The sequence below is a fragment of the Manihot esculenta genome, chromosome 16, assembly GCF_001659605.2.
Source record: "Manihot esculenta cultivar AM560-2 chromosome 16, M.esculenta_v8, whole genome shotgun sequence".
In the NCBI taxonomy this organism is placed as follows: domain Eukaryota; kingdom Viridiplantae; phylum Streptophyta; class Magnoliopsida; order Malpighiales; family Euphorbiaceae; genus Manihot; species Manihot esculenta.
The window spans coordinates 21,682,982-21,755,070 of record NC_035176.2 but is presented as its reverse complement, the minus strand read 5'-3'; the positions used below and the strand labels follow the sequence as shown (position 1 = coordinate 21,755,070).

Here is a 72,089-nt window from a genome sequence, read left to right as displayed (position 1 = left end):
ACGAGAGCAGAAGAGGAACAGGTAGTGGAGGGAGATCAGAGGAAGTGAGGGAGGCTATGGAGGTTGATCAGTCAGTAGATGAAAGCATGGGTGTAGGCAGATCTAACGAAGGTATGGAAGAGTCTCAGGGAGGCGCTCAAGCCTCGGGGTTTGGTTATCCAGCCTTTCCTCAGGACCCAGGGTATCCGATGGGAGGTATGTCGGAGTACTCTAGTTTTGTCCCATATCCTACTTACATGCCATATATGCCTTATCCTCAGTTTTACCCACCATATCCTATGTATCCACCATCACCTATCCATCCAAGTGTAGCATACCCAGAGCCAAATGAATTAGTGCCTCCACCACCACCACCTGAACCAGTAGCCCCTGTTATTGAAGCGCAACAACCTAGCTCATCTAGGGGAAGTAAGGTGAAAATGATAGAGTACCTGAAATTGGATGCTCCCAAATACAACACGGGAGATGATACTCACTGGGCTATAGAGCTCATCCCACTCCCTTAACGCCAGTTTTGCAGGATCAGTGTATAGGGGAAGTCCAGCAGGGTATAGGAAGAAAACAGAGTTGTGGAATAAGAGAGTGTGGACATGTAATATTAACGAGATGTACTAGTTGTTGTGCTTGACTTAGTTATTTTGTATTCTAAATCCTTTTGTAAACGTGGTCTGTTTTTATGTATATGTCCAGTTGATGAGTATGGATAATCAGGTTTAACATATACTGTGTGGACTCAGCTAGAGCTTTGATGAGTGCTCTGGCCAGGAGGTCTGTGTACATAGATAGTGCATGCACAGGTTGAGCCTTGGTTCAGAGGAAAGTTTTTATTTTCACAGAAAATGTATGGTCATGTATGGGATTTACAGGTACACAAAGAGTATAGCAGGCTTGCTACGGGTTTCGGCGACCTTAAGTCGACCTGAATCCTAGCGCCGGTGGCGGTCCGATTTTCGGGTCGTTACAGTATGCCCATATTTCTTGTGAAATCCCTAAAAGAGTTGCAGTCAGACTACTTCCCATTGTCTGATATGAGCATCCTGGGTATCCCGAATTGGCATATAATGTTTCCCTAGATGAAGTCTATCACTTTCCAGACTGTGATAGTGGGTACAACTTCTGCCTCAGGTCATTTGGAAAAGTACTCTACGGCTACTATTATGAATATCTTTTGCCCTACAGTCTTAGGGAATGGGTGCAGGATGTCTATTCCACATTGTGATAATGGCCAGAGGCTAGATATGCTCGATTGCGATGTGGTCGGGCTATTGATAGAATTGGTGAACCTTTAACAGATATTGCATCTCCTGACGAATTCCCCAGCTTCTTTCTTGACTGTAGGCCAATAATATCCCTGCCAGAAGATCTTATTCGCCAACATGGTGGCCCCTTCATGAATTTCATAGACCCTTTGATATATCTCCTGGATCACCTTGGTTGCTTCTTCTGGGCCTACACATCTCTGCCACGGGCTGGATTTCCCCCTTCGGTATAAGGTTCCCATTACTGCCTGATAATTGGCAGTTTTAGCTGCAATTTTTTGAACTTCTACTTTATCTTTGGACAATTTCCCTGTTTTGAGGTATTCCAGGTAAGGGGTCATCCAGCTTTGCTCCTCACCGATATGCATAATGGGGGTTGGCCTTTTGAAGGTGGGGTGTCAATCAGCTATAAGTATACTTCGTTTGGGAGTTGTTCCAATTCCTCCACAGACAACTTGATGAGCAGGTCTACTTCTTCATTCTCTTCTCTAGGTATTCTCTGATATTGGACGAGGATATCCTACTCACTGAGCTCGGCTTCTAGAGTTCATACTTTAGCTGGTATTTCTGCATGACGGGATCCTTTGCTTGGTACACTCCTGTTATTTGATTTACAATGAGCTGAGAGTCACTGTTTATCCTGAGGTCTGTTGCCCCCACTCCCAAGGCTATTTGCATCCCATTTATGAGAGCTTCGTATTCTACCATGTTATTAGATGCTAAAAACCCAAAATGTAGAGCGTAGCACACTCTGAACTCATCTAGCCCCTTCAATAGAATTCTCACTCCACTTCCTACGGAACTTGACACCCCATCTATAAATAGATGAATGATATGTATGTGATGTATGTGATGTGGGTTCATGTGTTTGCACATGAACCATTTGATGCTTATGTTTATGTTATGTATAGTGCATGCACGGGTTGAGTTTGAAGAATGAATGAAAGAAAAGTTTTAATTTTTATGTATGTTGTTGATCATGTATGGGATTAAACAGGTTTACAGGTTGTATGTCAGGCTTGCTACAGGTCCCGGCGGCCTTAAGTCGATTTGGATCCTAGCGCCGGTAGCGGTCTGATTTTCGGGTCGTTACAGGTTCCATCTGAATTCGTGCAGCTATTGATCTCCCTTCTCTTCCTCTACTGAGCTCGATGATGTTTCATTATGTTCTTCTCTATCCGAGTTGAAAGAGCATTAGGCTATAAAATTAGCTAAGACTTGGGCTTTGATGGCTATCCGGGGTCTGCATATAAGGCAGTATGGGCTAATTTCAACAAACCAGGCAAGCATTCATTCTGAAGTCTTTGTCCTGTGCAAGATTTTCTTTAGAGGTTGGTCAGTCATTACTACTTCTTGGTGGCTTTTCAGATACATTTTGAACTTTTTTACTGCTAGCAATAAAGTGAATGCCAGTTTCTTGATATTCATGTACCTAACCTCAGTGTCTCTAAGCACCTTGCTAACATAGAAGATAGGCTTCTGGTTCCCTACTTCTTCTCTCACCAACACGACACTCACTACTTGCTTAGATGCTGCCAAATAGATCAACAGTTCCTCTTCTACCAATGGGCTACTAAGCACATGTAGGCAACTAAGGTACTCGTTGAGATTTTTGAAGGCCTCTTGACAATCCTCTGTCCATTCAAAGTTTGGGACCTTCCTCAGCTTGTTGAAGAAAGGTAGGCATCTTTCTGCTGATTTGGATATGAATCTTTTGAGAGCTACCACCCTTCCTATGAGTCTCTGCATATCCCTAATACAAGTTGGCTGAGGCATCGCTAGTATAGCTTCCACTTTTTCCCAATTTGGCTCTATGCCCCTCCCACTGACCATATAGCCCATAAATTTTTCCCCTCTGATGAAGAAAGTGCACTTTTCGGGTTTAACTTCATTTTGTATCATTGCAATACCTCAAAAACTTATTCTAAGTTGACTAGATGCTACTGGAAAGTCTGGCTCTTGACTATCATATCATTGACATAAACTTCCACGTTTCTTCCTATTTGATCCTTAAAGATTTTATTCATTAACCTCTGATACGTTGCCCTGGCATTTTTCAACCCAAAAGGCATAGCCTTGTAGCAGTATGTTCCATCTTCAGTTATGAAGGAGGTCTTCTCTTCGTCCGACCTGTCCATAGAGATCTGGTGATACCCTGACAAAACATCTAGAGACGACAAGTCATCAAAATCGGCTGTAGAGTCGACCATTTTATTAATATCTGGGAGGGGATAAAAATATTTTAGGCAGGCTTGATTTAAATCAGTAAAGTCTATACACATTCTATATTTCCCATTAGCTTTTTTTACTGGTACTGAATTGGCTAACCACTTTAGGTACATGACTTCTCTAATAAACCCGGTCTCCTCTAGTTTATGCACCTCTTCCCTCGTGGCGTGTTGCTTCTCCTTTTCAAATACTCTCTTCTTCTACTTTACTGGCTTGGCTCCATAGAAAATGTTCAATTTATGGGTCATCATCTTAAGACTAATCCCCAGCGTGTCTGAAGGCTTCTAGGCGAAGCTTGAGTCTGATTAGGGCCATTGCAGCTTCTTTCTGGTCTTTTTCAAGGTTTGGATTGATGCTGAAGACCTTGTCGCTTTCTTCTTCGGACAAAGGAAAGGTCTCCATCTTATCTACAAGTTCAGTCTGGGCTTCTTTCTTTTCATCTCGGACCCCTATCACTTAAGGGTTTACCTCTTCTATCTGGGCACTTAGCTCCGCCACTGTAGCAAGGTGCACAGCTCTAGCCTCCTCTTGCCTCCCCTGGACTACCCCTACCCCTACTTTCATCGGGAACTTCATGGTCAAATACCGAATGCTGGTCACTGCTTCAAAGTTATACAGCATCGGCCTTCCTAAGATGGCATTATAATTTGAAGGTAGCTTCACCACGAGGAATGCTGCATAATGAGTTCAGGATAGAGGTGGTTCTCCCAAGGTAAGGTCCATTTTTACTTTTCCCTCCACTGCTACCGGAGTCCCTCCTATCCTTTTCACTAGAGCTTGATCTCTGACTAGCTATTCTTTAAGTATGTTCATCTGCTGGAAGACCCGGTAGGGTAGTAGGTTCACCTTGCTGCCATCGTCTATTAGGACCTTTCGGACCCTAAAGTTGTGGATGGTGACTTCTATGACTAGAGCATCATCATGAGGCATCTGTATTCTCTGGGCATCTTTCAGAGAAAAAGAAATGGTCACTGGAGAATGCTCCACAATTTGCATTATTTTGATGCTGCTTCCTTCTCCGTTTCTACTCCTCTTCTTTCCCCTCCTGCTCATTCGGCCTCTAGTCCCTCCTACAATCATGTTGATTGTCCCACTGGAGCCATCATTTGCTGGTCCCCCAATCTGTCTTCGGGGCGTCTCCCCTTCTATGTTCTACTATGGTCTCTAGGCTTCCAATTTTTTTACAAAGTTCCTGAGGTTTTCTCTCTTAATGAGCCTCTCTATCTCATTTATTAATTGATAATAGTCATTTGTATCATGGCCATGAGTCCGGTGGTACTGATAGTACTTATCTTGGTCCCTCCTGCTTGCTTCTGCCTTCATCGGCTTGGGCCACTGTATGAAGTCCTTATCTTGGACTGCCACGAGCACTTTGGCTCTGGATGCATTCAGGGGAGTGATTACTTCAGGAAGTCGGGGTTGATAGAGTCTCTACTCTTTTCTCTCCCACCAGTGTTGGTTCAGCGCTTCGAGTCCTCAGTCCTACCTCCTTTCCTGCCTCTCCGGCCGCTTATCTTCCCTAGTTTTTCCTCTATCTCCATCTTTCTTAGCAAACCTGCTAGTGGTTAAGGCATTGTCTTTCCTTATATATTTTTCTGCTCTCTTCATCAGCTCCGCTAAGGTGATGGGCTTCTTTCTGCACAATGATCCAAAAAAGTCTAGGGATGTGGTACCCTTCTGCATGGCTTCCACCACTCTGGCTTCATCAAGCTCGGGAATTTGTAGAGCCTCTGAGTTAAACCTGGCCATGTACTCCCTCAGCGACTCGTTCCTTCTTTGCTAAACGGTTTCTAGGTAACTTGTTTTTCTCTCGGTTGGGACCCCAGCTATGAACCTACTGATAAACACGCTGGCCAGGTCTAGAAAAATTTTAATGCTCCCTGCTTCTAGTCTATTAAACCATGTTCGGGCTAGCACGGTAAGAGTGGTGGAAAAAACTTTGCATATCAAAGCATCTGAGTGGGTCTGCAACTCCCTAGGGTTCCCCGTGCCGTCATATGCAGCCATTGTTGGCATCATGAATTTTTTTGGAATAGTTTCCTGCTATACCCTTCTCACGAACAGGGATAAGGTTGGCAGCGGGGGGCTATTGTTGTCTCATGCCCCCAGTTTTGTCAACATTTGCTCCTTCAGCCTCTCCAACTTTTAATCTAAGTCTTCTTCTTCTCTCCTTGCTCTTTTCTCTATATGGTAGTTTCTCTCCAACTCTTCACTTTTCGATCTTTCCACCGGCTCGGAAGAGTAGTTTTTAGCTCCGTCATTCTCGATGAGCTCTCTTACTATCTGGCCTCGTGTTCTGGCCATGGGCTCATTTCTCTTACTGGCCTCTCCGTCTCTATCACCTATCCTCCTACTGCCTTGTTGATGGGTTTGGTGGTTTAGCGTGGGTTGAGACTCATTGGCAGTGAATCCTTCAGCTACCAAGGGTGCGCTCAATGGAATATTGAGTCCCCTTTGCTGCAGTATTTGCCCTAATCAATGAGTAGTATTTTGGAGTTGAAGAGCCATGTTTTGTAGTTCCTGGTCAGATATAGTGGTTCGGGGCATGGTTCCCACCAAGCTCGGCTAGGGTTAAACACCACTGGAGTTGGTTTAGTGGGGTGGTAGGGTTAAAAAATGAAAACTGATGTCCTTCCTGAGCAGAGCTCAGATCATTTGAAGTATTTCCGATATGATTTTCATCATAATTGGTCATGTGGATCTCAGTGGGTATGATGAGGGTGAGAATTCCAATGACGAAAAGATCTTCCTTCGTTTTCTCAGAGACGGTGCCAATTGATTATCTGAGATCCTGAAAAAGATAGGATTAGGGTATATGTGTGTGAATCTAGTTTCATTGGCTTCCTCTCCCTCTATTGATTCGTTTCCTTTTTTTATATTCTTGCGGTGTATAACTGTCATCCTATACCCCTACACTCTGTCATTTCTGCACAGAGCCGTACGTACAGACATACTGCCTCCTTTCCCATCGTTAGACGACCATTTAATACCCTTCACATAGTTATGAGCTCGGATGTTCAGGTCCATTGCTCCGCATATCCCTCACCTCTAATGAGAAGGGCCTCCTTCATATGGACTTATTCCTCGTGTGGTCTAGTCTGTCCAAATGAAATTTGGCTGCGTGCTAATGGTCCGGCCTATACATTCAACTTGGATGGGTTATGATTTGACCTTTTAATATGTACGCGGTCCAAATATAAGAGTCCAGCGTTTATCAGAGCTTGTTAGTTATTCTTAACTCATTAAGAATTTAATTTAATTAATTTTTTAATAATTTTTTATTTAAAATGAAAATTTTTAATTTTTTTAACTTAAAATAATTTTATAAATTAAATTTTTATATAATTTTATAAGAATTTATTTAAATTTTTTTATTAAAAATAAATTATAAAAGAAGTCAAAGAATTAGATTTTTAAATTTATATTTTTATTTATTTATTTACTAAAAATAATTTATATTTAAAAAATATTTTATTATTTTGCCACGAAAGATCGTATTTTTTATTAATTAATTTTAATTTAAAAATAAATAATCATACGAATAATAATAATAACAATAATAATAAATTGATACAATGGTATTAATGAAAACTTTAAGATGTATGAAATGATTTTTTTTTTAAAAAATAAGAAGTTATTTAAAAAACACTTAATTATTTAATATTAAAAATATTTTACTTTAATCAATTTTTTAATGTTAAAAATACAAAAATATTTTTTTTATAATCTTTTTTAAACAAACGGTTAAATAACTTATTTAAGTTATCTTACGACGCCCATTGCACATGGGAGTGGGGTCTTTTTGTAAATTATCTTTATTTTTTTATTTATTATGTGACACTGTTGTTGTGATAAATAATTTTATGCAATCAGGTGTTTCATACTTGAATTTTAAAACGGGACATGTTTTTCTAAAAAAAAATAAAGAAAAAAAACTGTGCGAAACAGACAAAACATAACAGTGCGTTCGCAATCATGTAAAATGTGGATGAATTATAAAATAAATAAATAAATAAATAAATAAAAACATCAGAGAAGAGATTATATATATGAGTTTGATATTAAAAATTAATCCATAAGTTGTTAAATAGCACATAACATTCTTCCCTTCTAAGCCAAATACTTCATCCCCTTAAAAGTGATCACCAAAATAAGAAGAATGACATAGTTTGGTGATACAACTATATATCCATATTGTCTTCAACCTCTTGAAATCTATCTTGAGCAATGTACCATTTTGTGTTGGAGCCCATGGCTACCTGGTTCTACCTTGGCTAAAACCTAAAGATTCAGAAGCATCTCTCTGGTTTAGAACTCGCTAAGGATGAATTTCGAGATAAGAAAGACCAATCCTAACAACACCAAGTGAGTGGCTTCCATTTGATCTCAACACTTGAGACCTTTCATTTTCTTCCCACTCTGTGGCTCCTTGGAAAAGTCGAAATTCACCCATTTCATTCACAGCTCTTGAATACACCTCGTCAAAGCTCTATTATTTTTCCTCTTCCTTTGCAATTGCCTCCACACCTTCCAATGCTGAAAACTTTAACTTGAACCAGAAACACAAACATAAGTGAAGTGGACACCGACCTAAGAGAGAGTATCCACCATTTTATACAAGAATGCTCTTTACAATTAACAGAAGAGCTAAACCTGTAACAGCCCGGAAACCGAACTGCTACCGGCGCTAGGATCCAGATCGGCTTAAGGCCGCCGGGACTCGTAGCAAGCCTGCTGTGAACTCTGTGTACCTGTGAAATCCCTTACATGATCATACATTTTCTATAAAAATTAAAACTTTTCTCTGTTCCAAGGCTTAACCTGTACATACACTATCTTTACACTGTAAACCCCTGCTAGAGCTCTCGTCTTTGTTCTAGGTGGGCTAACTCATATCCTGTTAAGCCTGAGTTTTCATACATATAACATAAAACATTTACATAAAAGATCATGTATACAAAAGGATTACAACTCTGCTAAAACAATACTCGTACATACACGTGTCCATACTAACTATTACATAATCCTTCTCTTCATTTGTACCCTGCTGACACCTCTGGACTCTGAACCTGCAAGACTGGGGTTAAGGGAGAGGGTGAGCTATACTAGCCTAGTGAGTAGTACATATAAAACATGGTTGAAAACATGATCTCATGGAGTGCATCACAACACAAGTAAATCACATAATCTCAGACGGACTAATTCAAAATTCCCCCACACTGCCCGGCCCGCGAAGGAGCTCCTCAGGTCTTCATTCAGCACCCTATGGTACCGTGTGCCCGGCCCTTTCAGGGCTCCTCAAGTCTTCATTTAGGGGGCTAATGAATCCAAGCTACGCCCGATCTGTACATGCACTGATTAATGCAACATCTTCGTGCTCACTAATGCAATACTATAACATGGTATAAATGATGCATGAAACATGCTAAAAATGTTTGAGTTCTCATATTAAAAGATTTAGTTCCGTTCCACTCACCTCTGGCTGACTTTGTACTGACTCTGCAGGTTCTGAAGCAGTGGTCACCGCTGAACTCCTTGGTTCCTCTGGTCCGTTCCTACACAGGTGGACTGAAATGAGGGACCAAACTAACTCAAGCACATCTCTAAGAAACTCCCCAAAAACCCTCTAAAGCATCCTAGAACAATCACATAAAACATGCAAAAGAAAGCTGGACAGGGCACTTTCGGTGGTAGGTTCGACGGCCGAAACTCCCCTCTAGAGACAAAACTCATGCATGTTCGGCGGCACTTTCGGCAGCCGAAAGTCTCGTCCAAAGACGAAACTCAACCTTCGGCGGCACTTTCGGCGGCCGAACCTTGCCTCCAGAGATGAAAGTCCACATGTTCGGGGGCAAGCTTTGGCAGCCGAAACTGCCTCCACAAGGGGTTCGGCGGCCGAACCTGGTTTTGCCCGTTGGGCAGAAACCTGCTCTGTTTCATGCAAACTTCACCCAAAACCTATCCAACATGCATAGCAACTACTCCCAACTAGCATATACCATATAACATGCATAAAGAGGTCTAAACCTATCCTAACACCTCCAACAAACATATCAAACAACACTTAACCATGCTGATACACCAAAATCCACAAAAACCTCCCTTAACCTAAACATGCATAACTACCCATACAACTCCCATAAAACCTTCAAAATCAAGAAAGGAAGTTCAGGATCTTCACTTACCTCTTCCAAACAAGAGATTGAACGATCCCTACGTGGAGATATGGAGAAATCCTCTCTCAAACTCTCCAAGCTTCCAACCTTACTCTATGTCTCAAAAACTTCAAAACCACATGAAAATCCATCAAAACCAGAAAAGATTTGAGAAAACACATAAATCACTCAAGGAAGATCAAGTCTCACCTCAGCTCGTGCAAATGGAAAGAAAATCTTATCCATTTGACCGACCTAGGGCCTTTTATAGTTGGCTGGCCAGACCAACTACGACGGCCGAATGAGAACCCGAATGCCATGCACGTTCGGCGGCCGAAAGTCACCTTCGGCGGCCGAACCTTGGCTTTTCTGCCTTGGTGCTTTTCTTGCAAAACCTTACTTCTTTAACCATTTTAAAACATGAAAACGCTTTCAAAACATAGGAAAACCTAATCCGTATTCTTCCAGGGGATTCCAACATCAGAAATTCCACCGGACTACAGGACTTCCGACGCCGGACTCTAGCCGGGTATTACATTCTCCCCCCCTTAAGAACATTCGTCCCCGAATGTTCCTCAAACACGAAGCACACAAACACATAGAAAAGGGGAAAATTAACCTTAAAACAGATATGGGTATTGCTGGAGCATAGATTCTCGTGTCTCCCAGGTGCACTCTTCTAGGTTATGGTGGTTCCACAGGACTTTTACCATCGGAATTTCCTTGTTTCTCAACTTTCTGATCTGGGTGTCAATGATCCTCACTGGCTGTTCTACATATGTGAGATCTCCTAGGATCTCCACATCAGGCTCACTGAGAACCTGGTCTGGATCTGACACAAATTTTCGTAGCATAGAAACATGAAAAACTGGATGGCTTCTTTCCATAGATGCAGGTAAATCCAGCTTGTACGACACATTCCCTATCCTCTGCAGAATTTCAAATGGACCAATGTATCGTGGAGCTAGCTTACCCTTTCTCCCAAAGCGAACCACGCCCTTCATTGGAGACACCTTCAGCAAAACCATATCCCCCTCCTAGAACTCTATCTGCTTCCTACGTACATCTGCATAGCTTTTCTGTCTGCTGACAGCTGTTCTGATCCTCTCTCTGATGATAGGCACTAATCTGCTGGTAAACTCGACTAACTCTGGCCCTGCAAGAGCCTTCTCTCCGACCTCTTCCCAGCAAACAGGTGTTCTGCACTTCCTCCCATACAGAGCTTCATAAGGAGCCATCCCTATGCTAGCATGATGGCTGTTATTGTAGGCAAACTCCACCAGAGGGAGATGCTGCCGCCAAGAACCGCCAAAGTCTAACACACACATTCGGAGCATATCCTCTATTGTCTGGATGGTCCTCTCTGATTGACCGTCTGTCTGTGGATGGAAAGCAGTGCTAAAATCCAACCTCGTGCCCATAGCAGCTTGCAGACTCCGCCAAAACCTGGAGGTGAACTGAGGTCCTCTATCTGATACGATTGACACAGGAACTCCATGCAGCCTTACTATCTCTTCTACATACACCTGCGCTAGCTTGTCCACAGAATAGTTACTCCTGACTGGAATGAAGTGAGCAGATTTAGTCAGTCTATCCACAATCACCCATATGGAGTCTAGCCTGTTGGACGTCGCCGGTAACCCCACTACAAAATCCATCGCTATATTCTCCCACTTCCACTCTGGAATCGGCAGTGGGTTAAGCATTCCAGCCGGCTTCTGGTGCTCTAACTTCACCCTTTGACATATTTCGCAGGCTGACATATACTGTGCCACTTCTCTCTTCATCGCTGGCCACCAATACACCTTTCTCAAGTCTTGATACATTTTGGTGGCTCCAGGGTGAACGCTATATCGAGCATGATGAGCTTCCCTCATAATGTCTTCCTTTAAACTGCTGTCATCTGGCACGCATAACCTCTTCCCGTGACGAAGAATCCCCTCACTGTCAAATCTGAACTCCGCACTGTTGCCTGACTGAACAGTCCTGGCAATTTTCACTAACTCAGGGTCCTCGTGTTGTTTCAGAGCCACTTGCTCTAGAAACACGGGAGTAACTCTCATCTATGCAATCAAAGCACCGGTACTAGATAACTCTAACTATAGCCCTTCTTCCATGAGCTTGTAGAAATCCTTCACCACCGGCCTCCTCTCTGCTGTAATGTGGGATAAATTGCCGAGTGACTTTTGGCTTAAGGCATCAGCTACAACATTAGCCTTACCCGGGTGATACTGGATCTTACAATCATAATCACTGAGCAATTCTACCCACCGTCTCTGCCTCAAGTTTAGCTCTCTCTGGCTCAAGATGTGCTGCAGGCTCTTATGATCCGTGAAGATCTCACACTTTACCCCATAGAGGTAATGTCTCCACATCTTGAGTGCAAAGATAACTGCTGCCATCTCCAGATCGTGTGTAGGATAGTTCAGCTCGTGCTTCTTCAGCTGTCTAGAAGCATAAGCTATCACTCTGTCATTCTGCATCAATACACAACCCAAGCCCACTCGGGATGCATCACAGAACACTGTGAAGTCTTCATCACTGATCGGTAGAGCTAACACCGGTGCTGAAGTCAACCGTCTCTTCAGCTCTTCAAAACTCTCTTCACACTCTTCTGACCATACGAACTTCTGGTTCTTTCTGGTCAATCTGGTCATCAGAGCAGCAATCTTCGAGAAGTCCTGAACGAACCTTCGATAGTAGCCTGCCAAACCCAGGAAACTCTTGATCTCTGTTACTGTCATGGGTGTAGGCCAGTTGGCTACTACCTCTACCTTCTTGGGGTCCACTGTTATACCTTCATCTGATACTACATGCCCCAAGAAAGAAATGCTCCTCAGCCAGAACTCGCACTTAGAGAACTTGGCATACAAGCCATGCTCCCTCAAAGTCTGCAAGACTATCCTCAGATGCTGGGCATGCTCCTCTGCATCCCTGGAGTACACTAAGATATCATCTATAAAGACAATCACAAAGTGATCCAGGTACTCTCTGAAAACTCTGTTCATGAGATCCATGAATGCTGCAGGGGCGTTCGTTAACCCGAACGGCATTACTAGGAACTCATAATGCCCATATCTGGTCCTGAAAGCTGTCTTAGGTACATCCTCTTCCCTTATTCTCAACTGATGGTATCCGGATCTCAGATCTATCTTAGAGAAACATCCTGCTCCTGATAGCTGGTCGAAGAGATCATCGATCCTGGGTAGAGGATACTTGTTCTTGGTAGTGACCTTGTTCAACTGCCTGTAGTCGATACAAAGTCTAAGAGGTCCATCCTTCTTCCTGACAAACAGTACTGGAGCACCCCAAGGTGAGGTACTCGGGCAGATGAAACCCTTGTCTACCAACTCCTATAACTGCTCTTTCAATTCTCTCAGCTCTGCTGGTGCCATCCTGTAGGGAGGAATAGAGATCGGTCTCGTACCAGGCATTAACTCTATCTCGAACTCTATTTCCCTATTAGGTGGTAGTCCTAGAAGCTTTTCAGGAAATACATCTGGGAACTCTCTAACAACTGGTATTGAGGATGGTTCCCTAACCTGCATGTCTAGCTCTCTCACATGAGCTAGGAACCCCTGACAACCCCTCCTCAACAACCGACGAGCCTGAAGGGCTGATATCAAACCTCTAGGTGTCCCTCTCCTGTCTCCTCTGAAGACACACTCTGACCCCTCCTGGTCTCTGAAACTGACTACCTTGTCCCTGCAATTCAAGGTAGCATTATATGTAGATAACCAGTCCATCCCTAGAATGACATCAAAATCTGCCAACTCTAGAACCACAAGGTCAGCTGGAAGGTATCTACTCTCTATACACACTGGACTGACTTGACAGACTGACTCTGCCAATGAGGGGTCACATCTAGGTCCACTAACCCAGAGAGGACACTCTAACTCGGAGACTATCAAACCCAACCTCTCTGCGGCTCTAGAAGCAATGAAAGAGTGAGAAGCACCGGGGTCCATCAAAGCATACACCTCTGAACACCCAATGATGAGATTACCTAACACCACTGTGTTCGATGTATCTGACTCCTATTGAGTCATGGTGAAAATCCGTGCTGGGGCTGACGGACCTGCACCTCGGGAACCCATCCCTGATGAAGAGGCTGACCCTCTTCCTCTACCTCTGCCACTGCTCTGTGGTACGGCTGAAGCTGCTGGCTGTGCTACACTGCCTGAGGTCATCTGCTGGGATGGTGCCATAAAGGTCGCCTGGGGACATTCTCGTGCAATATGTCCCTCTTGCCCACATCTATAGCAGGCTGTAGATCCCATCAGACAAACTCCTCTGTGTGGTTTCCCACATTTTTGACATACTGGACTGCCTGTGCCAGAGCTGGAGCCGCTTCCCATTCCCAGTCCTGACTTAATCCTGCTCCAAAACTTGCCTCTCTTGGACTTAAACTTCTCTCCTTTTCTGCTGCCAGAAACTGCTGCACTGGGGGTCTTAGAACCCGAAGACTGTGCCACCTGCTGCTTTCCTGTTCCCTGTATGATGGCACTCGCCTCCATTTTTCTGGCTGCATCCACAATGGAGTGGAAAATCTCTTTCTCTGCTGGAAGAATCAAGGAGAAATACCTGGGGTGAAGCCTTGTGGCATATCTCCTTGCCTTCTTCTGATCCGTATCATACGCCTGACCTACGTATGGTAACAATTCCAGGAACTTATCTGTATACTCATCAACACTCATCTCCTCTATCTGTCTCAGCTGTTCGAACTCGACAACCTTCATCTCCCTGGAACTGTCAGGAAAAGCCCACCCTGCGAACTCATTGGCGAACTCTTCCCATGTCATGTTGTCTATTCTGGGGTCCACATAGTTCTTGAACCATTCTCTGGCTTTCTTGCATTTTAATGTGAACCCTGCCATCTCAATGGCCCTGCTCTCATCAGCTCCCAACTCACTGGTTATCATTCTGACTGCACTAAGGTACTCAAAGGGATCATCTCCTGTATTGAATTTAGGAGCATCCAACTTTAAGTACTCGGTCATCTTCACCTTATGTCCCCCTGATGAACTAGGTTGCTGTGCTTCAACAACAGGGGCTACAAGTTCTGGTGGTGGTGGAGGTACTGTTTCTCTTGGTTCAGGTTGTGCTGGACTTGGCTGAAAAGGTGGGGGTGGATACATGTGATATGGTGGGGAAAAAGAAGGATAAGGCATATATGGCATATAAGGTGGATATGGGGCAAAGCTGGAGAAATCCGACGTACCTCCCATCGGATACCCCGGGCCCTGTGGAAAGGGTGGATAGCTAAACCCCGAGGCCTGTGCGCCTCCTTGAGACTCTCCCATACCTTCTTCAGACCTTCCTATATCCATACTTTCATCTCTGCTCTGACTAACATCCATAGCCTCTCTCTCTTCCTCTGATCTTCCCCCTTATCTACTCCTCTTCTGCTCTCGTCAGAAGACCTTCTAGGGTCTCATGATGTTCCTTCCCTGCTTGACCTGTGAGATCTTGCCCTTGGCAATGCAGGAGGACGAGCAGCTGTACCCTCACTTCCTGGTGGGACTTCAGTCAATCTCGCGGATCGACGAGTTCCTCGCATCTTCACTCTCTGGAACACAACACACATAACATAGCACCTTAGCAACAGATAGCCCTCAACCACACAGCACATATATGGCACATGCATGAATCATGGCATTTCACACATCAGATGGATAGGACTGACATCCTATCCGAATGGACATGCTTTCCTATGGTGCTTGACCATCTATGACCTCTATGAGCCCGACTCTCTCTCTATAGGTCCGACCATATGAACCTAGGGCTCTGATACCAATCTGTAACAACCCGGAAACCGAACTGCTACCGGCGCTAGAATCCAGATCGGCTTAAGGCCGCCGAGACCCGTAGCAAGCCTGCTGTGAACTCTGTGTACCTATGAAATCCCATACATGATCATACATTTTCTGTAAAAATTAAAACTTTTCTCTGTTCCAAGGCTTAACCTGTGCATACACTATCTTTACACTGTAAACCCCTGCTAGAGCTCTCGTCTTTGCTCTAGGTGGGCTAACTCATATCCTGTTAAGCCTGGTTTTTCATACATATAACATAAAACATTTACATAAAAGATCATGTATACAAAAGGATTACAACTCTGCTAAAACAATACTCGTACATACACATGTCCATACTAACTATTACATAACCCTTCTCTTCATTTGTACCCTGCTGACACCTCTGGACTCTGAACCTGCAAGACTGGGGTTAAGTGTAACGACCCGGAAACCGGTACCCCTCAGTAACGGTCCGAACCATCACTGGCACTAGGATCCAGATCGGCTTAAGGCCGCCGGGACCCGTAGTCAGCCAACTATACTCTCTGTGTACCTGATAAATCCTATACATGAGACAAACATACTCAATAATCCTGTAACACTCTGTAGGCTTACACTCTGTAGGCTTAACTACTGCAACTCAGATATGCCAATCTGAAATGGCCCTCAGGGCCTATACCAGGGACTACTATCTGCTGTGGGTCATGGGAATGAAACCCTTTTACACTGTAACACATCCCACTGGTATCTCATTGAAGCCATACATTAAGCCTAGCTCACACATTTCTCATCAAGAAACGTAAAACAGGATTCATGGATAAGGACTTAATCATACATCATACTATGGCATGACACTAGGGAAAGCACAAGTCTATCAACTATAGGACAGTACATGTCTATACATTACATTACAACTAATACATCATGTCCACTACACTATTACAGCATACATTCAAGCACAACTTTCCTCTGTACTCTTGCTGACTTTGATTTCCCATAGCTATCTCAGGACCTGCAAAACTGGGGTTAAGGGAGTGGGATGAGCTCTAGAGCCCAGTGAGGAGGAACAATAAAAACAGTTCATTCATTACATGCTTTCATGAAATGCATCACATCACAAACATATCATCTCAAGGATGAATTTGTCACCAAGAGCCCTCAACTACATGTTAGAATCCAACTGTGCCAAGGAGACGATGTCATCACCTGGTCTACACTTATCTCTCTGATATCATAACATGACTAACTGTGCCAAGGAGACGAGGTCTCACCTGGTCTACACTTAACTCTGATTTGACAGCCCAGCTGTCTCACTCATAGTACCAGGAGCGACCTGGACTATCCAGGGGCGACCTGGTATGGCTATCTCATGCCATAATTCTGTATCTGCTCTCTGTCAAGGGCTAAGGATCATCCAACATTCATCCACAGGAACAACAACATATGCAATGCATCATATTCGTGAATTCTAATGCAACACAACCTAATACATAACATGGCAGTGTATGATGCATGGATCATGCTAGAATCGTGTCATTTCTCAAGATAAAATATGTAGTTTAGTTCCACTCACCTCTGCTCCTCTGGCAGATATTGTACTGACTGACTCTGATATCTCTAACACTGATGACCTCCTTGAACTCTCGGGTCCAATCCTACACAAATGGACTCGAATGAGGTGTCACACATACTGTGAAAAACTCTTAAACAATTCCCCATAATCCCCGCTAAACCTCTGAACAGATTCACATAACTCATGCAAACGAAGGCTGGACAGAACACATTCGGCAGCAGGTTCGGCGACCGAAGGTCCTTTCCAGAGCTGAAACTCATGCATGTTCGGCGGCACCTTCGGCGGCCGAATGTGCATGACAGATCCGAAAGTCCATTCTTTCGGAGGCAACCTTAAGCAGCCGAAACTACCTCCACAAGGGGTTCGGCGGCCGAATCCTCCCTTCGGCGGCCGAACCTGAGTTCATCCAGAACTCAGCTTCGTGCATGAACAAGCCTGTCAAGCAACGCCACTCCACAAGAGGTTCGGCGGCCGAAGCTGGGTTCTCCAGAAGGCAGAACCTTGCTTCCTCTCACGCACAACTTCTCCAACACACTCTAAACATGCATAACTCAACGTCTCAACTCACATATACTCTGGTATATGCACAAAGGGGTCCCAAACTACCTATTAACCCCAACAAAACAACTAACACAACACATAATCATGCTTTTACCAGGAAAACATCAAAACTAAACTCTACAACCTAAACCTGCAACTCTCCCCTTAACCTCTTTAAAAGCTGTTAACACCATAAAACAAAGATAAAGACCTCTCTTACCTCCTGAAACTAGAAGAGGAACAACTTGACCTCAGCAAATCCCCTGCACAAGCTTCAACCACCAAAACCTCTCTTTTCTCTCAAAACCTTCAAAACCTCTTGCAAACGAGCAACCCTCTGCATGAGCTGATTAAAAGCTTGCAGATGAGTCATAGGAGACGTGGCCTAACCCTCTGGAAATGATCTGGAGGCAACACCTGGCCATTTCACCGACGGAGGAGTGCACAATGGCTGGCCAACTCACCTTCGGCTGCCGAATCGCATGCAAAACCATGCAACATTCGGGGGCCGAACTTGAACTTCGGGGGCCAAACATTGGGCACTTTCGGCGGCCGAACTTACCTTCGGCGGCCGAACCTGGCCTTTGTCCCCTAAGCCTTTTCTTTTCAAAACTCAATCCTAATCTTTGCCAAACCTTACAAAGTCTGAAAAACATTTAGCAACACTTTCTAATACCCGACTAGAACTCTCTGACATCCCCGAATTCCACCGGACGGTAGGAATTCCGATGCCTGAAGTAGCCGGGTATTACATTAAGGGAGAGGGTGAACTATACTAGCCCAGTGAGTAGTACATATAAAACATGGTAGAAAACATGATCTCATGGAGTGCATCACAACACAAGTAAATCACATAATCTCAGACGGACTAATTCAAAATTCCCCCACATTGCCCGGCTTGCGAAGGAGCTCCTCAGGTCTTCATTCAGCACCCTATGGTACCGTGTGCCCGGCCCTTTCAGGGCTCCTCAGATCTTCATTTAGGGGGCTAATGAATCCAAGCTACGCCCGATCTGTACGTGCACTGATTAATGCAACATCTTCGTGCTCACTAATGCAATACTATAACATGGTATAAATGATGCATGAAACATGCTAAAAATGTTTGAGTTCTCATATTAAAAGATTTAGTTCCGTTCCACTCACCTCTGGCTGACTTTGTACTGACTCTGCAGGTTCTGAAGCAGTGGTCACTGCTGAACTCCTTGGTTCCTCTGGTCCGTTCCTACACAGGTGGACTGAAATGAGGGACCAAACTAACTCAAGCACATCTCTAAGAAACTCCCCAAAAACCCTCTAAAGCATCCTAGAACAATCACATAAAACATGCAAAAGAAAGCTGGACAGGGCACTTTCGGCGGCAGGTTCGGCGACCGAAACTCCCCTCCAGAGACAAAACTCATGCATGTTCGGCGGCACTTTCGGCAGCCGAAAGTCTCGTCCAGAGACGAAACTTAACCTTTGGTGGCACTTTCGGCGGCCGAACCTTGCCTCCAGAGAGGAAAGTCCACATGTTCGGGGGCAAGCTTTGGCAGCCGAAACTGCCTCCACAAGGGGTTCGGCGGCCGAACCTTCCTTCGGCGGCCGAACCTGGTTTTGCCCATTGGGCAGAAACCTGCTCTGTTTCATGCAAACTTCACCCAAAACCTATCCAACATGCATAGCAACTACTCCCAACTAGCATATACCATATAACATGCATAAAGAGGTCTAAACCTATCCTAACACCTCCAACAAACATATCAAACAACACTTAACCATGCTGATACACCAAAATCCACAAAAACCTCCCTTAACCTAAACATGCATAACTACCCATACAACTCCCATAAAACCTTCAAAATCAAGAAAGGAAGTTCAGGATCTTCACTTACCTCTTCCAAACAAGAGATTGAACGATCCCTACATGGAGATATGGAGAAATCCTCTCTCAAACTCTCCAAGCTTCCAACCTTACTCTATGTCTCAAAAACTTCAAAACCACATGAAAATCCATCAAAACCAGAAAAGATTTGAGAAAACACATAAATCACTCAAGGAAGATCAAGTCTCACCTCAGCTCGTGCAAATGGAAAGAAAATCTTATCCATTTGACCGACCTAGGGCCTTTTATAGTTGGCTGGCCAGACCAACTACGGCGGCCGAATGAGAACCCGAATGCCATGCACGTTCGGCGGCCGAAAGTCACCTTCGGTGGCCGAACCTTGACTTTTCTGCCTTGGTGCTTTTCTTGCAAAACCTTACTTCTTTAACCATTTTAAAACATGAAAACGCTTTCAAAACATAGGAAAACCTAATCTGTACCCTTCCAGAGGATTTCGACATCAGAAATTTCACCGGACTACAGGACTTCCAACGCCGAACTCTAGCCGGGTATTACAAAACCAGAGGTAAACAAGATGGTTGAAAAGATTGGAAGAGTAAAAGGAAACAACAAAGTTTGAAGATTTCGCGTTCAATAGCATCCATCCTAGACTCTTTCACTGCAATTCGGTCAAAAAAGATCTTCTCTTTGCGTGAGCTTTGAATTTTTTATTTGATATGAGGGGTAATTTAGGCATTATTATTTTTTTTTCAATCTTAATCGATAAATCTGATTCCATATGGAATATTTGGCAAGTTGGACTTGAAACAAGAGATAGGCATTGTGTGAAAGCTCATTAAAGATGCTTGGTGCTATTTTAATTAATTAAAATAACCCGGTGTGTAAATTTAGCCGCCTTTAATTTGTTAATCTCAAAATTTTTTTATTTCAAATGGGATGCCAAATTAAATCTGTACGTGCGTAAATCTCAAAATTTTAACTTAAAAAATAATCATCCATTAAATATTTTAAAATCTAAACAAACCTTTTAAATATATATATATATATATATATATATATATATATTAATTTTTTTATGCGTGCGGCTACATTATTTTCATCCATTACACTTATAATTTAATTATATAATATATTATAATATATTTATATTAATAATTAATAAAATTAATTATTTATTATTATAATAAATAATTATTAATTATTTTTACATAAAAAATATTTTATTATATCAATAAAAATAAAAAATATTAATAATATTCAATAATGAAAAACTTTTAACATATGAGTTTTACTAATTAATAATAATAACAAAATTATGATCATAAAATTACTATTTTTTTAAATTAAAAATTATAATAAAAATGTTGGTGTTTAAAATAATATTTAAAAATTAATTATTATATAAATTAAATACTAAAATTTTATTATATTTATGTAAAAAAGTTAACCACATAATTATATTATTTCAACTAATTTATCTTAATATTAATGTTAATAATATTATATCAATTAATTTATTTTAATATTTAAATATATTTATCTAAATTATTTAATATTTTAATACTACCCATTAATTAAATTTAAATCTATTCAAAATTTTCTAATATTTGAATTAATAATAAATTTTAATATTTGAACTTTTATAATTTTTTTTATATTTTAATACCATCTACTAATCAAATTTAAAATTTGTTATCAATTTCTTTATCTCATTTTACAATTATATAATATTCAAATAATAATATATTTCAATATTTAATAATTTTTATTTAAATTATCTAATATTTGTCTTTAAATTTTGATTTTTTAATATTCATATTTATCCTAAATTTAAATCTTTGTATTAATTTAAATAATAAAATATAATATTATCTTTATCCATTATACTCATAATTTAATTATATGATATATTATAATACATTTATTTAACAAATAATAAAATTATTTATTTATTATTATAATAATAATTATTAATTACTTTTACATAAAAATTTTTTTATAATATCAATAGATGTAATAAAATATTAATAATAATTAAGTTAAATTAATTCAATAATAGAAAACCTTTTAACATATAAATTTTATAAATTAATAATACTAATAGAATTACGATAGCAAAATTACTACTTTTTAAAATTAAAAATTATAATAAAAATTTTAGTGCAAGTTACAATCACTGTTAAAATAATATGTAAAAAATAATCATTATATTAATTAAATACTAAATTTTATTATATTTATGTAAAAAAATAAACCATATTATTTGTTAATTTTTAAACACAATTATATTATTTCAACTAATTTATTTTAATATTAATGTTAATAAAATTATATCAGTTAATTTATTTTAATATTTAAATATATTTATCTAAATTATATAATATTTGAATTAACAATAAATTTTAATATTTGAATTTTATGAATATCTTTTAGTATAGAAGATTCTCCTATGCAACATAAAATATAAAAATATAATATGAATAAGGGCTTTTTTTATGTATTTTGAATGCATATATAATATATTTTTAAAATTTAAAGTGTTTATACACACCTAAAGGCTTATCTAATATGCATTAAACTTAAATTAACTTATTTAGATTCTATTTATTTATAAAAGTAGATTCTTTGTCATAGGCTAATTTTATTATAAGATCATGACTCCGTGTAGGATATTTTTTTTTTTTAAATATTGACAGCTCATATATAAGAGATTTTATCGATTTTTTTTTTAATTTTATCTTTTAATTTATATTGGGAGTCAACTTGATATAGTTGGCCAACTTCCTACTGAATTTTCTTGCCAATTAATTTTCCATAGTGGTTATTTGTTTAGTCTTTTCTCTCATGCTGTAGACAAGTGCAATTAGAAGTAGACAACCTTGCATTGGTTCAAGAACCATCATAGCTTTATCTGTACAATTGATGGTGCAATATTGAACCACCTCAATCTCAAAGAACTATTTTATTAGAACTGGAGCATCCAAGTCAACCATACTATATTTATAGAGAAGCTAACATATGTGCTGATTGATTTGCGAATCAGGAACACCAACAGCCACTTGGCTACCTCTTGCTTGAAGCTACTCCTCTGGCTCTACACCAGCTGATTTTGAATGGTTGTATTAGAGTTTCACATGTTATAATGTATCTAATGTAACTATCCTTCTATTACTGTTCCAAAAAAAAAAAAAAAAGGAAGCCATGACCATGACTGCGGAGTCTAAAACGGCAACTTGGTTGTGACGGATAACATGGAGAACTTAGCCGTAGCTGGAGAAGTTCAAGGAGAATTTCTAGTTTAGGAAGAGAAAGAGCCATGGCCTGGCTATGGTCTTGGGCTCTAGAGCTGCAAACCAAGGCCTGCTATGAAACGCCATATAAAGAGTGTTCTTCCAGGCAAGAATATGGGCTAACTGTGCGATCTTTGAACATCACGGCTAGCAGGCCATAGTTACATTCGAAACCCATAAAATTTTTAACATATCTATAATTAATATTTTTTGTAGTAATGTAGAAAATGCCTGAGACTTGGGTAGATATAAACAAAGAATTTTGTTTTATGTTTATAAAAAATCTATGATCCACAAAAAATTTCTCTAACAAATTGAAGCCCATGATTCACTTAAATGATTATTATTATTATTATTAAACTAGTTTGGTGGGATTATATTTAGGTTTTGTTTGACGTCACGGTTGCATTGTGCCTTAACTTTGAAGAAAACAATAATGGCTTTAAAGGTAGAGGAAACGAATAATAATAATTGTTATTATTATTACATTTTTTTTTCATCAAGAATACTTAATCAGCATATTTATTTTCTAATTTAATAGCATCCTAACTATTAATTTTCTCAAATATTTGACCCAGTCTCACGTCAACTTTACTTCATCCAGTACCTTATCAATAACTTGGAAATAATAATAATAATAATAATAATAAGCTGATAGATTATTAGTAGTAATAATAATAATAAGTTTATATTTATCAGATAAAATAATTTAAATTTTTTGACGAAATTTATTTATATTTTAGTTATTTAATTTTAGACAATTAAATCATGATTTTGAATTTATCACGAATTTAATTGTGAGCTAAAGTTAAATCTAGCTACTTGTAATCTTACATGGCATTTATTATTATTTTTTTAATTTATATATATATTTTTATCTACATATCAAAATAATTTAAATATTTTCAAGAATTCACATTCTTCTATTGATCATTAAAATCTAAAACTTTGTGTGTTGTTGCGATTTAATTTAAAAGTTTAAAAATTGGTATTATTGTCTGAATATTAAATTTTTTTGAAAATTCAATCTAAATTAAAATATCAAATTAGGGAGAGCATGTTTTTGCACACTTAGCAAGCCACCTAATATTTTTAAGTAATAAAAAGTGAGACCTAATGCTATAAAAGAAAATATGAGTCAACATAACTCTCAATATCACGTTTCATATAAAAAATACATGCTAACTCATGCACACAAGGCACACCAGACAGATCTCATGCCTACCAAAGCATGATTTATTCATACAACAAACTATCTTCTCCGACTGATACTTAAAATTTATTTCCTACTGCAGGTTTGACAATGCAATTCTCACTCTTCAACATGATTTCAATTTTTTGAAACACCTTTCCATTAAACATACCCTAATGTACTCTAACATATCAATAATGGGCATACATCTAGCTTTACAAATGAATGAGTTGAATGTCTTTGCCAAATTAGATGTTATGACATCACACTTAGTCTAAGTATTCAGAAATGCCTTACAGAATATCTTAGGATCTTGCTTTTATGAAGTCATCATGTGTCTCCTGAGATAAACATTTGAATGTATCCAAATGTTTGTGAAAGGCAGATACATAAGTAGAGTTCACAATCCTCCAAAAGATCTTCTTATACTCTTGTCCCTTGTGTACCTTCTTCTAGTTGGCATAAATATGCTTAGCACAGTTTCTATGTTCTGCACGAGGCACCAATTCTTTAATTGCCTTAACAAGTCCCTATAAGAGATTAGAAAACACATAAAAATATTAGTAGTTCGACTTAAAATTATCACAAGTAAAAAAAAAAAATTATAAAGTTAACAATATCACCTTTTATTGGTCACTAACCAATGTTAACCCCTAGCCATCAATGATAATTAAATTTTTAAACAGTTTCTCAAGAAACCACTTCCAGCCATGTTCATTTTCACCTTCAACCACAAACAAAGAGATTGGAAATATTTGGTTATTTCCATCTCTTGTAACTAAAGCTCCACCTATGTGTGTCTTTAGGAAACATCCATTTACACATGATCTACAACCTTCTAAATATCCCTTTCCCAAACAACTAAATTCCATATAGAATATTTGGAATACTGGTTTTCCTATAGCTCCACTAGCATCATAACTCGAACTCTCCTTCTCTATCAACTCTTTTCAACTTAGTTTTGTAAGAGACCAACTAAGCATAATGTTCCTTAGAACTTCCTCTTAATATCTTAAATGCTTTAGTCTTCCCCCTATAACAAGCTCGATTTGAAACTATTAAGTTATACCTCTATTGCAAATCACTTAGCATGTCATTAATTTTATATCCAGGATTTCTCGATTTATCCAAAAACTCCTTAGCAATCCAATGAGCATTTGCCTGTCTATTTGTCGAGCTCCAACAAGCTCGCTTTGAAACTATTAAGTTATACCTCTATTGCAAATCACTTAGCATGTCATTAATTTTATATCCAAGATTCCTCAATTTATCTAAAAACTCCTTTGCAATCCAATGAGCATTTGCCTATCTATTTGTCGAGCTCCTGTAATAATTATGAACATAATGCATCCTCTTTGCTATGAAACTATTCTCACCTGTCTTTTTACCTGCATAAATTATCCATGGACAACTTCCTGCACATTTAGCCTCCATCCTCAACGCACAGGTGCTTGTCCACTCAATATTAAAACCACCACATATCCCAAACTTTTGAACACAATTTCTAAACTGTTATCCAATATCAAATGACATGCTTAGAATAAATTCAAATGAACTATGATCACACATAGGTTGTATATAATTTGCTTCTTCATTTTCTTTTATATGGACTCACCTATTTCATTCTCATAAGTACTAAGAGGACTATCAAAACCATAATCATCTTCTTCTTAGTATTCACTAACTCCAATATTTCTATCTTCTACATTGCTTGTACCAGCCCTTTCATTACTTGTAAATTGATTATTCCCAAACATAGAGTTTACATATATTTTCTTTCCTAAAAACCTTCTTATTTTGAATGGAAGTTATAAATTCATCATCTTCAGTTTCAAATTCATCCACTAAACTCTTATTTAAAGAGTTAGAATCACTCGCACTTAGTGCTATAAAATCTTCATCATAACTTATATTAGAAAAAATAGCTGCATCATGTATATGTAACTTTTTTAAATTTTCTCATTTGATTCAATATTCCCTACACTAGCTACTTCATCATGAGTTACATCATCCTTAAATTCAATAAATATTTTAAGGAAGCTATAGTCTGTACCTTCTTTCCACATACTAACCTCAGAGTCACTAAATACTAGTGTTTGGAAGTCCCATCTACTCTTTCTAGGTTTATAATAACCTGCTTTAGAGACTTCTCCATAGCCTTCTTTTCTACATCTTCTAACTATGTCATTAAAATTCATATTAGTACAATCTGTCTTGTAACACCCCTTACCCTATGAAAATATAGATAGAGCAAGGACTGTCACAAACCATACATTTTTAGATATATCAAGGCTAAACAATTTTCTCTATCTGTAATAACCAAGTTATTAGGTAGTTCATATAAATTTCATCAAGTGATTAAAGTAAGTGTGAGATTTTAAACCAAAATTCTGATAGAGTTTCCTCTGTTTCATCAGCATTTTAACCTATAGTACATAAGAAAAACACATGTATAATTATTAACTGTCATTTGACATCTTACTATTCTTTAATTTGGTGCTCATTTCATAGCAACATCACTTCGTATTTTTTTTATGGATCTCATCACATGCAAACGCTTAGTTCTTTTTCTTTATCCATACATAATTACATTATTTGATTTATATAACGTTTATAACCCATTCTATTTAATACGTACATGCCAAAATATAACTATACTATGACTCAAAGACTCAAAACAACCAGCTATGATAATGGCTTTGATGTCTGATGTAGACCTATGATGACCTCTATTGTGACTACTTTATCTACAACCTGCGTGAGGTAAAAACCAACACGCTGAGCTAATACTCAATGGGTGATTGCAAACAAATAATAAAATAGAGCAAACATGTTCACGTATATAGCTAATTAAGTAAACATTTACAAGCTTGTCAAATGTAGCTAACATAATGCAAGGCATACTTATCAATCTTCTTGGTATAAAATATGAGTGCCATATGTATCCTTGTGCATGACAAGAATTTCCTTCACATTCAATAAAAAACATCTTCTTTTACCTTTATTGCACATTTTATATTAATAGCAAATCACCATAGCTTAGTGCATGTAAGAGATGCAGACATGTTAGCCTTCACTGATAATTTCACAAAAATAAGTATTAATCTTAATTAGGTTCTTAGGCCTTATAAACACATAATAGGGTCGGCTAGGTAGATAAGGAGTTATAACAGTAGGCATAGGGTGCCAAACGATAGGCTCAGAGGCCAAAACTGTGGTAACAGGGCTTTATGGCCATGCTTATGAGGTACCTGATATGTAACCTCAAATATAGATCATGTATCAGTAGCAGTATTGCGAACTCTGTATATTTATATGGCATGTCATACCCTTAAACTAACATCGACTCCTATTAAGTTTATCAAGGCCAAGTATTATTAATTCAATGTATCGATTGTTCAATGTAAATACATGTCATTTGAAGCTATTTGAATCCATTACCAAAGTACATATATCATATGTCAATGTGAACAAGATGAGAAACTCATGGTAAATAATGCAAAACTTTATTGACTTAGTATTCTAATATTGCGTCAAGTCAATTCACTTCTTGCATTTCATAACATTAACAAGTAAAGAATGACAAGTTTTACTCTAGTTATCATGCACAAATAGGTGTTATTATTAAGCAAGCATGTGCGAAAAACCAAGTACGATAAGCAAGCACGTGTGTAACGATCTGAAAATCGGACCGCTACCGGCGCTAGGATCCAGGTCGGCTTAAGGCCGCCGGGACCCGTAGCAAGCCTAACATGCAACCTGAAAACCTGTTTAATCCCATACATGATCAACAACATACATAAAAATTAAAAATTTTCTTTCATTCATACACCATACTCAACCTGTGCATGCACTGAACATAATCATAAACATTGGCCCCTCAGTGGGACCTCATCAATGCTCCTAATGGGTGGCATAACATGTGTTGAGTTGGTTTACATAAGCATTACAAAACCTCTAAGATCATGTATTAAAAGGGATACCATACACATAGGGTCAAGCACAATCTCTAATCCTCAATATCATTACATTACATAACTATTCATAACTTTACAATTTCATCATGTCCACATTCTATCTATTACATATAAACGACTTCAATACTCTTGCGGACCTCCTGGTCTACCCTGTACCTGCATACCTAGGGTTAAGGGGAAAGGGGTGAGCTACTAGAGCCCAGTGAGCAGAATAATAAAGCATTTAAAACATATGATAACATGAAATGCATCACATCACAACTAATCATATCAAGGATGAACTTGTCACCATTTAGCCCTCTACATATTCCAATCATGCCAGGGGCATAGTGCAGGCCACACCTGGTCTTTCTCTTATACATAACATAACATACATAATCCATGGTGTCGGGGGCGTAGTGCAGGCCACGTCCGGTCTTTCTCTTACATAGAGCCAGAGCGTAGTGCAGGCCACACCTGGACTTCCATATCATATCATCACGTCATAACATATGAGGGCTAATGGATCATTCAACATTCATCCACATCAACAACATATTATGCAATGTAACATATTCGTGATTTCTAATGCAAACAACCTAAAATATCACATGGCATCCGTGATGCATGAACATGCTCAAAACTGATTTATTTACTTGAAACATAAAGAGTTATTCTACTCACCTCTGGCTAGCTCTGACACTGACTGAAGCAGCTGACTCACTGTTGAGGTCCTCGGTTCCTCGGGTCCGAACCTACACAGGTGGACTCAAATGAGGGACCAAACAACTAGAACATAACTCTAAAAACATCCCCCAAAAACCCCCCTAAAACATCTCAAAACATCCATGCAAGAACATGCAAAGGAAGGCTGGACAGGGCACTTTCGGCGGCAGGTTCGGCGGCCGAAAGTCCCTCCAGAGCCGAAAGGCGGCCGAAACTCCCAGACAGAGGCGAAACTCATGCATGTTCGGCGGCACTTTCTGCGGCCGAAACTCCCAGACAGAGACGAAACTCTCCTTTCGAGGGCAAGTTTCGGCAGCCGAAGGCTGCCTCCACAAGAGGGTTCGGCGGTCGAAAGTCCCTTCGGCTGCCGAACCTGGTTTCTCCCAAAGGGCAGAAACTTGGTTCAAACATGCACAAATGCCTCCAAACTCAAACCATCATGCATTTAGCTCAACCAAAACATGCATACAAGCTCCTAGGGGTCTCAAACTACCTTAAACCCCAACTACAACACATCAAACACACATTACAAGCCACATTGCTCAAAAACTCATCAAAAACCCATAAACTCAACATAAGCTTACTCATGCATTTTCTACCCCATGAACTTGCATAAAACTGGTTTAAAACATAATGTAAGCTAGAGATCGACTCTTACCTCTTGAAGATCGAGAGTAGAGGCGATCTAACTTGGAGTTGGGAGAGATTTAGCTCCTTGGGTCTCCAAGTTCAAAACTTGCTCAAAACTTGAAAATCTTCAAAAGAAAGTAAAAACTTGTGAAAATCTTGAAAGATCTGAAGGAAAAGACTCAAGATTGGTGAGGGACGGCGGAGAGCTCACCTTGGCTGACAATGGGGAGAAAAACTCGCCCGTTTTCGGCTAAGGGACCCTTTTATAGTGGCTGGCCAAGCCACGTTCGGGGGCCGAACGTGCCTCCGCATGCATGCCATGTTCGGCGGCCGAACTTGAGGTTCGGCGGCCGAACCTGGACTTCCCTCACTTATGCCTTCGGGGGCCTAAGGCACACCCGAAATGAATGCATGTTCGGCGGCCGAACTTTGAGTTTCGGGGGCCGAACCTGAGTTTTCCTCCAAGGTTGTTTTCATGCAAAAACTCATTTCCTTTTCATTTAAAATTATGAAAAACATTAAAACATTTTATGAAAACATGTTTCTACCCTACTAGAGGCTTCCGACGTCCGAGATTCCACCGGACGATAGGAATTCCGACACCGGAGTCTAGCCGGGTATTACATTCTCTCCCCCTTAAGAACATTCGTCCCCGAATGTTCCTCAACTAGCACATGGCATGGCATACACACATCATACATACAAAGCACGTAAAACACACAAGGAACTAACCTCAGAAAAGATAAGGGTATTGCTGGAGCATGGACTCCCGTGTCTCCCAGGTGCACTCTTCCATATTGTGGTGGTTCCACAGGACTTTCACCATCGGGATTTCCTTGTTTCTCAGCTTTCTGATCTGGGTGTCTATGATCCGCACTGGCTGCTCAACATAGGTGAGATCCTCTTGGATCTCCACATTAGGCTCACTAAGAACCTTGCTCGGATCTGACACAAACTTCCTCAACATTGAAACATGGAAAACCGGATGGATTCTTTCCATTGAAGCAGGCAAATCTACCTTGTACGACACATTCCCAATCTTCTGCAAGATTTCAAAGGGTCCGATGTATCGTGGGGCTAGTTTACCCTTCTTCCCAAAGCGAACCACTCCTTTCATTGGAGACACCTTGAGCAATACCAGATCCCCCTCCTGAAACTCTACCTGTCTTCTGCGAATGTCTGCATAACTCTTCTGTCTGTTGGCAGCAGTCTTGATTCTTTCTCTGATTATGGGTACCACCCTGCTGGTAATCTCTACTAGCTCAGGCCCTGCCAAGGCCTTCTCTCCAACTTCCTCCCAGCAAACAGGTGACCTGCACTTCCTTCCGTACAAAGCGTCATATGGAGCCATCCCGATGCTAGCATGATGGCTGTTATTGTAGGCAAACTCCACCAAAGGTAGAAGCTGCCTCCAAGAACCGTCAAAGTCCAGCACACACATTCTAAGCATATCCTCGATAGTCTGGATGGTCCTTTCGGACTGTCCGTTCGTCTGGGGGTGGAAGGCAGTACTGAAATCCAACCTGGTACCCATGGCATTCTGCAGACTCCGCCAAAACTTAGAGGTGAACTGGGGCCCTCTATCAGACACTATTGAAACAGGAACCCCATGCAGCCTGACGATCTCATCCACATATACCTGCGCCAACTTGGCCACATAGTAGCCACTCCTGACAGGGATGAAGTGAGCAGATTTGGTGAGTCTGTCCACAATCACCCATATGGAGTCCACTCTGTTGGACGCTGCCGATAACCCCACTACGAAATCCATAGCTATATTCTCTCATTTCCACTCTGGAATAGGTAGCGGGTTAAGCATTCCAGCCGGCTTCTGATGTTCCAGCTTCACCCTCTGACACACTTCACAGGCTGACACAAACTGTGCCACTTCTTTCTTCATAGCTGGCCACCAATAAACTTTCTTCAGATCTTGATACATCTTGGTGGCTCCCGGGTGAACGCTGTATCTTGCATTATGAGCCTCCCTCATAATGTCTCCTTTTAGCCCTATGTCATCTGGTACACACAATCGACTCCCATAGCGGAGGATCCCCTTACTGTCAAATCTGAACTCACTATCTTTGCCTGACTGAACAGTCCTGGCAATCTTCACTAACTCTGGGTCCTCATGCTGTTTCTAAGCCACCTGCTCCAGAAACACGGGTGCCACTCTCATCTGGGCTACCAAAGTACCTGTACCAGACAACTCCAACTGTAGACCTTCATCAATGAGCTTGTAAAACTCCTTCACCACTGATCTCCTTTCTACCATGATGTGGGATAGACTGCCTAGTGACTTCCGGCTTAGGGCGTCTGCCACGACATTCGCCTTACCCGGATGATACTGAATCTTGCAATCATAGTCACTCAGTAGCTCTACCCACCTTCTCTGTCTCAAGTTCAAATCTCTTTGACTCAGGATGTACTGCAGGCTTTTATGATCTGTAAAGATCTCACATTTTACCCCATAGAGGTAGTGCCTCCACATCTTGAGTGCAAAGATTACTGCTGCCATCTCAAGGTCATGTGTGGGGTAATTCAACTCATGCTTCTTCAGCTGCCTAGAAGCATAAGCAATCACCCTCTCATTCTGCATCAGTACACAACCCAGTCCCACACGGGACGCATCACAAAAGACTGTAAAGTCCTCATCACTAGATGGCAGAGCTAAAACTGGTGCTGAAGTCAACCTCTTCTTAAGCTCTTCAAAACTCTCTTCGCACTGGTTGGTCCACAGAAACTTCTGATTCTTCCTGGTTAGTCTGGTCAGAGGAGCTGCTATTTTCGAGAAGTCCTGAACGAACCTCCTGTAGTAACCTGCCAAACCCAAGAAACTCCTGATCTCCGTCACTGAAGTGGGTCTAGGCCAGTTAGCCACAGTTTCTGTCTTCTTGGGGTCCACCTCTATCCCATTCTCTGACACTACATGCCCTAAGAACGAAATGCTCCTCAGCCAGAACTCACACTTAGAGAACTTGGCATACAAGCCATGTTCCCTCAAGGTCTGCAAAACCAACCGCAGATGATGGGCATGCTCCTCTGCATTCTTGGAATACACCAAGATATCATCTATGAAGACAATAACAAAGTGATCCAGGTATTGACTAAACACTCTATTCATGAGATCCATGAATGCTGCAGGGGCGTTGGTTAACCCGAACGGCATTACAAGGAACTCAAAATGCCCATATCTGGTCCTGAAAGCTGTCTTTGGCACATCTTCTTCCCTAATCCTCAGCTGATGGTACCCCGATCTCAGATCTATTTTGGAGAAACAACCCGCTCCTGCTAGCTGGTCAAATAGATCGTCGATCCATGGCAATGGGTACTTATTCTTGGTAGTGACTTTGTTCAACTGCCTGTAGTCGATACAAAGTCTAAGGGATCCATCCTTCTTTCTCACGAACAAAACTGGTGCACCCCAAGGTGAAGTGCTCGGTCGGATGAAGCCCTTTTCTACCAACTCTTGCAACTGTTCTTTCAATTCCTTCAACTCAGCTGGAGCCATCATGTAGGGAGGGATAGAGATCGGTCGGGTTCCAGGCATCAATTCTATCTCGAACTCTATCTCCCTAGCAGGTGGTAAACCTGGCAGCTCGTCTGGAAAGACGTCTAGAAACTCTCTAACCACTGGCACCGAGGCGGGCTCTCTAACCTGACTGCTAAGCTCTCTCACATGAGCCAAATACCCCTGACATCCCTTCCTAAGCAACCTACGAGCCTGAAGAGCTGATATCAGACCTCTAGGTGTACCCCTCCTGTCTCCCCTGAAGACAACCTCTGACCCATCCTGACCTCTAAACCTGACTACCTTATCCCTGCAGTCCAAGGTAGCACCATGGGTAGATAACCAGTCCATCCCTAGAATGACGTCAAAATCTGTCAAGTCTAGAACCACAAGGTCGGCGGAAAGGCATCTTCCCTCAACAAAGACTAGACTGCACTGGCAGACTGACTCTGCCACTGATGGATCACACTTGGGTCCACTGACCTAGAGAGGACACTCTAACCCAGAGATCATCAACCCCAACCTCTGAACGGCTCTCGGAGCAATAAAAGAATGAGATGCACCAGGGTCCATCAAGGCATACACATCTGAACAAATAATGACTAAGTTACCTGCCACCACGGTGTTAGATGCGTCTGCCTCCTGCTGAGTCATCGTGAAGATCCGTGCTGGAGCTGATGGACCTTCACCTCTGAAACCCGCTGAAGAAGAGGCTGCCCCTCTCCCTCTACCTCTGCCACTGGCCTGAGTCGCGGCTGGAGCTGCTGGCTGAGCTACACTACCTGAAGCTGTCTGCTAGGACGGAGCCATCGGGGCTGCTCTTGGACACTCTCGAGACATATGCCCCTCCTGACCACATCTGTAACAGGCTGTCGTCCCAAATCGACATACTCCCCTGTGTGGCTTACCACACCTTGCACAAACTGCATTATCTGCACCAGAGCTCGAGCCACTCCCTAGTCCCAGACTGGACTTAACCTTGTTCCAGAACTTGTTCTTCTTAGACTTCCTGGGACCTCTGTCCCACTTCTTGCTACCTGAAGCTGCTGCACTCATTGAAGAAGAGCCTGGGGTCTTAGAACCAGAAGGCTGTGCCACTGACTGTTTAACTGTCCCCTGAACGATGGCACTGGCCTCCATTTTCCGGGTCATATCCACTATGGCATGGAAGCTCTCCCTATCTGCTGACTGGATCAAAGAGGAATATCTGGAGTGGAGTTTCATGATATACCTCCTTGACCTTTTCTGGTCTGAGTCAAGGTTTTGCCCTGCAAATGGCAACAACTCCAAGAATCTGTCTGTGAACTCCTCTACACCCATCTCATCAGTCTGCCTCAACTGCTCAAACTCTATCATCTTCAGCTCCCTTGAACTATCTGGGAAAGCCCATCCTGCAAACTCCTCCCAAGACATGCTATCCACTTTCGGGTTCACATAATTCTTGAACCACTCTCGTGCCTTCTTGCACTTAAGTGTGAACCCAGCCATCTGAATGGCTCTACTATCATCAGCCCCAATCTCATCTGTGATCACCTTGACCCTCTCAAGATACACAAATGGGTCATCCCCTTTTTCATACTGGGGAGCACCCAACTTCATGTAGTCGGTCATCTTGACCTTGCTCCCACTGGCTGAGCTAGGTCTAGAAGGTTGAGCAACTGGGGCTGCTGGTTCTGTAGGTGGTGCAACATTTTCTGAGGTAGGGTTTGCTGGATTTGGATAGTAAGGTGGAGGTGGATACATTGGGTACTGTGGGTATGGTGGATAATAAGGTGGGTATGGCATCTGTGTGGGATAAGGGCTAAAGCTATGGTAATCCGATGTGCCTCCCATCGAATTCCCAGGGTTTTGTGAGAAGGGTGGGTAGTAAGGTGGCTGAACAAATCCTGAGGCCTGAGTGCCTCCTTGGGATTCTCCTATTCCCTCTTCTGACATGCTAACTCCCAAACTGCCATCCCTCCTCTGCTCTACATCCATATCATCCCCCATGTCTTCTGACGCTCCTCCCTGAACTGTTCCTCTGACTGATCTGCTTCTACCCAGATCCAAAGACCTTCTAGGGTCTCTTACTGCTCTTTCTCTGTTAGACCTACTAGACATTGCCCTAGGCAATGCTGGAGGACGGGCGCTTGTGCCCTCATCCTCAGGTGGTACTCCAGTCAATCTTGCTGATCGACGAGTTCCTCTCATCTTGTTTTCTGAAAAACAGTACACATCACATAAACATTAGCATCATATGGTTCATGTGGGCACACATGAACCCGCATCACACATCATAGCATATCATTAATGCACATGCATATAATCATGGCATTTCACATCATCATGTAAGACAGGACTCCACATCCTATCCTAGTGGACATGATCTTCCTATTGTGCTTGACCTTCTATAACATCTATGAGCCCGACACTCTAGGTCCGACCATATGAACCTAGGGCTCTGATACCATTCTGTAACGACCGAAAATCGGACCGCTACCGGTGCTAGGATCCAGGTCGGCTTAAGGCCGCCGGGACCCGTAGCAAGCCTAACATGCAACCTGAAAACCTGTTTAATCCCATACATGATCAACAACATACATAAAAATTAAAAATTTTCTTTCATTCATACACCATACTCAACCTGTGCATGCACTGAACATAATCATAAACATTGGCCCCTCAGTGGGACCTCATCAATGCCCCCAATGGGTGGCATAACATGTGTTGAGTTGGTTTACATAAGCATTACAAAACCTCTAAGATCATGTATTAAAAGGGATACCATACACATAGGGTCAAGCACAATCTCTAATCCTCAATATCATTACATTACATAAATATTCATAACTTTACAATTTCATCATGTCCACATTTTATCTATTACATATAAACGACTTCAATACTCTTGCGGACCTCCTGGTCTACCCTGTACCTGCATACATGGGGTTAAGGGGAAAGGGGTGAGCTACTAGAGCCCAGTGAGCAGAATAATAAAGCATTTAAAACATATGATAACATGAAATGCATCACATCACAACTAATCATATCAAGGATGAACTTGTCACCATTTAGCCCTCTACATATTCCAATCATGCCAGGGGCGTAGTGCAGGCCACACCTGGTCTTTCTCTTATACATAACATAACATACATAATCCATGGTGCCGGGGGTGTAGTGCAGGCCACGTCCGGTCTTTCTCTTACATAGTGCCAGGGGCGTAGTGCAGGCCACACCTGGACTTCCATATCATATCATCACGTCATAACATATGAGGGCTGATGGATCATTCAACATTCATCCACATCAACAACATATTATGCAATGCAACATATTCATGATTTCTAATGCAAACAACCTAAAATATCACATGGCATCCGTGATGCATGAACATGCTCAAAACTGATTTATTTACTTGAAACATAAAGAGTTATTCTACTCACCTCTGGCTAGCTCTGACACTGACTGAAGCAGCTGACTCACTGCTGAGGTCCTCGGTTCCTCGGGTCCGAACCTACACAGGTGGACTCAAATGAGGGACCAAACAACTAGAACATAACTCTAAAAACATCCCCCAAAAACCCCCTAAAACATCTCAAAACATCCATGCAAGAACATGCAAAGGAAGGCTGGACAGGGCACTTTCGGCGGCAGGTTCGGCGGCCGAAAGTCCCTCCAGAGCCGAAAGTCAGGCAGGTTCGGCGGCACCTTCAGTGGCCGAAACTCCCAGACAGAGGCGAAACTCATGCATGTTCGGCGGCACTTTTGGCGGCCGAAACTCCCAGACAGAGACGAAAGTCTCCTTTCGGGGGCAAGCTTCAGCAGCCGAAGGCTGCCTCCACAAGAGGGTTCGGCGGCCGAAAGTCCCTTCGGCTGCCGAACCTGGTTTCTCCCAAAGGGCAGAAACTTGGTTCAAACATGCACAAATGCCTCCAAACTCAAACCATCATGCATTTAGCTCAACCAAAACATGCATACAAGCTCCTAGGAGTCTCAAACTACCTTAAACCCCAACTACAATACATCAAACACACATTACAAGCCACATTGCTCAAAAACTCATCAAAAACCCATAAACTCAACATAAGCTTACTCATGCATTTTCTACCCCATGAACTTGCATAAAACTGGTTTAAAACATAATGTAAGCTAGAGATCGACTCTTACCTCTTGAAGATCGAGAGTAGAGGCGATCTAACTTGGAGTTGGGAGAGATTTAGCTCCTTGGGTCTCCAAGTTCAAAACTTGCTCAAAACTTGAAAATCTTCAAAAGAAAGTAAAAACTTGTGAAAATCTTGAAAGATCTAAAGGAAAAGACTCAAGATTGGTGAGGGACGGCGGAGAGCTCATCTTGGCCGACAATGGGGAGAAAAACTCGCCCGTTTTTGGCTAAGGGACCCTTTTATAGTGGCTGGCCAGGCCACGTTCGGGGGCCGAACATGCCTCCACATGCATGCCATGTTCGGCGGCCGAACTTGAGGTTCGGCGGCCGAACCTGGACTTCCCTCACTTATGCCTTCGGGGGCCTAAGGCACACCCGAAATACATGCATGTTCGGCAGCCGAACTTTGAGTTTCGGCAGCCGAACCTGAGTTTTCCTCCAAGGTTGTTTTCATGCAAAAACTCATTTCCTTTTCATTTAAAATTATGAAAAACATTAAAACATTTTATGAAAACATGTTTCTACCCTACTAGAGGCTTCCGATGTCCGAGATTCCACCGGACGATAGGAATTTCGATATCGGAGTGTAGCCGGGTATTACAACGTGCATAATTCTCACTGATTAAGCAAGCATGTCAATTTGAGAAAACTGCATTCTGCCATATATTGCATAAACTTTTCAAGCAATTTAGAGTTACAATTTTACTTTAGTTTCTTCATAACAAATGTACATTTATGTCTTACATTTTCAACAAGGTATAGTTCATGCAAATTTGATCACCCTAGCTTAAGTTATGAATTTTTCTTTACAAGCTGCTTAATAAGGTCTTAATCAGTCCAGTATTGGTACTTGTTTATAGTATCAAAAAATATATAGGATTGATACATTTTCATACAAATTCAAGCTTAAATGTCTTCTACAAAGTTTTAGGTATATTTCTTAAGATTCATTTGGTACTAGTCTTAATAAATTTCACTAAGTACATAATTAGTTATGGTATAATCAATACACTCTGTAACAGCCCGAACGTGAACCCCGGCACTGTTACCGTTCACGGCCCAGGGCTATCCCTCGCCTGGCCTGTGCCACCTCGGGCTTTCCACTGGCGTCGTGAACAGCTCTTAACATCCATTCACCCTCACGGGTTCCTGGCAGGATTTGTCCCCTTGGGTTCTTGCATCGAATGCATCCTTCCCCAAGTGGATTTGGCCCAAATTTCCCTTTGGAAATTAGGTCGCCTCCCCCACTACTCAAACCCTTGACCTCCCACTTTAAGGGAATAGTCTGGTGAGAGTGAGTACCAACTCACCAGAATATTCCCTTAAAGTGGGAGGTCAAGGGTTCGAGTAGTGGGGGAGGCGACCTAATTTCCAAACCAGACTATTCCCTTAAAGTGGGAGGTCAAGGGTTTGAGTAGTGGGGGAGGCGACCTAATTTCCAAAGGGAAATTTGGGCCAAATCCACTTGGGGAAGGATGCATTCGATGCAAGAACCCAAGGGGACAAATCCTGCCAGGAACCCTTGAGGGTGAATGGATGTTAAGAGCTGTTCACGACGCCAGTGGAAAGCCCGAGGTGGCACAGGCCAGGCGAGGGATAGCCTTGGGCCGTGAACGGTAACAGTGCCGGGGTTCACGTCCGGGCTGTTACACACTCTATTCCGGATGCACTATCGCTGTATCCAGTTTAGGTGTACTTGTAATTTACATCATCTTACCTACAGATTCAGAATTTAGTCAATTCATAAAAATTTTAGCTCTTTGTCTCAGCTTTCATTGGTATATTTTAGGTCTAATTTCAGTTACTACACAATAAGTTATGAAGTTGTCAATACATGCTGCCCTGTTAAAACCTATCCTGCCAGGTTTACACTTTTAGTTCTCATGTTAAATTTCTCTACTTTAAGCCTTACAAATACCAATTTAACTTTCATATAACATATTTATACAATCAAAACAACATTTCTAGCAAGTAAAATCAATCCCTAATTTCACATATTTATGATAAAATCAAAGAAAAATAAAAAATCATACAAACACCAAACCTTTCTTGAATTTCTCTTTCTTTTCCTCTTCTATTCTCTATCTATCTCCTTTTTCTTTGATGTTCCTTCACCTAGGTAAATTTATAGCTTAGAGAAGGATTGAATAAATTATAAATTAAAGCTTTATAATTCAAATTTATGCATGAAGAAATAAGAAGATACTATTTCCTACACATTTCTAAGCTCACCTTTGATTTTCAAGCTTGGTGTATATGGAACCCTAAACTTTTATTCTTCAATTCCTTCAATATATGGCTCTTTCCTTAGTTATTGATCTTAGAGTGAATTTTAGTTAAAAAAAGAAGTTAACTTGGTGAGATTTTGAATTGGATTTGGTGGAAGGAAGGCAAAACGAAATCTTGGTTTTTCAATGGTGTGAGCTACGGCAATGAGATGGGTGGAGAAGACAACCCACTTTTTCACTTTACTTTGTCATTTCTTTCGTGCATAGTTAGGGGACACATGGAGGGTTTAGGTGAAGAGGTGAAAAATATGAAGGACTAAACTGAATTTTATCTTTAAACTTTCTATATTCACACTTTAACCTACTAAACACTTTACTATGTTTCAATTTAGTTTTTAAACTTTCAATAATCATACATTGACCTACTAAATTATGCTTTTAGCCTTTAGAAGTCATTTTTACTTAAGTAAGCTTGACAGATTTAAATAAGCACCTTAAGCAACCACGTCGAGAAACCCTAAGCACCTCCCAAAAGTGACTCATTCCCGACTCACTAATCGCACTGTCTACTTTATTTCTGGATATGTCCGTTTCTTTATTTGAGTTTTCTATGATTCAGTTATTAGCAGTTTAGAGTTATGCTAGCACCTCCTCTAAGTAGCTCGGGGTAAGCTAGCACCTCCCCTAATGCCACTTGCTCTAGTAGTAAAATAGTCTAACCCACACCTAGGGATGTCACTACTCTATCTATGGGTTTGAGGATGTTACATGTCTAACCACCAACTATGTTTGTCCCTCCGATGTAAGTAAAAATTGGACACTCAGCATATTTTCCACCCATATAAACCTCAACAGGGTATCTGTATAAATGATAGCATTTGTTTGAAAAAGACATATTTAACACGAAAAGTAACATAAACCCTAACATGTAATGACCCACCCTCATACAAACAGTAAAAGATAAAAAGCAAAACAACAAAGTAAAAGAAAAAAAAGAAAAACAATAAACATAGTGGAAAGAATGATATAGGGATAACATAAGAAAATACCCTTTTTTTTCTTCAATGGACCATGTTTTTTATTCATTTTGCTTCCAAATTTATAAACAATCTTTTCAAAAAATACATTTTCTTGTTGCGTGGACCACCTTGCACTTCCTTTATCGATTATGCCAATGAAATATTCCTCTCTTCCTCACAGAAATCTTTCAAAGAAATCTTCATTGATTCTTTATTTATCTACTTCGTTTCCAAACACGATGAAAGCTAATTTTGAAACTCACTTCATTATCTTTCTTTTGTATATATGTTTATCTTTAATTTGGAGATTAGGGTAAAAGAGGTTGAATACTGATTATAATTTGAGAATTTGTTAGAAAATGGGTTTATTAAGTTATTTGATTTTTTATTCATAACTATGGTTACTTTGACATGGAATCATGGTACTAACGTGGTATTGGGTCTCACTTTTATTACTTAAAAATACCATGTAAGGACACGCTCCCCTAATTTGAGATTTTAAATTGGATAGAATTGCAAAAAAGAAATTTCAAAATTCGGACAATAATACCAACTTTTAAACTTTTGGATTAAATATCAACAACACGCAAAATGTTGGATTTTATTGGTCAATAGGTCAATCACATTTATATCTTAACTTTTAAACCATTGAACGAAATAATTTCAATCTTTTAGTGAAATCATATTTATATTACAACCTTTAAATTTTGGATGGTATATATTAAGACACTAAGAGGATTAGTGGTTGTATCTTTGTCCAAGATATCGTCAAAGGTGAAAAAGGTAAACATGTCAGCGCTTTCTTTATATCTTAGACTATAAAGGAATAATAGAACTAAATGGACAAAGTGGCAATAGACAGAATAATAATAGGCAAGAGAGGCTAGTTTGGAGAAGAATGTGATTAGAAAGAGAAAAGTGAAAATGATAGAGGCTATCTAGACCCAATCATGAATCTTTAGGTAAGTCAAGGGAGATTATGAGTTTTAATTATAAGTGGAATTTGATGTTTAATTGTTGAAAAAATGAAGAAAATCAATTTTTGATGATTATGAATTTCAATTCATTTAGGGATTTCAATTTAAATATTTAGGAGGTTTTAACTAAGGTTTAACCATGTTTTCATTGTGACTAATATTAAAGTTGTGGTTAATTTTTCATGATTTAAAAGTTCAAATATAAATGTGATTTTGCAAAAAAAATTTGGGATGAATTATTTTATTCAATTTTCTCAAAATACAATTAATTAAAAAATAAAAAAAAAAATCAATTGGATAACAAGTGACAAATTAAAAGGCCAAAATTTTTCGTTTAGTCATAATTATAGCTAAAACTCTTAATTATGAAATATAAAATCTAAAATTTTAAATTTATTACGAGGCTTATTGGCTCAAAAAAATAATTTTGTAGTTTTTCATATTTATAGTCTAAACTTTTAATTTTGAATAAAAAATGCCCAACTTTTGAACTTATTATAATTATAATAATTTTTTAAATTAATTTTAATCAAATTTAAATTAACATACACATATGCTATATGTCATTATTTTTATCACATAAGTAACTTGATTAATTGAAATTAAATCTTAATTAAGATCTAAACTCTTAATTATATGAAATTCTTAAATTATATAATTGAAAAACTTAATTCTCTCATATTTCAATAATTAAGTGAGGATTTTAAGTAATTAGGGGTTTAAAATCTTAGAAAATTTAATTTAAGTTAATCAAGTTTATTATATGGTAAAAATAATGACACATGTGTGCCATATGAGCTAATTTAAATATGATTAAAATTAATTTAAAAAGTTATTATACTTACAATAAATTTAAAAGTTAAAGTTTTTTAATTCAAAATTAAAAATTTATGTTATAAATATGAAAACTCGTAAAGTTGAGATCTTTTTGAGCCTTATTACAATTATAGTCAATCTCTATGATGATTTATCCATTGGACATAAAAGGGCAAAAAATTTACGTTTAATCACGATTATAGCCAAGACTTTTAGAATTATATACAAACTTTTTTTTTTACAACTATTGCTAATCTTTAAAATAATTTTAATAAATTTAAATTAGTATACATGTCATGTCATTTATTATCTATTTATATTTTTAAATATTAGTTAAATCGATATAAACAATACTTTAACATTAATTAACTATATACTATAAAAACACTTAATCCAATTGTCTTAATCCATAATTTAAACTCTAAAATCTCTAATTTAAAACTAACTAGATTTAGAATTCATTTAAAATGAGGATTTCAGATTTAAATTAAGAATTAAAATAATAAAAGTTAAATGCTTTTAAGATAAATGGTTAACTAGAGTTAAAAGGATTGTTTACATAGATTTATTGAATATTTAGAAAGAATAAATAAATAACACATGGCACATGAACTAATTTAAAATTAATTAAAATTATTTTAAGAATTAACTTAATTGCAAGAAAAAAGATTTGGATACGATATTAAAAATTTTAGCTATAATCTGATTAAATATAACTTTTATATCCAATTGAACAAATTACCTTAAAAATTGGCTATAATTGCAATAAATTTAAATGTTAAAGTTTTATCATTCAAAATTAAATGTTTTAGCTATAATTATAAGTAAATGTAAAGTTTTGGTCTTTTATATTTAATAAGCTAAATTAATTTGAGTTCATAGTTAAAATTATAAATTTATAAAAAATGTTAGATTACTTTTGCCTACTGTCTCGTTTGCAAAACCTTTTCCAGACATTTCTAATATCAAAATTTTTAAAGGAGACAATTTCAAACACTGGCAGAAATATGTTTTTACAATCCTTGACATGCATGGGGTTGCTTTTGCTCTCACCACTTCTAAGCCACGAGAGGCATCATCTAATCAATTTGGGATATGAGTTTATGTAAATTAAGCTATGGACACACTATTATCAATACCCTTTCTAATAAATTGTTTGTTGTCTACTATTCTTATAAGGAAGTAATAGAAGTTTGTTATTGGCAAATATTACAAATAGGAAATGACTGAGGAAAATGACATTAAAGTGCAGTTTAATGAATAAATATTACTTTGCAAGAGGAGTTTGTTGCAATAATACTAATAGAAAAGCTGCCACTTTCATGGAGCAACTAGAAACAGCAACTTAAGCACAAATATAAATAACTTTCACTTGCATATTTAATCACTCATATCATCATTAAAGACACCAATAGAAAAGAGTTCAAAGCTGCCAATCTTAATTTGTTTCCTAAGAGAAGTGGAGATTCCCTGATCTTTAGGAGAGATCATGCCGTGAAATCTATACTAAAATGCTTGAGATCACACATTCTTTAATGAGAAGATCTGATTTTATATTTTTTTTTTCCGTGTTAGGTGCACTCCTGCTGCTGTTCAGAGGTTTGCCTAGTAACTTGAGCAAATCTTTGGTCAAGTCTGTTCAGCTGCTGCACATAATTAACTCCCTCATTGATTTTGGCTCATCTTTTCTATCTTTTGTTTTTTTTGTAAAAACATGACAAAAAGGCACAAAACTAATAGAAAAGCACTTAGATTGGTAATAGAGAAGAAGAATATATACTAAATTTGTGCTTTATCAAATTCTCCTACCCTTGAACCGTGCTTGCCCTAAAGTATTCAAATAATTTAGATTATCCACTCCACTCTTTCATCTAGATTTTTGAATTGAAGCATAACAGTATACCAATATGTATATAACTAATAATTCCAAGAGTCACATTGCAAACAATAATCCCAACAAAATCTTTGACATAAATAGGAGAGTTCAAGCTATTCACGCTCAACCATACAAATAGTCAAGTAGCATTCATGAAATAGTCACTAGACCTTACCTTAGCCAATTTTATTGTTGTTTAAAGATGGTATTTAAATCTAAAAACAAAGTATCCAAGACTTTTTTATTTATTTTTTATGAGCACTTATTCATCTCTTGCTTGGAATGTCATCACTTTTTTGACACGAAGGTACATATTTGTAATACTCACTCTCGGTTATTCAACTGGTCACAGTTTCAAGTGGCTACTAGTACTACTTATGTCACTTAACCAATGGAGTAGATTTATTTTGTGCTCTTTTTTTTTCTTTTTCTTTTCTTTTTTTTTTTCCTTGAACTCCTTATTTTTTGACAAAAGTTCCAGAAAAAATAAAAATTCATGACTTTAGCAAATCCTAATTATACTCCATTAGTGCCTTAATCATGCAAGTATACACATCTTATTCAAGTTCAACTATTTATACTTTAAGACAATTATCAAAGTCTATTAGCAATGTGAAAATCGAGACAATTACTCACATAAATACTAACATACTATTTATGATTCAATCCAAATTTTAAAGAATCAAAAGTGAGTGGAATAATCAAATTGCAATTAGCCAAAATTCCTATCAAAATTCATAAAAAGAAAGTAAAAGGAAATGCATGAAATTAAAAAAAAAATTGCAAATTAAAATAAGAAAATGAAGCATATATAATTTTTTTCCCCCACACTTGACCAATACATTGCCTTCAATGTGTATAAAAATAAAAAGTTATACAAAAAGGGTTAAAACAATACTCCCCTAGTCAAGTTGGCATGAGTAAGGCATAAGGCAAGACTCAAATAACTGGTGGAGGGAAATGGATCCTAACATGATTAAGTAAGAAGTGTAGCATGCCTTTTATATTGGCTATAGCCCATCCTATTGCTTCCTTATACTCATGAAGTAATATGATTAGTTTCTCATCTTTTAAGTGAAGTATGTGGCTAGCCTGTATGTATGAATATTTGAGGTGATTGGGTAGCAACTTTAATTCAAATTCAGGCGATTTCATAATAGATGGCTGCAGTTGTGAGTTAGATTTGGCAAATCTTTGGGCAATGTTGTCTAGTTCAAAGGCTATGCAGAACCTAAAGAATAAGTTGTTTCTTTGATTTCAACATCTAGCCTGGGACTTTGATCCTCCAAACTGCTCGTGGCTAGGGTTCTACATAAAATAACATTTTGCTTATCATCATGAATCAACTCAAATGCATTTCGGCTCAAAATATCAAGAACTCAAATGCATTTTCTATCTAGAAGTTGGGATTCTTTAATTCAAATTCAAGAATGTTATGGAGAGATTATTATATTCTTCCTTAATAGTAAAACATATTTAAGTTATGATTGTTGTGAAACTATTCGTCCTATTATAAAGCAGTATTGGCCTAACATGATTGATACTAAGTTTTACGACTCTAGAAAGTGACATACTTGAAGGGTATTATGATAAAATAGATAATTCTCCTCCTCCATCACTACTATTCCTGCCATTGCCATCCACCATTGTTGGAGTTTAATAAATTTTATTTTCCTAAGAATATAGTTCGTTGAATTGAATTTCTTATTACATATTAATAATATATAATAACAAGTAATAAAATTTTTAATTTCTTTTTAGTGCAATTGTATTTGATGATGCATGGTTTTGTGCACCATTAATATTTCAAGTCTTTAAAATTCTTAAAGTAGAATTAGAAATTATTTATATTGATTGGATTTCTAATTCTTGTGCACAATTTTTTTTTGTTTGAAGGGGATAGACTGTATATCTAATCAATATATAAAATAAGGTAATTGACAAAAATGAATATTTTATTTTGTGAAAAATTATTTTGAATATACCTCTTATTGCTCATCGGTTTCAAGTTCAAAACTTGGATATGAAATACGTTTTAAGAAAATATTTTGTTCCTTTTATTAGTAGAGTAAATTTATATAAAAAAAATATTATTTTATAAAATAATATCATATAATTTTATATAATAATAATATAAAAATTTTAATATTTGTATAACCTATGAGTAAACAAACAGCTTAAAATTATAGTTTGAGATTTAATTAAGTAGAAGAAAATGAGATATGAATGAGGAGAGGGAGAGAAGAAGAAGAAGAATTAAGGGAGATGATATAATAAGAGTAAATTAATACTTCCATAATAAATTAACAGTTCAACTATTCAAATTTAGGTGGGAGGATTTTTTAAAGATGAAATTAAAAGTGACTTTTTAATGTAAAGATCAAAATATATGGGCAAACTGATAAATATGCAAACTCTAGGAATACAAGGGTAATTATACATTTTTTACATTAGATAAAATTATATAAATATATAATTTAAATAAATTTGAGGGAGATGAGATTGAGAAGACGAAAGAGTTGGCTAGGAAATTTTAATTTTTTTTAATTATTATTATTATTATGAAAGAACTAATTGGGAAAATCTTATATCACTATCCAAGTGACATCTCTCTCATTTCCAAGTAGTTGTTAATAAACCAACGAAGGGGTGGTAGTTCCGCTGACTCCGTCCACCACCTTACTCCTCTTCTTCCCATGTCGTTTCCTTTACGTCAGAGTTAATTTATTTATTTTCTATACAAACAAAGACCAAACTCAAAGTAAACTCATCAACCGATTCTCTCTCAAGCTATATTTCTATTTCTTTCTCTTTTTTTCTTTTAAGCTAAACTACAACTTCTAATATCTCTCTTTCCATCTGTAGACTTCTGCAAAGTCTCCTTTCCACAAACGTCCCCATTTCCGTTTTCTCCCTGCTTGTTTCTCAGAAAACAAGCAGAGCAATAATAAACCAAACCAAAACCAAACCCTTGTATGATTCTTGGTTAAGGACGATCATTTGCATGGCTCGTTTCAGAGAACTTGTGTTTTCGTCTCTGATATCAGCACTTCTCGGGAGCTGTGTGTTTGGTCGTTTTGTGGTGGAGAAGAGTAGCATAAGTGTGTTGTCTCCGTTGAGTTTAAGAGCAAAACATGACAGTGCAATAGGAAACTTTGGTTTACCAGATTATGGTGGGTTCTTGGTGGGTTCCGCCATGTATAATGAAAAAGAAGCTTTAGGGTGTCAGCCTTTCGATGGTGATAAGCCTTTCAGGTCTAAGACTTCTCGTCCCACAATTCTCCTTCTCGATCGTGGAGGTAATTCTTGCTTCTATTCTGTTATGCAATCACTTGACTTTGGTATTGAACTTCTGAATTTTTATGGTTTATAATGTTAAATTTATAGAAATTACTTAATATGTTAACAATTTGATACGGAACGTTAATTATTGTCCTTCAATGCATCTCTGTGTATAGTTGTTACTGACTTTTAAATTGAAGCTCTGTCTCTGCTCTCTTTGTTTCTCGTTACTGTTGGCTTTAACCTTGCAATTGTGTTCCGTTGACTTTTCGATTAGGCCGGATTGTTTTTTTATTCTTGTTGAATTGTTGGATTAACTTTCTTGCAAAAATATCTGTCAATAATCCCTATTGGTCCTTCTAAAACAGCTATTGAGTATTTGATGTTTCATGGGATCAAAAACTTACTTTGCATCTCAATGTTAAAAGAAGAATAAGAAGAAAAGAAGAAGAAGAAGAAAGAAGTTCAAACTCAATAAGATTTGAATTAATGATATTAGAACAGTGAGTTGGCAGTCAACCAGTAAAGGGAAAAAAACCCAAAATTTGGCCCAGTAATAAGAAACTCTCATTATATAGTACTTTGCTTCAGAGTTAGAGCCTTGCAAAGCCTAGAGTAAGTGATATATCTGTATTCAGTGGCCCCATACAGAGTTAATGTTAAGTTTTTGTCTCAACACATGTGCTGTGGAGTCTCTCTATATTCATATAGATGACAGACCTAATGTATCTTGAACCCAAGGAACAAAAAAAAAAAAAAAAAAAAAAAAAATCCACTTCTTTAAATTAGTTCTCTTTTCTTGCCTTTTCTATGCTTCCATTTAGAGAATGATGAGGTGGCAACTAGGTGATATTCAAGAAGCTTCTTAAAATTTCCTTTTTTTTTTCCTTTCTTGACATCTTATGCTTTGTTGGTGTTCAAAAAGATGTGAGAAAGATAGTACTTGAAATCATACTGTTCAATAAGTAGACCTCTCTGATCAAGTCAGCTGATTAGATTCATAAAAAATTATAGATTCCTTTGATTATGTTCCAAAATTTGAACTTTCAACTTTTTGCTTATTGGAAATGTAGAATGCTACTTTGCTTTGAAAGTTTGGAATGCTCAACAAGCTGGAGCTGCAGCAGTGTTAGTGGTTGATAGTATGGATGAGCCACTAATAACTATGGACTCTCCTGAGGCAAATGGTAATGCAGAGGGGTACGTAGAGAAGATTCAAATCCCATCAGCATTGATAGAGAGATCATTTGGTGAGAGCTTGAAGCAAGCCTTGAAGAATGGAGAAGATGTTGTGATCAAATTGGATTGGCGAGAGTCGGTTCCCCATCCTGACCAGAGAGTTGAGTACGAGCTTTGGACAAACAGCAATGATGAATGTGGCACTCGATGCGATGAACAGATGGATTTTGTGAAGAGTTTCAAAGGTCATGCTCAGATCCTTGAGAAAGGAGGTTACACATTGTTTACGCCACACTATATTACATGGTATTGCCCACAAGCTTTTATTCTTAGTAGTCAGTGCAAATCTCAGTGTATAAACCATGGGAGATACTGTGCACCTGATCCAGAACAGGATTTTGGGGAGGGATATCAGGGGAAAGATGTTGTGTATGAGAACTTGAGGCAGCTTTGTGTCCATAGAGTTGCCAATGAGAGCGGGCGATCTTGGGTTTGGTGGGATTATGTGACAGATTTCCATATCAGGTGTTCTATGAAAAAGAAGAGATATAGCAAAGAATGTGCTGAGGAAGTTCTGAAATCACTTGGTGAATTCTCTTTTGCAGTACTATTTTGTGTATAATCTTTCTTGTATCAGCCTCTCTTGCTTATAATTTTATCAATACAGATCTGCCTGTTGATAAGATAAAGAAGTGCATGGGCGATCCTGAAGCTGATGTAGAGAATGAAGTGCTGAAAACCGAGCAAGACCTCCAGGTCATAGTTCTTGTGTTTTTTACATTCTTTCTGTGAAACTCTCAAGCACCCACTAAGAGAGCATAATGCTTGTAAAGTTTCCAAAACTAAACTAACTGTTGTACCTAATGTGCTCTGCTGTTTTTGTTCTGCTTTATGGACTTTAGGTTGGGAAAGGGTCTCGTGGTGATGTTACCATCTTGCCAACATTAGTTATAAACAATGTTCAGTACCGAGGTTCGTATACGAAGTTCATGTTTCCATGTGAATGAATTACATTTATTATGTGATTGCATATCAATCCATGTATACTTGATGAATGTGTTTCAGCACACTAAATTTTATTGGACATATTTTGTTCTGTATAATCTTCTGTTTGTGCAGTGATTGCATTTGATTCTGAATCTAATATGTTAGTGCTATTTCATAGGTCTTACTAATCATTTTCGTGTTACAAAATCCTACTTCTAGTAGTCTCGACTTGACCATAAGATGGCAGAGTTCGCAAGTATATTTTCTTCTATACATTTCTATGTTTGTTTACTTGTCAAAAGAGTTTATCTGGAGGGGCTTACATACATATAAAAAAGTTTTGGTTCATTGTTATTTATTATCCCCAATCTCTTTCAGCTATCTATTCTAAAGTAGACTGTACATAGGTTTAAAGGAAATATAATTTTGAATAGAAAAATAAGCTGTCTCAAAATATGACGTCTGTTTTAAACAAGTATACAAAAAAATCCAAAAAACCTGAAAATAGTGACAAAAAACTTCAGAGACCATTTTGAGGTTCTAAACAACATTTGTAGGCCTCCTAATAGGCCGGTACATAGCTAAAGGCAGGTAACAAACGTAGATTTCTGAACGAGCTTTCCAAATTGAGATCTTAATAGTAATTGCTTTTTGCCGCTCAGTCGTTGCGTTTGGGCCGGTCAGTTCGTGCTAAATATTATGGTCCATCTCGTCCGCATCATTATATATGTTTGATTTTCGCTTTGCTACCACAATCTATGTTTTATGAACTGATTCTATATATTTTTTGATAATTCTTGCTGTTCTGTCAGCACAAAATGTCAAATATGAATGCATAAGGAGGTCAGTTTTTATTTTTTAAAATGTTCTTTCCCTGCAGGAAAATTGGAGAGAACTGCTGTTCTGAAGGCGATATGTTCTGGATTTAAGGAGACCACTGATCCTCCAATCTGCTTAAGTTCAGGTTGATCTGCTTATTTTATTTTCAAACTGAGACTGTTTACTTCACAATCAAGAAAAAGATCGCTATTATAATTGTTATCGTTATTATTATTATTATTGGTAAGCTTTCTCAATTTCCCTTTCCTTTTTTTTCTAAAAAAAAATGGTATTCATAGATCTTGAGACAAATGAGTGTCTTGAAAGAAATGGAGGCTGTTGGCAGGATAAAAGATCTAATGTAACTGCTTGCAAGGTATACTAATAAAAGTTTTTCCATTGAATGAGCATCAAGGAAATTGCTCTATTTGCTTCTTTGTTAGATTTAAGTATTGATAATATTGTGAACTTTGTTAGGACACGTTTAGGGGAAGAATATGCGAGTGCCCAGTCGTGAAAGGTGTGCAGTACAAGGGAGATGGCTATGCATCTTGCCAAGGTAAATATTTTCTCCAATTTGAGAAGTAGATCTATTTTTCAATAATTTTAATGATAAATGTGGCTATACTCTTTTAGTTCTAGCCTTTATACATAGCATGAACTTGGCTATTAGAAGGCAAAAATTCTAAAAAAAATCCCTTTTGGTATTGATAAGCATTAATAATTTTGAACAATTAACATGAGCTCATACGACCTTGGCTATTCATGATGTGAGATCAGAATTTTCTTGGGAACAATTCCAAGGAAAGACTACTATTTCTGTTTCTCCTGTGCTGTCTAAAATAGGTCAAGTGAAGTGAAGCCGAATGATTAAGCATAACCCGAATTTCTTTTTATACTTGATGACAGCTTTTGGACCTGCAAGATGTACTATGGATAATGGAGGATGCTGGTCCGAAACGAAAAATGGGTTAACTTTTTCAGCCTGCTCAGTTCAGTGATTTTATGAATTAGTTATTTTTAGTTTTTAGTTCCCCCCTCCCCTTATTCTTTTTTTTTTTTTTTTCATGGTAATCAACAATTTGTTGCTTTCTATACCAAATAGGAGTCCCATTTATCAGGCTGTCAATGCCCGGAAGGCTTTCGAGGGGACGGTCATGATAAGTGTGAAGGTTATTTTCTTTTATCAGTAGTATTATTGAGAATATTTTCATCATATCCTTTTCTATTAATATAATTTTTTTAGTTTTATAAATTCTTAATAATTCTTTATTTATTTTTAATGCTGTTGCTTACCAGATATCAATGAATGCAAAGAAAGTACTGCTTGTCAGTGTGATGATTGCTCCTGCAAGAATACTTGGGGTTCGTACGAGTGCAAGTGCAAGGGAGACCTCCTTTATATTAAGGAACAAGATGCTTGCATTGGTAAGAACATTCTTTCATCATAAACCCTGTGCATCTACTGCATGTTATTTTATAACTGTCATCCTCAAGATGACCACTTTTTATCCATAATCACGGAGCTTTCAAATGAACCCACGTAGATCTTTTAACTTCCCTTCATTCATCCATTCTACAGAAAGAAACGGATCGAATTTCGGATGGTTCCTCACCTTCGTGGTCGTAGCAGTTGTTGGAGGAGCTGGTTTTGCTGGTTATATATTCTACAAGTATAGACTTCGGGTATGGCTAATACAGTCACTAGATCTTATAGTCTATACAGGACTTCAGTACCACTGAGTGAAAGCTTACCGCGCCTCTATCGGTGATGATTCATTAATGATAAACATCTCTTTCCCTTTGCAGTCTTACATGGACTCGGAGATCATGGCTATCATGTCACAGTACATGCCACTTGACAACCAACATAATAATGAAGCTACAGCTGAAGCTCAACCTCTGCGACAGGCCACATCTGTCTAAGGTAACAAATCCTTTTCCTTCTATGTCTGGTCTAACTTTTCTTCAAATGCTTTCTTACAACAGACTCGTTTGCCGTCACATGTTGTGACATTCTATCAGCTAAAGCAATTGTTTCCACAGAATATTCTCTTTAGACGATTGAATCTATTATGCTATAATTTTTTCAGATCCAATGGCAGCTCTTACATGAGGCACAGACACGTCGACTTCTTCATCGACATTACATTACCAGGACTTTGGAGAAATTAATTAGAAGTACTTCGGATAAATTTTCTTTTCTTTTCTTTTCTTTTTTTGGCTGTAAATAGAATAGTTGAGGTGTAAATTTAGCTTCAAGGATTAATAAGGACACAAATGAATCGAAGGTGGAAGAATAAACAAAAGAAGATGAAATAGTGCTTTAGTAGATGTTAGTAAATTTTAGAAACATGGTGTTCCCTGTTTTATTCAACACTTTTATATATTTCCATCTAAAAGGTAGTTTTTTTCTATTATTATTTAATGTTTTATATTCATTATATATTCGCGATTTAATTTTGTGATTTATAATTTTATTTTTTTTAAATAATATAATATTATTTTAATTTACATACTCAATCAATTAAAAATCAAAAAGAATTTTAATATTTAATTTTAAAAAATTCATTAATTTATCACTTAATTTTAAAAATTATATTAAAATATCTTTTACAGTTTAAAAAATCTATTAATTAGTTAGAATTTTATCGGTTAACAGACGCAGTGCTATATTAGCTAATCAATAAATTTTTTAAAATTTAAAAAATATTTTAACAAATTTTAAAATTGAAAAATTAATAAATAAATTATTTTATATCGATAATAGTAACTTTTTTAAAAAAATTTATGGGTAAAAAATTTAGTTAAAATTGAATGTATACACACCAATAATTCCCTTAGCTTCCATGCTTGTTCCTGCATTGGGACAGAATTGTTGACAAACAATGGCAGTGCTTTTCAGCGATCACTTTCGCCAGTCTTTTAGTCCAAATGGGAAATAACCAAGCCATTGAGTTTGTAGAATATTTACTCAAAGAAAAGGATTGATGAGTTTAAATTTCAAGCTGAATAATCGAGTGGGCCCTTTGCTTATCTTCTACGCTTGAGAGGGTGAAAACTCTGTAGACTGCCAATTATCTTGTAGTTGTGTTGGATAAGGTCCTTATGGATGAAATTTGCCAACAGAAACCAATTATTGTATGAAAAATTTTGGACAGATCTTGGAAAAAAAGATTAGAAACGAAATGGACTAAATAGTTCATGATTTTGAAAAATATGATAATTTAGAGTATTTTTTAAAATATAATAAATAAATAATTTTTTTTATTAAATTATACAGACTAACTGATTAATTTTTCTAAAAATATTTAGTACAAATATTTTTCCTAATCAAAACACAAAAAGAAAAATACTGATGAAGTTTTCATATTTGAGAGTAAGATACAATTCCTTAGCAAAAAAACTAGTATAGAATAAGATGGAAATTTGAGAGCGAGCTATGATGCAAGCAACAGATGAGGATTTGAAAGCTAAGAGAGAAAAAGAGAGAGAGAGAGAGTTATTTTGTTTCATTGTCTTCGTCTTTTTCCTTAACACGCACACGGCAGAAAATCATTCTTCAAACTCCGATATTTTTTAATCTTAATTTCGTAATTGCTTTGTGATGTCATTTCACTATATTTTCTTTTCTTCATTACAAGAATTTTCCGTCAAAACTTAATTTATTTGAAAGGCCTGATAGCACATAAAAATTTAAATTTTTTTGACTTTTCGTATTAATAAATTTTAGCATAATTAATTAAATTTTTAAATTTCAAAAAATTTTATTTAGATTAATAATTTAATTTAAAAAAATACTTTATTTCATTTTTTATGGCATGCCACCATCTTTTTTATTATTACAGATAGATTCACCTCTTTTTTATTATTACAGATGAACCCACATTTCATATAAAAATTGATTGCATAAAAATTTTAATCGAAATCAAATCAAAATTAAAAAATAATCAAATTAAACTTGACATAATTATATAGTTCGGTTTAAAAAAATCAGAAATAATGTTAATGAATTATGCTTCATTAAAATTTTGCAATTTCAGTTTAATTTCAATAACATTACAAATACACTTTTAGTTCAATAATTGTATCAAACTTTCCTCCAAGACAGAGGTAAATGACTCAATTACAAATAGAAAAAAAAAAAAAAAAAAAAAGACAAAAGAAAAAATTACAAAACAACATTGATTATGAATGTGTGCGTTGTGGTTGAGAAGAGGTCATACTTGGAGATCTCCTTTGACAATCTCTATAAGGAGGCCATGCTCGCCCAATGGTGATCCTCTTTCAAATCTTGTTAGCAGCTATCATGGAGGTTTGATACTCTTTCTCCTCCAAAGCTCCTTCTTACCCTTATTGTCGCTCCTCCTTCTTTGGCTACTCATTGACATATCTCCTCCTTCGGTTGTTGCTTGAAGGAGACTATACATGGAGTAAAGAAATTATGCTTGTACTCAAATCCATATCGCAGGAAGAAGAAGAAGAAGCGGCAACAGTGGAGGAAAATGAGATGAGATGAGTGATGAATTAGGATTAGAATACTTTCATTTATATTAATACATAATAAAATAATGTATCTTTAAAAGTTAGTTTGGTTTAGTTTTTTTTGGTTTTTGATGAAAAAAATCGAATCAAATGGAAAATCAAACCGAATATTGCTTACCTTAATATTTAAAATGACATGTGAAAAGTGAGACTCGCCTTTAATAATAAAAATAAACAGGTAACCATGCCACCTAGGATGGGGCACACTTCACCTAACTTTGATCCTTAGTCTCGATGAAATTTCTTTAAAATTTAAAAATTTGGTTAATTGTGCCAAAATTAAAATTAGTGGATTAAAATGTAAAAGGTCAAAAAGGTTTAGATTTTTGATGTGTTATTAGGCCTAGTAGAAATTAGGGTATAAGGTAATATATATATAGTATTTTTAAAAAAATGTAAAACTTTTATTGAATGAAAGTCAAAAGAGCCAAGATCAAGGGGTCTGGATGAAATAGGACTGTTTAGGTTCCGTCAAAAATTTTAACTAATAATATTTGGTTAAGACGAAATTCAGAAAATGAAAGGTTAGAAACCGAAATTTCTTAATAAATTCTCAAAAATTAAAAAATGTCTCAAACGTCCAAGAAAATGGCTATTTATAATACAAAAAATCTTAATATAAAAAATTACAAAAAATTTTTTAAAAAATAATAAAATTACAAAATTGACCCTCTAAACGATGAAATTTTTACCTCAAACTTTGTGACAAACCTATGGCCCTAGTCACACTTTTAAAAGTTGTGCATCTTGAAATTTCTTTTCTGAAAAGTTATCATGGACCTCCAACGGATGTCGATAGCAAAAGTTAAGCCCGGTCCATATCTGCCATAAAATTCAAGGCTAATTGATGTGTATCATTCTCTTCCACGGGTAAAGAACTCGAACTCGAATTGTCATCAGTAAGGTAGTACTGAAATAGATTCGCCACGTTAAACGTCCTGAAAATTTTTATATAATTTGGGAGGACAAGAAAATAGACATTGTCATTAATCTTATAAATAATACAAAATGGACTAATCTTCTTTAGGTCAAGTTTTTTCTATCCTTCACCATGTTTATACCATAACTTGATCACCAATATTAAAGGACTTGAAACGCCTATGTTTATCGGCTGCAGCTTTATACTTGTCATTGGCTTTCGCAAGACATTGTTATACCTGTTTGAAAACGTCCACATACTGATTTGCCCAAGTTATTTACTGCAATACTATTATAAAAACGTGTAGAAAGGGCAATAAGGTCAACTGTATGCACTAGCATTCTCTTATATACAATTGCAAAGGGTGACATACTTGTAGAGCTATAAACAAAACTGTTATAAGAAAATTTGGTTTGGAGTGGCTGTTTGGAAGTTCTGGAATCGTCATAATCTCTTTCTTTTCTAGAATAAAAGTCTTTTTGTGAACTTAGTGGTTAATGAAAAGTGTTATGGTAAGGAATTCTATTCAGATGTTTGAGGAATTGGATATGATGATGTTCCAAAAGAATCAGAAACGAAGTATTGGAGTTCAATAGTCTCCTCCTCCTTGTGGCTAGATTAAGTGAAAACTCATATGGTGCTGTGAATCTAAGCTTTGGGATAACAATAGTTGGGGGGGACCTCTTATAAGATGATTGTGGAAGGTGGGTAACAAGACTTTCAGTGAAATTATGTTCAGTTTTGATGGTAGAGTTATGGGCTCTCTTGGAAGGATCTTAAGCAGAAAGGCTCTTCAGAATTCTATAGCCGACTTCATGGAGGTTCATACAACATATTTGGAGAGAAGCTAATTATAGTGGTAATTTTTTTGAAAAGAATGCATCCTTGTCAGCTTTTGGGGATGCATCCTTGTCAGCTCTTGGGTTTGAGGTCTTCTTAATTGCTCCTTCTTGGCTTTCTTATTGGCTATATTTTGATAAATTTGGATTTAATAGACTTAGTAATATAAATTGAGTTGTAGCTTACTATTTTCATAAAAAAGAAAAGAAAAGAAAAGAAAAATAATGGTCACATTAAGATCCATATCTTTTAGTCAAAAGATGGGTAAATAAAAGAGATACATTTCAAGACTAAAAGACATATCTCTCAATATTATGTTTAATATAAAACGGAATAATACAAATATTGTAACAGCCCGGCCATCCTCCGTGACCGGCACTGTCTTAACATCCCTTCACCCTCACGGGTTCCAGGCAGGATTTGTCCCTCGGGAGAGCACCTACGGCCCATCTTACCCCAAGTGGATTTGGCCCAAATTTCCCTTTGGAAATGAGGTCGCCTCCCCCACTGCTCGAACCCTTGACCTCCCGCTTTAAGGGAATAGTCTGGTGAGAGTGAGTACCAATTGTTCCAATTGGAACAATTGGTACTCACTCTCACCAGACTATTCCCTTAAAGCGGGAGGTCAAGGGTTCGAGCAGTGGGGGAGGCGACCTCATTTCCAAAGGGAAATTTGGGCCAAATCCACTTGGGGTAAGATGGGCCGTAGGTGCTCTCCCGAGGGACAAATCCTGCCTGGAACCCGTGAGGGTGAAGGGATGTTAAGACAGTGCCGGTCACGGAGGATGGCCGGGCTGTTACATAAAAGGCGCCTTTTATGTAACAGCCCGGCCATCCTTCGTGACCGGCACTGTCTTAACATCCCCTCACCCTCACGGGCTCCGGGCAGGATTTGTCCCTCGGGAGAGCACCTACGGCCCATCTTACCCCAAGTGGATTTGGCCCAAATTTCCCTTTGGAAATTAGGTCGCCTCCCCCACTGCTCGAACCCTTGACCTCCCGCTTTAAGGGAATAGTCTGGTGAGAGTGAGTACCAATTGTTCCAATTGGAACAATTGGTACTCACTCTCACCAGACTATTCCCTTAAAGCGGGAGGTCAAGGGTTCGAGCAGTGGGGGAGGCGACCTAATTTCCAAAGGGAAATTTGGGCCAAATCCACTTGGGGTAAGATGGGCCGTAGGTGCTCTCCCGAGGGACAAATCCTGCCCGGAGCCCGTGAGGGTGAGGGGATGTTAAGACAGTGCCGGTCACGAAGGATGGCCGGGCTGTTACAAATATTTCTTTAGAAATTATTATAGCAAGAAGCAATAAAACATAAAGAAATGAATAGTAAAGAAAAGAGTGTATACTTTGATTAAATTATGTGTGTAAAATTTTTGTTATTTATTCATAAACAATATGGATTGTGATATATATATATATTTGGATTCATGAGTTGGTTTGTGATCTTCAATTCAATGATATTAGAATTATTATATTTATTTCCTATTTTCATGTATTTTTAAAATGTTAGAAGTGTTAAAATTTAATTATTTTGAAATTTTCTAGTGCAATTTTGAATTTATTGAACATGATCATATGAACCCATCTTTAGGTTTCTTTATCTCTCACTATGATTAGTTTCTAAAAAAAAATATTTATACTTTATAGCCAAACTTTTTAACAACATGCATGTTGCATGCTCTATTTGAGTTAAATAAGAGTGAAAAAAAAATTTCAAAGTTTTAAAAAATCATAAAAATCCAGAAGCGGAGCCCTAAATCAAAAGTTGGAAAAGACTAGTCTAAGCCTATCCTCATCACGCCATGAAAGTGTGTTTTCTCGTTTGAGTCTTAGATGCCTTAGAATTAAAAAGAAAAAACAAATTGAATATCATGGTAAAATCTCTCTCTAGTCGGAAACTTAAACATTTCATGTATCTAGATTGGTGCATTCACATCTGCACATGCACGAAACATGCCACTTAGAATAAGTCTAATGCTTCTAAGTCTAAATGATAATTTTTTTTGGAAATGATTGGTCGTTTGAAACTAAATGAAGTATCATTTAATACGATTTATTTAGCATTCCAAATGGGTTTTTTAAAGCGGATTTTCACCAAAATCTTCATAAAAAATATAAAAATTTATTTTTAAAATATTAGTGATATAAAATTAATTTTTAGGATATTTATAAAATTAACTGTTAGGACATTTTTATTTTTTAACAATTATTTAAAATTCATAAAAATTATGAAATTTTTCTTAATATTTTTATTATTATTTTATTTAACTTTATTACTATATTTCATTAAATTGTTTATTTTTGATAAATAAATATTCTTGGTGGGATTTTATTTTTTTATTATGTTGCAAAAAATTATGGTGATATTTATAAGGTATCAAACAAAATTTCTACTCTAAAATAAAGGTATACAGTGATTTGTATAATTAAATAGTTTAATTAATCTACCTCAAGGCATAAATATCAAGGAGAAAATAACTCAATGGACTCGATAGGCGGGAGAGAGAGGACAGAGCTCCTCCCCTTCTCAATCTCTCATAAGCTAAAAGGACTTGGCGCTAAAATTATATGTAAATGTTTTGAATATCTCTAGAAATATCAAACCCAACCAAGCTCCACAAGCACACCCTGCACAAAAACAACCATAGAACAAGCCAAGGACAATAACTAGATAATATGCAACTACCTCTTGACTGGCTATAGAAACCTCTTTCCATGAAGTTCAAATCTAGTGAAACAAAAAGAAAAGAAAATCAAAAGACTATCTAATAACTCTGTCCAATGGTGGAAAGAAAAAGCACACTCTTTAAAGTGGGAACAACTAAGGCCTCCCTCACCCGAATAGAGTAAGGGACAACCGATAGAGCCAAAGAAAAAGAAGTCTCCTAAGAAGTGAAAATAAGAGAACAAAAAATAAGCCACATTTTACAATTAAAAATAATCATCAATTTATATTTTTTTAAACTATTAAATAATTTTTATTTTATCATACAAAAGATTTTACATTAAAAACCCAATAAAGCAAGGTACAGAATAGGCCCATCAGGGCCCTAATACAACACAAAGGGCTCCCTAACTTGAAAGCCAACAAACTCAATCTTAGAAAAAGAGCTCTAGCTCTTCCATACAATCACTCATCTCTATGCATCGCCACCACCAAAGCAAGAGGTATTGTCGTTGCCAACTAAACAAAACCTGCAATAAGATAAGCAAACCAATAACAAAACAGATATGATCAAAGGAAAGCAATCCAAAAGCCAAGATTCCTAGAATACGAAGACAACATACTTGATACAAACACAATATCCGACAAGAGAAAGGAACCACCAGTAGAAAGAGGCAAGACAATAGACATGTAGTCCTAACAAAGAATAACAAAACCCAAAAAATGAACTCATATACTAGCAACTTGCGGTTTCAACATCTCCCATGCTAGAAGGGAAAACTTTGGCCACAACATGCTTGATACAAACACAATATCCAACAAGAGAAAGGAACCACTAGTAGGAAGAGGCAAGACAATAGACATTCAGTCCTAATAAAGAACAACAAAACCCAAAAAAAGAACTCATATACTAGCAACTTACGGTTTCAATATCTCCGGTGCTAGAAGAGAAAACTTTGGCCATGGCATTCATAATTGCTGATAGTCACAGATGCATGACTTACAATAAAGCAACGTCCTAAAAACAAGACACTGTAAATATCCAACCACCAAAAAGAGACCCAACAACCCAAAACTATATCCACAACCAACAAACATAAAGGAACTCGCACCATAATAAAGATGAAAAACTTATACATAGACAATCGATACATGCAAAATCAAAAATAAAATTGCTCAGGCAGTGGAAGAAAATCGATTACTGTTCTTCTTTTTGCTCGCTCTCATTATTAAACAGATAATAGAGATTGTATAACCAATAATAAAATGCTCAATTTTACTAACCATACATGAGCTTATCAATTATAACAATAAAGTATATAAACTTTGAATTGTAGGAATAAAGTACATGAATTTTAAAAGTTATAACATATAGATTACATAATCTACAATTGTCAGATTTCTAAAAAAACATTGATCCTTACGTGACTTACAATTATCAATTTCCTATAAAATTATTGGTTCTCCTACTTCTTTTGAGAACTAAAAAATAACATGGCGATTTCTTTTTTAAGTTTTTTGATGAGTAATATCGATATTACTTTATAACTTATAAACCCAATATTATAGAACATATGTACTTTTATGAGAATATAATTAATTTTCATATATTTTTATAGTAGAAACTAAAGTTGATATACTTTAATGACAATAGTCTAAGAGTCATACACATAGGTAAAATTTATTTAATACTAAAAAGAGGAATTAATGCAGTACGCGCGAGTTTGAAAAATGTTTATTACCATTTACAGAGCATACATTAATTGTGTAAATGTGTAAAGATATTTGTTTGCACGTGGAAATGCATTTTAACTTTACATCTCAATAATTATGTGTTTTTTTTATGTTATATGCTACGTGTTGTCGGTTTGGTGCAATTTTTTTCATATTTTATTTTTTCATAGTATAAATATTATGATTTTTTTAAATAATAAATATTATGATTCTAAATATTGTGTTAAGTTATACGAATCTAATTGGAAAGGTGTTAATAGTATTAGCTTACTTAGTAAAAATAATATTATTTTTATTGCATTCATCTTTTTAGATTTGATATCACATTAAATTCAATTTTAAAATTAAAATCTGATCACTCTTTTATCTTCAATTAGATAAACTAGGTCATGGTAATTTACACAAACGTTAAATATTATAATAGTAAAATACATATATCTATTTTATAATATAAAATTTCTTTAATTTATATAAAATATCATTTCACCTGCTGCAACAGTATGGCTTAAATTTTTTTTTTTCTGGCGTGTAACTTATAAATTAAAAAAATATTTTTTTCTCTAATTTTTAATATGTTATTAATTTTTTAATATTTAAAAAATAAAACAAATCATTTGATTGATCTTTAAAAAATAAATTAAATATTATATATGAAATCTAGATAATTTTACTATTATAGATGCTAAGTCGGTACACCGTCTAATGTAAATTATCCCAAACTATTCCATGTCTTGGTTTTATTTTTTATTTAAAAAATTTTCAACCACTAAAAATGCTGAAGTTGAATTAAAATCCTAATTTCACAGACCGGAATTATCAATTTCGGATGAGAACCAAACCCGCATTGGTCTATTCATTGCAACGTTAAAAGACCGATAACCAGTGGACCACCCACTGTCAACCGCAGCACAGGGAACTTACGAAGCTCTGTTTGGATATCATACTACTAGCACGGAAATAGAGACATTTGATTTTCTTCCTCTTTCACTTTCCTCAAAACAAACGATGCCTAGCTCTTTTTCTTTTTTTAATTGTAGATTAAGTGATCAATAATTGAGAAAATCTACATATAAGAAGTTCAAAGTTCACCTTCCACAAATCATACCACAACAACTGAATCATTATAGCTCATATCAGTATCTTACACCACAGAATCCCGTGGAATACAGAAGAATCAAGTGAAGGATTCCATGGAAGAACAGGGTGCTAAAGTCCAAACCAGAAGTTATTGGAGACTCAGAAAACAAGATTTCTTACCAGAAGAGTCATTCCAAAGCTGGGCTAACTACCGCTCTGCATTAGCCCAAACGGGTTTTCGTTTCAGGGACCGTCTCTTAAGTCGATCAGATGATGCCAATGAGATCCAAGAGCTGAGAAAACAAAGCGAGAATGACATGAAACGATGCCTCACATGGTGGGATCTCACCTGGTTTGGATTTGGTTCTGTTATAGGAGCAGGCATCTTTGTGATCAGTGGCCAGGAAATGAAAGATCATGCAGGACCTGCAATTGTGTTGTCTTATGTTGCTTCAGGAATTTCAGCTATGCTCTCTGTTTTCTGCTACACAGAATTTGCAGTTGAAATCCCAGTAGCAGGTGGATCATTTGCATACTTAAGAATTGAATTAGGAGACTTTGTAGCATTCATAACGGCAGGAAACATACTGCTCGAAAGCATTGTGGGCAGTGCAGCAGTGGCCAGAGCGTGGACTTCTTACTTCACAACTCTTCTGAACCGTCCTTCCAATTCTTTACGCATACATACAAACCTAAGGAAAGATTTCAATCTCCTGGATCCTATTGCTGTTGGGGTTTTAATAATTTCTGCAACAATAGCAATGATCAGCACAAGGAAAACTTCATTCTTCAACTGGATAGCAACTGCACTGAACACCTTAGTTATTTTGTTTGTGATAATTGCAGGATTTGCTCATGCCAATCCTTCGAATCTGACACCTTTTTTGCCTTATGGAGCTAAAGGGATTTTTCAAGCAGCTGCAATTGTTTACTTTGCCTATGGCGGATTTGATAATATAGCCACGATGGCAGAAGAAACAAAAAACCCATCAAGGGACATCCCATTAGGCCTGCTTGGATCAATGTCCACAATTATTGTTATATACTGCTTGATGGTACTTTCACTAAGCATGATGCAGAAATACACAGAAATCGACAAAAATGCACCATTCTCAATGGCGTTTCAGAGCGTTGGGATGACTTGGGCAAAGTTTCTAGTAGCGCTCGGAGCACTCAAGGGGATGACCACTGTTCTTCTAGTGGGGGCTCTCGGACAAGCCCGGTATACAACTCATATTGCACGAGCCCACATGATTCCGCCGTGGTTTGCTCTCGTTCATCCAAAGACAGGAACACCAATAAATGCCACGCTTCTGATCACCATTTCAAGTGCTCTCATTGCTTTTTTCACAGGCCTTGACGTCTTGGCTAGCTTGTTATCACTGAGCACTCTATTTATCTTCATGATGATGGCTGTTGCACTTCTGGTGAGGAGATACTATGTGAGAGAAACTACGCCACGAGCCAACCTCCTGAAGTTCATCGCCTTCTTGCTTATAATTATGGCATCGTCGATGGGCACTTCGGCTTATTGGGGACTGAAGCCCAGTGGGTGGATTGGATATATCATCACTGTTCCTCTTTGGTTCCTTGGGACAATGGGAATTCAGATGACACTGCAACAGCAGAGACAACCAAAATTTTGGGGAGTTCCACTTGTTCCATGGCTGCCATCGTTGTCTATTGCAACAAACATCTTTCTCATGGGATCTTTAGGAGCAAAGGCTTTTGTAAGATTTGGGATCTGCACAGTTGTAATGCTGGTTTACTATGTGTTTTTTGGTCTTCATGCAACCTATGACATGGCCCATCAAGAACAGAATCTTTCTTCATTTGAAGTTAAGAATGAAGACATTAGTGAAAAAGGGCCTTGATAAAACCATGTGATCAATAATCTGTAACATTATGAATTATTTGCATCCTTACCCATTTGCATTGGGCCTTGTCTAATGCAACAAAATTGTGCATTTAAGATTGCTCTTTCTCACTAGTTATTATTTGTGAAATGAATTGACATCACTTAACCATTGTCCAAACAAGACCTCAAGATGAGAAGGAAGAGATTACAAAACTATATAGCGTCAAAGGATTAAAGGAAAAAAGTATCATCCTGCATACTCTTTTTAGCAAAGCAGTAAGGTGCAACATTCTCCTTGAGAAAAATGTACTACAAAGAAACTTTTGAAGAGCTCAAAAGAATCATCGGTGGCCTTGATAATTGCAGAAGGAACCAAATAATGATGCATAGCTTGGATAACTTGAAGCCCATGATACGCTGAAAATCCAACAAAAGCTCTTCATGACAAGCTAGATTCTCCAGAATTAGTATTAATAGAAGGAAAATAAAAATTAAATTGGTTTTAGTAGATTTAGGAAGTCCATGGGACTTGTTGCTTTTTACTGTAACTAAACTTCAGGTCATCTCATCAGGCCAGAGAAAGCACAAAGAAAAGCTAGGATGAAGCAAGCTCCCATTAGTACCTTGTTTGAGGTCCACTCAACCAATCAAGGGAAAGGGAAGGGGGGTGGGAGTGAACCTAGTCCTAATATTGCATTTTAGGATTAAAATTCTAGTTGATTTCTTAATATCAATTATAAATGAATTAAATTTTAAGAGTTAATATTAAGTTAAATTAAATTCTAAAAGCACATTTATTAATAAAAAAAACACAAGGTAATTTGAAATTAAAATAAAAAAAATAAAGGACAAAGGAATAGAAAAAAAAAAGTTTTCAAGAACAAATTAAACTACTAAAAATGCAAAAATGTGGACTTCTAAATGGAGAGGTTTTTTAAGTAACCAAAATCTAAGTTAAACCGGAAAGGAATGGTCCATTTCAAAGTCTTGGAGAGAATCAAGGAAAATGCGCGTTTAATTTCAGTCACTTTTAACGTTTTTTATTTATTTCCTTTAGATGTCTCAAATCTTATATCAAATCTTTTTGAGGAGAGAGCTAATGCGGATGGAGATGGAGTAAACAAAGCCATTGCATTGCCTCCTAGACCTTACAAGAACTTGGGCAAAAAGGTTTAAAAATTTAAGCGCTTCAAGAAAGAGTGTGTGATCCTTACTGGAACAAGTGCAATGGAGCGAGGAGGCATGCTGCCTGCATGGCCAACATGAGTGCAACATGCCCACCATCGCAAATAGGCCTGTCTAGCTGGTTCAGGTCATGTAAGGCCATGGCTCATTTTGGAATTTGTGTATTTGGACCTTAGTGTTATTTTACATTATTTTTAGGCCCATGGAATGTGTATATCAGCCAGCCCATGCCTGGAAAGCAAGTTCAAGTTTGGTTCATAAAGTTTAGGAAGGTTTGAATGTGTAATATGTATCACTATTACTCCAGTCACAAAAGAAAAAAAAAATTCAGTAATTGTGTCTTACGACCTCCCTGATGATGCTTAGGTTCCAAAAAGAAGCTCTCTTTTTTCTCTGCTCTTGTAACATGTTTCCTCTGCCACGGCTGAATATTAATTGCTGTGATTCCAATTAAGAAAAAGACTATAGAAAATAGAACTCCAGAGCAAAATAATAGAAGAAAAAAATAAAACATGAATTTAAGAGGAGGATAAAGCAGACAGAGAACTGAAAACACATATATTCCTGCCAAATTAATTCTTATATCGACTCTCATACTAATCCACAAGCATAATGCCTAACACTCTGCAACTCCTCATCCTCTCGATCCTCGCCCAGTAAACAGAAGCTCCATTCTCCTTTTCATTATTTGTACCAAACAGCAACTTATCAAAATGTGAAAGGAAAGAGTTGCAAACATTTTTTAGAATTTGACAACGATTTGGCTTTATTAATATTTCTAATAATACTATGACAGAAATGGCATTCACTCTTTCCCCTCAAATCCCAGAAAATTTTGGTCTTGATTTGCTGTGAGATGATGATACAAAGCTATAAAATGTCAAGGATATTGAGACCATCAACTCAAGAATTGCAAATTTTCGTTTCTAAGAGGAAAAAATGCACAAGACATCACCTTTGGGGAAGAAATAAGCCCCTCAGCATGTCAATGTGCCTAAGGTGAGCAATTCTTGTACAGAAACCAAGTCAGGAAGCACAACTGCACCAGATTTTCTCCACTGCTCAGCATCAGGAGTCTTAAACCTGTCCAACAGTAATGCATGCATCCCCACACTCTTCGCCGGCAGGTAGTCTTTCCGCATGCTATCCCCAATGTGTAGAGCTTCTTCTGGTGCAATATTTCCAGCCCTTTCAAGAGCAATTTCATAAATCCTTGGGTCCGGCTTCTCTACGCCTTCGAGACCAGAGAACACACCAAAGTCCCATTCTGACCCCTGATTTTCAAAAACAGAACATTCATAGTAATGGCATTATTAGGCTTACTTTGTGATCAAAATGGGGATGTTAAGAGAGCATCAAATTTGAAGCATTTTTGCCTATTTAGTGCCTCAAATGACGTATACATACATGCGCATAAAAGCTATTTCCATGGTGATTCTTCATATACATATATATTTCTGTAGTTATTTGCAAAATTAGTAGTTTTCCTTGGGATTTTCATAGTAAAGTCCATATCTCCATTAGACTAACTAAAACCAGCTGAAGCCCCGTTACAAGCTAACTATGGACTTGGAAAAGATCCAAAAGTTTTTTTAATAAATAAAAGAATAAAACTAACACTGTTACAAAAGACAATGTCTGTTCACCTGATTCAAACCCAAGGCTGGAAGAATCACATCCTGATAACGATACTCTGCATTGCTAACAAGCCCAACTAGAATACCCTTTTCACGTGCCCATCTTAGGAAAGGTTGGGAGTCTGGGAAGACAGTATAAGGTGCAGATGAACCAAATGAGGCATATATGCGCCTGAAGATTTTCTCAAATGTCTCTTCATCATAATCATATCCAGCCTGAAAGAAAACAAAATTCATTCTTAAAACTTTATGCTGACTTTCTACAGACACAGAAACAGACAATAACATATTTAACCCAACTTTGAAGTAACATGTTTCTTTTGTATCTAAATTGTCACACCATCAATGTGCACTACATGTGGTCAAGAGCCACTGTAGTCATGCTGATATATCCACCAAGGGAATGTTGTAATGCTTCTCTTCTCTAAACAAAATAAAGGCATCGTGGCAATGTGACAGAATTATCAGCAACAAGTCATCGATCAAGACATGGATTGCCCAAAAGATAAAGTTGCTAAATTATATACCTTGATAAAGGAATTTCTCACACATGTTTTCCACCAGACAATGTTAGGCATTTTTGCTGCATGCCCAAAACAGGGATACTTTTTTGCCATATCTGTATATGCAAGTTTGAAGCCTTCATGCACACGCTTGTAGTCAGGGCATGGCAGTCCAACAGATTTTGCAGCCATGCAGTAGTAGTCACCAAGCTCGCCTTTGTAAGCTATGAGTGTACCAGTGACATCAACAGTGATGCAGCGTAATTTTGACAAGAGAGACATTGCATCAAGCATGCAATAAGTTTTAGACCTGGGAGGACACCAAAAGTGTATATTGAGGAAATTTCAATTCTCAGCTTAATTTGCTTGAGTAAATAAACATCATGAAATGAGTGATTCCTTCAGCAGATCAGACAAGAAGCCTGTGACTGCATGATTGAGAAGAATGGGTTACATTATACTAACATGACTATTTGACATTACTTAATAAACTAACTTCCTATCAACTAATGAACTTTTGGTGAAACACTGTTTTCAACATCCAAAATTTCCTAAAACAATTTGTTTGAATACTTATCAACAAAAAGGCATCGTTAATCTAGCCACTCAATAATTTCTAATGGATAGGTGATATCAAACAACAATGCGCCAAGATTGAATCTCTTTCAAATTTCAAAGCTTTGACGAATCAACATTGTGTGAATGTTGAGAAAAACATGAGCATAACATATAAAATTTTCTCAAACAGTTTTGTTTTAACATTATACATATCATATGGGAAGGCCTTGTTATTCAAGCCACTCAATTATTTCTAATGGAAATATTGACATCAAAAAATAAATAGCACGACTACCACTATGATTCTCTCCCAAACTGCAAAGGTTCACAAATAAATCAAATTATTTAAATAATAAGAAAAACATGAGCCTATCAAAAAACCCACTATTAATTGCATGCTCCATATATTACAATCAATAATATAATACTTCAAAGGCAACGAAATAAAATTAACAATGATAAGTTTAAATAGATCAAGAGAAAGAAATCAGATATGCTTGGTAATAGAAGTAGATTTGGAAAACATTAATGGTATTGCTAAGATAAATGGACTTGATATGATCATCGTATACCCAATCTTATTGATTGGCCAGCAAGCAGGACAGCTGAAAAGGAAAGGAAAAGATATTCAAAACGAAAAATTTTTATTTCTGCCAAAGCCATTAAATTAAGAAGGACCTTAACAAACATTCTATCCTTTGGCTTGCAATTTATGAAGTTGAGGCAGGCATAAAATAACTGATACAAGGGCCATATTAGAGCTCAAGGGTTAAATCATAACTGAAACACCGGCAAAGATAAAAGAAAAAAGCATAGAAATGTATCTCATCAATTGATCCAACTAAATACAGATTCCATGAACAACTCAATGAAAAGTCCTTGGTCCTAAACATCAGCATGTGACAAATGGCAAACAGTCAAGAAATAAATTAACTACAAGCTCTTTAAAATAACATGTTAATTTATAAACAAAGGTTATGCCAGGTTCCGAGCCAGTGATATATCTCTTGAAATGTGATGGACTGCACACCAATGGTAAAGGCAATTACTATATATTTTACATATTGCAAGCACATTCAAATTAAATTGACAAGTTACTATATCTTTGGATTAAAACTCATCAGAAAATTTGTAGATGTTAGCAAAAGCTTTGAATCACAAAGAAGAACATAACATAAATCACACAAAATATAGAAGAAGGTTAACCAATTCAACAATCACTCTTTAAACAAGATTACAATCTCTCTTAATCAAATCAACAATCATTCTCTTTATTTTATTTTACAGTTTGAGAAGCATTACTAGATATGACACAAAAACCAGAAAACAATTCTTCAATCTCAAATGTTGTGAGACCGTGAAACTACATTCAATTTTAATGAAGAAATCCCATAAAATTTGTAACTCCAGAAACATATTTTAAATGTATCATAACAAAGCACCTAGGTTGAGAATTGCATTTCAACTTTCACGTGCATTCTCCAAGGATTTTCACAGTAATGAACCTTGATCTAACTGTTAGGCAAAAGATGAAACCAATGTGTACAATCAGAGCAAAGAAAGAGCATGACAACTATTTTTTCAGCAAAAATCAAAATAAAGAAGTATTTGCAGTAAAACTATAGGTAAATTATATGTTACAGTATTACATTGGAAACTGAAAAAAACAAAAGGAAACAAAAATAACTTTTCAAAGGCTAAAAACAGCTTTCGATCATCACAAGTGACATTAAGGCCAAATTTACTTATTCATTCAATTATATATTTTTTATTTTGTGCAGGTTTCAACTGTAGTGTGAAGAAAAATTTCACGACTTTTAACAGATTACATGCATACAACACAGTACCCATTGAGTCCAACACCATGATATTGCTAACAGCATGTCAGTTGGCATCAACCACAGGTCACACATCACATTCTATAATAGGGATGCATATAAATATATATATCTTCACTTACCCAGATCTTTTTCCTCCCATCTTGTTCTTTTTAACACGATTCTGAATACTAAATATATTCAAGATCTAATCCATCAAATTACTCATAGAAAATAAATCCAGATTAAAATGCCTAAACCAAGCATGAAAGCATCATCAAGTAGAGAATGGAGATCAACAGCAAAATTCAATTAAATATAATTACAGATTGCATCAATAATTCGCTCCATACTGTACATATTCCATTATTCTCTTATTGAACAAAAAGAATATCAAGATCCTGCATTGAAAAGAAAAACCCAACACAGGAATATAATTTTCTTTAACTTCCTCAGAAAAGAAAAAAGAGATGGATACGCTATCAAGGTCAATTAACATACTACAGGCGACCAGAAAAAAATTAAAAAAAATTAAAAAAAAAAAAGCAGAAAGCATTTAAGAAATACTGAAAATGAGACGTACCCAGAAGCTGAAATGTAAAGGAATCAAAATTGTTTCTTCGAAATCGCCACCATGTTGTTGTCTTCTTAAGACGTCGAAGGTATATTCAACTGCACGGAACTAAAAGCAAGCTGAGGGGCTGGGATCACTTCACCTGCATCTGCCTCTATCTGTATATATAAATATATATATATACACTAGAAATCATGAGTCTTGAGAGAGAGAGAGAGAGAGAGAGAGAGAGAGACGTGGTTTACATCTCCATATTCTGAAAATCTATAATAGATGTTTTTGCATTATTGACCTCGGACGATATTACAATTTGTGATTTTGTCCTGTCCCCTGTTTCTGATTGTTCATTTCCTCGTGTGGTTTTGGTATATATGAATTTAGAAGGATAAATTTATAATTTCCTTTAAAATGTACCAAGAAAATACAGTTTAAAACAAATATTTTAATCCATTTAAAGTTATTTTTATACAAAAAAGGAATGATTTTTAAGTGAAATCTAAAGATTTCAGTACAAGTAATACCTATTCTGAAATCTTGACATATGGCAAATTTTCAAATGAAATAATCTAGTCCCCTCCTTTTTATTTTAAATACATTTATTTTTCTAAATGAGTTATTTGAATTTCAATCTTCACCCCTTATACAATAAACTCTATATTTTAGGTTAATTTAATTAATTTTATATTGAAAATTGGCTAAAATTTCATAATTATAAAATAATTTTCATATGAATAGATTCAAATTCATCATATATCTGAATTTGTTTTAGATAAAATAAATAAATGTAAATTTTTTTATTTAAGGAGGACAATACCAGAGGGAGGGAACAAATAAAAATTTGGAAAGTTGTGGGGCTAAAATGATAAATATGAAAAGAATGATGGGGCTCATAATGCTGAGGCTCTAACATTGAAAAATGAGAAGTTTTTTGGTAAAAAAGTCCAAAACCGTGGACGGTTGCCTGTGGTATTATTAAGCGGCTCAAAGTTAGCAGGTATTTACAAATTAGTCCCTGGTTTAGGATTTTACCAACCCCCAAAAGTCCGTTTCCACATGGGTTGTCTAACGTCTCTACCCGATGAAAGATGTGTTCCCTAGCTCTGGGCACCAAAACTGTGAACCCATTTGCAGAAAAAAAAAAAAAAAAAACATTGTTGAATTAACGTAATATTTATACCATTTCTAGTAAAATTGAAGTTGATTTCATATTTCTATCTTGGATGAATTGAAAAATTCATCTTGCTATGAATAAGTACTAATAAGGTTCATTTCATTACAAGTGATTAATCAAAAAACTAATTCAACAGTGAATAAATAATTATAAGGCTCATAATGAATGAGTCAACCATAAAACTCGTTCAATAACGAATTTAAAAAAGTCCAATTTTATTTTATCAATGAGAATTTTAATTTCACTTAATTTATAAAAAATATTTATTTCTCAAATTAAAATTTAATTTTAAGTAAAACAATAAAAAAGTTTAACATATATAAAATTTTACAAATTAAATTAATTTACTTATATTAAATATTAAATATAAATTTTTTTTAACATGAGTTTCCTAAACTATTATTCGTTGAAAAATATTATTTAATTTTTATGTTTTGATCTATATTTAAAATTTTTTAAATTTTAAAAATAATGATAAATTATTAAATTCATTCATTTATTTATTTTTTTATAAATTAAATAATCTATAAAATCCATTAAATAATTTAATTATTACTCTTAAAATTATTTTCTCTACAAATTTAAGATTTATTTTTTAAATTTAAATAATTTAATATATAACTTCAATCACGTAAATAGAAATAAATAAAATTAACTTCACTTCTTAACAATAAAAAACTGATTTATATAAATAAATTAAGTTAAAATATATATTTATACTAAACAATGATATTGATTGTACTCTAAAATTTTAGAAAATAATAAAATTATTATCGTCTAATTTTATTAATTTGTAAAAATTTAGAATACAATAATCAAATTTAGAGTGCAATTAATAATATATGTGATTAATTTAATATTCTTCTGTTAATGCTTAATTTATATTTAATTATAATAATTTTTATAATTTCAAGTGTTTAATGAGTTAATTTCAACTATTATGATATCTATATATATATATTAAGTTAATAAATTAAATAATTAGTGAATAACCTAC

The 72,089-nt window shown here is 36.9% G+C and overlaps 3 protein-coding genes across 3 annotated transcripts; 2 read left to right on the top strand and 1 right to left on the bottom strand.

Annotated features, from left to right (window-relative positions):
• Positions 1–46,490: 46,490 nt before the first annotated feature.
• Positions 46,491–52,428, top strand: LOC110604249 (vacuolar-sorting receptor 6). Its single transcript, XM_021742397.2, has 13 exons — positions 46,491–47,037; positions 48,094–48,786; positions 48,867–48,955; positions 49,102–49,171; positions 50,067–50,150; positions 50,305–50,381; positions 50,483–50,564; positions 50,915–50,997; positions 51,111–51,177; positions 51,305–51,433; positions 51,588–51,691; positions 51,815–51,932; positions 52,099–52,428. Exons 1-12 carry the CDS (start codon positions 46,743–46,745, stop codon positions 51,929–51,931), a joined length of 1,890 nt encoding a protein of 629 aa, XP_021598089.1. The 5' UTR covers positions 46,491–46,742; the 3' UTR covers position 51,932; positions 52,099–52,428.
• Positions 52,429–61,545: 9,117 nt separating this feature from the next.
• On the top strand, positions 61,546–63,795 carry LOC110603018 (cationic amino acid transporter 5). Its single transcript, XM_021740659.2, has one exon. The coding sequence runs from the start codon at positions 61,903–61,905 to the stop codon at positions 63,661–63,663; it is 1,761 nt and encodes a 586-aa protein (XP_021596351.1). The 5' UTR covers positions 61,546–61,902; the 3' UTR covers positions 63,664–63,795.
• Positions 63,796–65,570: 1,775 nt separating this feature from the next.
• On the bottom strand, positions 65,571–70,157 carry LOC110604209 (haloacid dehalogenase-like hydrolase domain-containing protein 3). Its single transcript, XM_021742346.1, has 4 exons — positions 69,931–70,157; positions 66,997–67,282; positions 66,479–66,685; positions 65,571–66,106 (listed from the first exon to the last, which is right to left on the bottom strand). Exons 2-4 carry the CDS (start codon positions 67,264–67,266, stop codon positions 65,810–65,812), a joined length of 774 nt encoding a protein of 257 aa, XP_021598038.1. The 5' UTR covers positions 67,267–67,282; positions 69,931–70,157; the 3' UTR covers positions 65,571–65,809.
• Between the last annotated feature and the right edge of the window lie 1,932 nt (positions 70,158–72,089).

Coding starts and splice junctions, on each gene's coding strand:
- LOC110603018 (XM_021740659.2), top strand. CDS start 61,903: ATGGAAGAACAGGGTGCTAAAGTCCAAACCAGAAGTTATTGGAGACTC.
- LOC110604249 (XM_021742397.2), top strand. CDS start 46,743: ATGGCTCGTTTCAGAGAACTTGTGTTTTCGTCTCTGATATCAGCACTT. Junction 47,038..48,093: donor TCTCCTTCTCGATCGTGGAG/GTAATTCTTGCT, acceptor TTGGAAATGTAG/AATGCTACTTTGCTTTGAAA. Junction 50,998..51,110: donor TAACTTTTTCAGCCTGCTCA/GTTCAGTGATTT, acceptor TATACCAAATAG/GAGTCCCATTTATCAGGCTG.
- LOC110604209 (XM_021742346.1), bottom strand. CDS start 67,266: ATGCTTGATGCAATGTCTCTCTTGTCAAAATTACGCTGCATCACTGTT. Junction 66,686..66,996: donor TGAGAAATTCCTTTATCAAG/GTATATAATTTA, acceptor GTTTTCTTTCAG/GCTGGATATGATTATGATGA. Junction 66,107..66,478: donor CAGCCTTGGGTTTGAATCAG/GTGAACAGACAT, acceptor TTTGAAAATCAG/GGGTCAGAATGGGACTTTGG.